This window comes from Dipodomys spectabilis, unplaced genomic scaffold (assembly GCF_019054845.1).
Source record: "Dipodomys spectabilis isolate Male_0828 unplaced genomic scaffold, ASM1905484v1 ptg000157l, whole genome shotgun sequence".
Classification (NCBI taxonomy): Eukaryota; Metazoa; Chordata; class Mammalia; order Rodentia; family Heteromyidae; genus Dipodomys; species Dipodomys spectabilis.
This window is the reverse complement of record NW_024870834.1, coordinates 14,192,501-14,261,784: the sequence shown is the minus strand read 5'-3', so window position 1 is coordinate 14,261,784 and position 69,284 is coordinate 14,192,501. Positions and strand designations below refer to the sequence as shown.

General features: G+C 39.5%; 1 protein-coding gene and 1 non-coding gene across 3 annotated transcripts; both read right to left on the bottom strand.

Annotated features, from left to right (window-relative positions):
- Positions 1-16,726: 16,726 nt before the first annotated feature.
- Gtf2a1 (general transcription factor IIA subunit 1) lies at positions 16,727-55,093 on the bottom strand. 2 transcript variants are annotated; one of them, XM_042692541.1, is made up of 9 exons: positions 54,691-55,093; positions 50,225-50,326; positions 41,500-41,704; positions 39,137-39,201; positions 37,365-37,440; positions 35,648-35,781; positions 30,248-30,568; positions 24,275-24,364; positions 16,727-20,901 (listed from the first exon to the last, which is right to left on the bottom strand). In XM_042692541.1, exons 1-9 carry the CDS (start codon positions 54,718-54,720, stop codon positions 20,794-20,796), a joined length of 1,131 nt encoding a protein of 376 aa, XP_042548475.1. In that variant the 5' UTR covers positions 54,721-55,093; the 3' UTR covers positions 16,727-20,793. The 2 variants fall into 2 exon arrangements, with proteins under 2 accessions (XP_042548475.1, XP_042548476.1); XM_042692542.1 differs by having other exon boundaries at positions 37,401-37,440.
- LOC122118919 lies at positions 40,207-40,350 on the bottom strand. Its single transcript, XR_006149470.1, has one exon. It is a non-coding gene; the product is annotated as a small nucleolar RNA SNORA79 (small nucleolar RNA).
- Positions 55,094-69,284: the final 14,191 nt, after the last annotated feature.

The window sequence follows — 69,284 nt, the reverse complement described above, 5'->3', positions numbered from 1 at the left end:
ACAGACTTACGACGAGATTGCCAAAGCAAGACTTTATTTAAAGGAATGTAAGTTAAAGAAGAAATTCCCTAGAATATCAAATGACAACAACAACAAAAAAGCAAAACATAAGACAAAAGTTGAGAGATACAGAGCCTCAGTCTCTAAGTCCATTATCTGTCTGTTAGGACTAGAGACAGTATTAGTCAAAGGAACAGAAGAAAAATTTCTTCATCTGAAAAGTTGGATAGTGTCCACTTAGCACTCACGGAGATGACTGATAACTCACATGTACAACAGTATTTACAAAATGTTAGAACACAAGAAATAAAGGGGAGGGGATCTAGACTGGTAAATAGAGATTGGAAAGTTAGATATTGGCAATGATAGCAATCAGATGGGCATCTGATGACAATGCCTTCAATGCTTTCAGAAAAAATATATTTTAGAATCCCATCCAAATATAATGACATGTTGATATAAGTATGAACATATTCAGAGCAATTTGTCAACAAGTTATTCAAAACTTTTAGACATAAGAAAAAATCATGAATGTTTTCTATTTGTTTTGTAGTTGTTGTTGTCAGTCCTGCAGCTTGAACTCGGGGACTAGGTGCTGGTACTGAGCTTTTTCATTCAAGACCAGCACTCTACCACTTTGAGCCACAGTGCCACTGGTGATTTTCTGGTGGTTATTGGAGATAAGAGTCCCATGGACTTTCCTGCTCAGGCTGGCTGGCTTTGAACCATAATCCTCAGCTCTCTGCTTCCTGAGTAGCTAGGCTTACAGGCATGAGCCACCAGAGCCCAGCTGGGTTTTGCTTCCCTCTACCTCCCAGGTCTGAGGCTTGATTTCCTTTTTTCTGGGCTATTTTAAAGCTCTGTAAAGACAGAGGTTGACTTGCTGATTTTCACTTGGAGGATGAGACAAGAATATCATAGGATTGAGGCCAGTCTAACCTTTATAAGAGTTCAAAAACAGCCTGGGCTAAATAACAAGATCCTGTTTCAACAAATGTGTGTGTGTGTGTGTGTGTGTGTGTGTGTGTGTGTGTGTGTAAAATTAGTTCTAACACTCTACAACAAATTCATCTGTGTGTGTGTGTGTGTGTGTGTGTGTAAAATTAGTTCTAGCACTCTACAGCATAATAAAGTAAGTATTACCTACAATAATTCATGACATCTTCCAAAATAACTAGAAGAGTCATTTCCTAACACACAAAAAGACAAATGCTCAAAGTAATAAAAAATGCTAATTATCCAGATTTGATCATTATATATACACTCTATTAATATTTGAATTATCATACTGAAAACATATATACAAACTGCTGTTTAAAAAATATGTCCATTTTTAAAATAAAATAGCTTCAGAATGTGGAGACTACGTAATGATTTATTAATAATTCACTGTACTAGGAATTTTAATTTACATTATTTGTAGCAAGGCCTAGTTGGTTCATGCCTGTAATCCTAGCTACTCAGGAGACTGACATCTGAGGATCCCCATTTGAAGCCAGGCAGGAAAGTCCATGAGACTCTGATCACTACTAAAACTACCACAAAAGCCAGAAGTTTGGAGCTATAGCTCAAGTGGTAGAGCACTAGCTGTGAGCACAAAAATCTCAGGGACAGCGCCTAGGCCAAACTTCAAGCTCCAGGACTCGCTAAAAGAAATCAAAAAACAAAAAAATCTCTTTATTTGTAGTTAACAAACCATAATCATATTGCATGTATGAAGTACAAGGCAATGTTATGATAGAGGAACACAATGTAGTCTTGGATCCATGAACCCATGGGCATGCCCATTTCCAAAAAAAAAAGCCAGTGTTTTGAGGACAAGTTTTTTGGGGTTTTTTTTTGGGTCCGGTTGTGGGGCCTGAACTCTGGGCCTGGGCGCTGTCCCTCAGCTCTTCAGCTCAAGGCTAACGCTCTACCACTTGAGCCACAGCGCCACTTCCGGCTTTTTTCATTTTTGCTTATGTGGTGTTGAGGAATCGAACCCAGGGCCTCAGGCATGCAAGGCAAGCGCTCTACCACTGAGCCATCTTCCCAGCCCTGAGGACAAGTTTTTAATTAAGAAAAAAGATTTATTTGGAAAGCTAACAAACCAAAGAAAAGTAAGGATGTCACCAAATAAAACCATCTGGCATAAAGTGAAGGTACAAGATTAAGACACTTTATGGCAAGGTACAGCAGGTAGACAGGCACCAGGGATATTGCAAACAGTACATGGGCTGCTGCTATTATGTACAGGACACTAGTCTGTACTCTAAATCTAAAGAAAAGTTACTGATTTGAAAGTCATAACTCATGTCTTTTTAGTTTCTTTTTCCAGGAATAGTTAATTCTGCAGTTAATAATTATTTTTTCAGGACAGGAGTGATAACATTTGTTTATTAACCCATTGAGTGGCTTCAGTCGGAGGTTGGCTTCTCCAACAAAGCCAGTTGAAAACCAGCAACCAACCTATTGCTCAGCTTGGTGACCTCCAAAACTAGTGACTTTAAAATCAACCGAAAGCCAGACAGTGGTGGTTCACGCCTGTGGCTCACTCAGGAGGCTGCCATCTGAGGATTCCAGTTCAAAGCCAGGTCGGGCAGGAAGGTCCTTTGGGTCCTTATCTGCAATAAACCAACCCTGAAGAAACTCTGGCTCAGTTGGTAGAGTGCCCAGATTAAGTGAAAAAGCCAAGTGAGAGTGGGAAGGTCTTTAGCAAAAAGCCAAGTAAGAATAGGAGGTGCTGAGTTCAAGCTCAAGAATTAGCACGCACACAGACACACACTACAACAAACAAGTTGAGCTGGAAGGTTAATACAAATCTTTTCTCTATAAAGATTGATTAAATCAAGCTAATTAATATATCCACATACTCCACATATTTGACATGTTTGTGGTAAAATATTTGAAAATTACTTATCCTGAAATATACATTACTAGTAACTATACCCTGCTATATAAAAAGAATCTCAAAATTTATTCTTCTTGCCTAAGTGAAAATTTGTCACCTTGGACCAGTAATTCTCCACCCCACCCAGCCTCAGCCTCATTCTATCCTATTTTTATGAAATCAACTATTTTTAGATGCCACCTGCACATGAAATGATGTAATATTTGTTTTTTTGTACCTGTCTTGTTTCTCTTAGCACAATGTCCTTTCGATTCAAGTATGACATCTCAAGTAGCAGAAATGTATCCTTCTTTAAGGTTTAGTAATATTCTATTGTATAAAGATGAAAGATAACAAGTATTGATGAGGATGCGGGAGAAAGGAGCCTTTGCACACTGTGGGTGGGTATGTGAACTAGTATAGTTGTTAGGGAAAATAGTATGGAAGTTCCTCAAAAAAGTTAAAATTGAAACCACTAAAACCAACAATCCATCTGCTGAAATTAAAACTGAACTCAATAACTAAAGGGACAGCTTCACTCCCAAGTTAATATGGGATCGTGAATTCAGGACCTCATGCTTGCTAGGCAAGTGCTTAGTTTACTCCTTCCTGTGACTATTTCTCTTTCATTGCAGTTTATGACCAACCCCAAGAGGAATTGCAAAAAACAATCCCAAAGAGTCTCCATTCCCTAAAAGGCTCTTCAGGTTTCTCAGCAAGAGCTATACTTTTTTTAAAAAGCGAGAGAGAGAGAGAGAGAGAGAGACAGACAGACAGACAGACAGACAGACGGACGGACAGACAGCGACAGACAGAGAGAGAGAGAGAGAGACAGAGACAGACAGAGGTTAAAAGTCCAAGAAAAACAAAACCAGTATTATCCCTGTTTCTTTGCAGGTTTAATTTTACCACATTCATCTCAGTCCTCTGGCCGCATGTGAGAACTGGTTCTGAAGTGACCATGGGTAAGCTTAGAAACTGCCTGAGTAGATACTGACAAATGACTAGGTTTGTGGAAATAAGGGATTCCTAAAACTTCCTAATAGTCAGAAGAACCATTTCACTCGATTTGTGCTTCAATATTTTTTTTTCATTGTCAAAAGTTCCTTAAGCACTGACAGGGGGAAAAAAAAACTAGAGGAAGTATTAATAGCTTCAACAAATGGTGTAGAAAGAAGGCTCTCAGCTGATCAATGCCAATGATCCAGACACAAGAGAAGGCTGACACCATGCGTGCTTTGCCATTGGTAGACCAACTCTGGTCAAAGAGACTAAGTGAACACATACCTGTGGCATTTACAAGTCTTCCAAGATATCCAAGCTGCCACTTTGTTTTATTTTCATTAGTATAGTTGAGTTACTAGTAAGATCAAACTTATAAGAAATTGAAAGTATTTTCTTCTGCTTTAACGGTTTGCTCATCCAGCCAATTAGGGCTGATAAAAGTTCTCTCCAAATCAGCTCAACCTGCAGCCATATCCAGCATTACACCTAGAAGCTGTTCAAATCACACCAACCTTCCATACATCCAAGTCCCAATACCCTCTCCAATGCAGTCTACCCATGTCCCCCTGTGATGGTTGGTTGCATGAGGACTCCTATGCCCCATCAAAAAGGGAAAAGGGAATAAGGTGCCAGTGGCTTACACCCATAATCCTAGCTACTCAGGAGGCTGAGATCTGAGGATCACAGTTCAAAGCCAGCCCAAGCAGGAAAGTCTATGAGACACTTAATTCCAATTAACCACCAAAAAGCTGGAAGTGAAACTGTGGCTTAAGTAGTAAAGCATCAACCTTGAATAAAAAAGCTAAAGGACAGCACATAGGTCTTAAATTCAAGCCTCAGTACAGACACAAAGGGTAGAGATAAGGGTGCTTGATGCTGCATCTAGTATATATAGAGGGGAAAAAATTAATCATCATTGTAGGTAGGTAATGGAAACTATGAGAAGATACAGAGTAGGAAAGGTAGGATGATTAGAAAGATAGAGGCGAAGGTGCAGGATTAGGAACTATAAATATGCACCATGAGGGAGGAACTATGGTTAGTACTTCTTACTACATGTCCCAGTTAATATAATGCAGGGACTAGTAATTTCAGTTAGACAACCAACTCTTAGAACAATTACCTAGTGTTGTCCACCATTCCCAGAAAAAAATACTTTAGAGTGTTTTGGTCAAATTAATAACCATCACAAAAAAAATTAATGGTTAAACCATGCTCTGGTGGCTCACACCTGTAATCCCAGCTACTCAGAAAGCTTAGATCTGAGGATTGCAGTTCAAAGCCATCCTGGGCAGGAAAGTGTGCGAGTCTGTGAGACTCTTATCTTGAATAAACTACTCAAAAAAAGCTGAAAGTGGTGCTGTGGATCAAGTGGTAGAGCACTAGCCTTGAACAAAAGAGGCTCAAGGATAGTGCCCAGGCCCAAAGTTCAAGCCCCAGGACTGGCAAAAAGAAAGGGGGGGGGGCAGTTGAAAGAAAAGGTATAGAAGCATCTAATTTATGTCTTTTCAGGCTTTATTGAACTTCAAACACACCTGAAGCTGTCCTTAGCTTTGTCTTATACATAGTACTCTTAGATACTTAGTGATGTATCATCAGTTCAACTTCAATAACAGAATTGGGTTATACAATTTACCACCAAAAAAAAAAGTCCTTCTAAATGCTAAGGTGACCAACAAAACTGACAGTTACAAACATCCTTTTCACAACTAGTTAGTCTAACTTGAAGTATTTTATCTGTATTATTCTAAAAGACCTTTATCTAGTAAATGGAGTATAGATTTTTTTCCAATGAGTTAATGTAGAACAGTTATCATACTTTGAATTCACCTTCACTTCTGGTATGCCCAGTCAGGGTGTCCTGACTCCATCCTTCCTCTTTCATTTTGTCACAAAACTGGGAAAGGGAGAAGGGTCAGCTGTCTTTAAGCACAGTTGCAAATTTCTTTCCTATCATTTTCTATGATTCCTACTTTTATCAGGTTTCAATCCCACAGAATCAAGACAGCAATCTTGTCAAGGTCAACTATGAAATCCCTGTTGCCAACTTTAATGGCGGATTTTCAGTCTTTTCCTTGACCTCGCCAACCATCCTTCATGTAATAGTCTACTCCCCTCTCACTGATGCCACTTCTTCCCTTTGCTTCCAGGTTACCACAATGTCTGGCTTTCTAGTGATCTAACTGCTGTTTGTTTTCAATGGCTTTTGCTGCTTCCTTTTTTTTTTTTTTTCTGGCATTAATCTTTTATGAAACCCTACTCCTTGGGTATTTTCTATCAGTAGTGATTCTTTTCTGTCAATACTGGATTGTTTCTATTAATACTGATTCTCTAAGTGATCACATTCAATCAAAGGCTTTAAATACTATCTATATGCAATAATACTTAAAACATGCTCTTCAGACCAGATCTCACTCTAAACTCCAGACCTGTGTATCCATCTCTACTTTGATGTCATGAACACCTCAAAGTCAACATGGCTGAAACTAAATTCCTGATCTACCCTTCAACTCACTTCCTTTCAGCCTTCCTTATCTCAATGGAAATACCTTTCAAGGTGCTCAGATCCAAGTTCTGAAATCTTTCTTGATTCTATTAATTCCCATATTTAAATCACCAACAAATCTTTATAGCTTAATCTTCAACATTTATTTAGAATATGACCACTTCCTGCACATTCATTACTATTATCCTGGAACAGACTGCTATCATTTCTCTTCCTTCGATTTCTAAAAGGTCTATTGTTCTTTTCTTGTATCCCTACAATCTAGACAGAGGTTGATAAGCTACTCCCCAGTGGCTGAATTGGGCCTACAACCTGTTGTGTCATTACATCCTAAGAGCTAAGAATGGGTTTATATTTTGGAAAGGTAGGGATTTAAATGGAAAACTTTAAAAAGAGTATTTGGGAGCATATACATGATATGAAATTCACATTTCAACATTCATAAGTAACACTTTAACACCTCACTCATTTGTTTTCTTAATGTGCTTCAAAAACAGAGTAAAATGATAGGAACCATACAACCCACTGAACCTGACCTGTTTACTCTGTCCTTTTTAGAACAATGTATCAACTTCTGCTACATTCTCAACAGATCAGCTAGAGTGGTTCTCTTAACACTTAAAGTTAGATCAAGTTATTCTTCTGCAGTCTCTAAGTGGCTGTCTAGCTCTCTCAGTGCAAAAAGCCAAAGTCCTTAAGACGGTGTGATGTGGCCTGGCTGCCACTTTGCCTTTGTATCCTCCCCATCTCTTCCATGTTTACTTAATCCTAGCTGCTCTGTGTGTCGCCATTTATTCCTTGATCACACCAATATTTACATCCATCAGTCAGTCCAGGCAGGAAAAGTCCATGAGACACTTATCTGCAATAAACGAACAAAAAGTCAGAATTGGAACTACAGTTCAAGTGACCAGCCTTGAGTGAAAAGCTAAGAGACAGTGCCCAGGCCCTGAGTTCAAGTTCTACTACACACATAAACACACACACACACACACACAGGGAACCAGCTTCACACACACACACACACACACAGGGAACCAGCTTCACACACACACACACACACACACACACACACACACACACACACACACACACACACACACACGGGTGGAGAGAGAGAGAGAAAAGGAGGGTAGGGAGGGAGGGAGGGTAGGAGGACCAGGGAACCAGCTTCACACACACACACACACACACACACACACACACACAGGGAACCAGCTTCACACACACACACACACACACACACAGGGAACCAGCTTCACACACACACACACACACACACACACACACACACAGGGAACCAGCTTCACACACACACACACACACACACACAGGGAACCAGCTTCACACACACACACACACACACACACACACACACACACACACACACACACACACACACACACACACACACACGGGTGGAGGGAGGGAGGGTAGGAGGAACGGGGAACCAGCTTGTAAAATGCCCAGTATTAGTATTTAGGGGCTGAAAGGTCAAAGGCAATGTGCTAGTTTTTCTCCTAGAGGCATCTCCAACTTCTTTACTCTGAAGGATCCACTAGAGATGGTAGCATCCATGATCCTCTGCTTTTTGTATTCCCAGTGGATTTGGCAACAGAGATACTGACTTGGAATTAGAAGAGGGGAAACAGTTGGGATCTTAGTCCCCATTCCCTCCCCTCTTGGCTGTTCTGGCAGTAGTAGCTCCACCATTGGTCTTCTTTACTCTCTGGGGTCCAGTTTTACCTTGGTCCTTCCTGTCCATTCAGCCCCAAAGAGTTGTAATAACGTTTGTTTGGTGTGGCTAATTCCTGAGTGTTTAATCAACCCAAAATGATTACTACAAATCCACAAATTACTCTGCAAATAGCTGCAAATTTCCTTTGGGGTCAGTCATTAATTTCCTGCTAACATCCTCATAGATTCAGGCAGATGAGCCAAATCATAGAAGACCTGTAAAGCTCAACCTTATTCCATAGAGAGTAGAGAATGTCCAGGCTCTTAACATAAAGTTATAGGCTCTAAAGTATATGCAGAAGTCCTGGCTCTTATAAAAGGGAGAGATACGATTAAAGAAAATACCAATGAGAAGGCATTTCAAGGCCTACTCTATAAGATGTTGTCATTTGTAGCAAAAGAGATTGGGATAAGCATGCACTAAAAATGCTGAGAAGGGAGTGATCTGTTTTAAATATGCACCAGTGTCTCACAGTCCTAGCTACTCAGAAGGCTTTGATTTGAGAATCCCAGTTCAAAGCTAGTCCAGAGACAAAGGATCACTGCCTTAAGAGCATAAGTCTCTGAGTTCAAGCCCACTACTGGCACAAAAATAAATTCACAAACAGGCTATTTACCTCTAAGTTAAATAGGTCATGTTATATACAGCGTTCCAGAGCTCCATCCATTGCAGCAACCTGTGACCCATTCATTACTAGATATTTCATCACTTCTGGCTGAGAAGTCACTCAGGGCTCTTTAACATATATTTCCCCACTTTATCACTTTCTGATATTAGCAAGTGCTGGAAGGAGATGGGGAGAATCACAATTTCAGCCCAACTCTAGGGGAAAATGTTCATAGACTTTTCAGCAGTAACTGTTAGGAACACCTCTAATTCTGGTTCTGGTGAGAATAATAGGATTGAAGTCCAGGCCTGGTTAGACAAAGGTTCAAGTGGTAGAGCACCTGCTAATAAGTGCAAGGGCCTAAGTCAATCCTTATACCATGGGTGGGGGGGGGGGGGGGAATGAAAAAAGAAGGAAGGAGGGAGGAGAGAGGAAGGAGAAGGAAGAAATAGAGGAGGTGGAAGAAAAAAGAGAGGAGAAAAGGAGGAGGAGGAGGAGCAGCAGCAGCAGGAGGAGGAGGAGGAGCAGGAGCAGCAGGAGCAGCAGCATGCTCAACATTGGAGCCCCTATGCTTTAGATGTGCCAAAGATCTCATGAAAGTTTGACCAGTTATGTGATTTAGTTTCATATGACACTATCTCATAAAAAAGTGCCTATTCTATCTCTTACTAGGCTACCACATAATCTAGGTTAATCAGATTTATGCCTCATACAGCATGAACCAATAACCATAATGTATAGTATCAACTCCTTTTTAAAATCAATCCTCTGCCTTCAAAGGTTGGCTATAAAGTATAATAACCAAAGATGGTTTGTTTAACTCAGGGTAAGTAGCTGTGGCAGTGTCTTACTGTAGGAGAAGATTAGAAGCAGAAAGTTGAAAGGTCAATTTCTATGGAGTAGCTTACTCCATGGCCAAAGTGAACCTGGGCGCCAGTGGCTCATCCTGTAATCCTAGCTACTCAGAAGGCTGAGATCAGAGGATCACGATTCAAAGGCAGCCCAGGCAGAAGAGTATATGAGACATGTAGCTCCAATTAACCACCAGAAAACCAGAAATGGTGCTGTGGCTCAAGTGGTAGAATGCTCGCCTTGAGCTGTAGAGCTCAGGGACAGTGTGCCCAGGCCCAGAGTTCAAGCCCCATAACCAACCCCCCCCCCCCCACCGCCCCCTTGCAAAAAAAAAAGAAAGTCAACAGACATCTAGTTAGGACAAACACCTTTAATCCCAGCTGCTCAGGAGACAGAGATGGGAAGAAGTCAGCCAGGGCAAAAAAGGTTTATTATAATCTAATCTTAGCTGGGTTTTCATGATCATACTGTAATCCTAGCTAATCAGGAGGATTTTGTTTCAAAGTCAGCCCAGGCAAGAAATTCTAAGAGACTCTTATCTACAATTAATTACTAAAAAGCTGAAAGTAGGGCTGTGGCTCAAGGGACAGAGCAAAAAAGCTCAGGGACACTGCCTAGGCCCTGAGTACAAGCCCCGGAACAGGCACCAAAAAAAATTTTTTTTTAAATCCTATCTCAAAAACAAGTCAAGTGTTGTGGTTCTCCTGTAATCTTAGAAGGCAAGAGTTAAAAGAGATATCAAGGTTGGGGGTATGATTCAAGAGGTAAGGCATTTACCTGGAAAGTATGAGCCCAGAGTACAAACCTGTTACTCCCAAAGGGGGAAAAAAAAAAAAAAATCAACAGGAATTTTAGTTACTATTTTGTGTCAAGGTAAGCAAGAATCACAGTCACATACTTTCACACTAGGGTGGAGGAACAACTTAACTAGCCATACCTCTAAGGGCTAACCTGTGTCCCAGGTATGCTGAGAAGCCCAAAAGAACATAGTACACTCAGACTCAGAGTCAAAGCATAGTAAACTAGGTTGAATTTTTTTCAAATATGAGAATATGTAAGCTTAGTCCTTGTCAGATGCAAGTGATCATCCCGCAAAGAATTTTTAAGAGAACCTAAATGAAATGCACTTGCATCAGTAGATGCTCATTGCACACGCTTTATCAGCAAGTCTGTCAAGTCAGTGAATATGTGGTCAAGACTTGGCAAAGTGAAGGATCATTGTCAACCAATGAACAGAAAGAGAAGGGAAGAAGGAAGAAAGCTAAGTAGTTCTAAGATGAGAAGTGAGGCCCAGCCTTCTTTCTGGAGCTTCTTGAAAGTACATCTTTCTTGCCAGTCTTCTGGCAAGAAAAAAGGAGAGTCTGGCACTTCACAGGATTTTCAGTTCACTGATTTCACACACCCGATCATGGCCTGGAGGGTACTCTCTCCCACTAACCAGCTGTGCAGACACCAAAGAGGGCTTCCTCTCACCTCACCTCCTGGTGACAAAATTCACTGTAGCAACATGGGATGTGAATTCCGATGAAAAGTAGTCTGTTTTGGAGAAGGCCCCTTCACTGAGAATTGATGACTTCATTAGGACTTGAATCTGGGGCTTGCAGTTTCCTCTCTGTCTGAAGACCACTCACTCAACGTAATGGACCTCATGTTCTTTATTTGTACAATCCAACATGACTATCCTTAATTTTCCAGTCTCACAGGTCACCATTTTTTAATATTTAAATGAAAACAGCTTAAGCTCTGTCCAAGGAGAGGGGCATACAGCATGCTGTCTTGCATCCACAAATAATTCGAGATACTCACGAGCTTGTTTGTCCTAGTGGCCTGATGATTTCTGATCCATGGTCCCCTCCATTCCCCCCATTCTTGTTGCTTATGTTCTGTCTTCTCTTCATCCTCACTAGCTAATGCATGAGGCATCACCACAGTGACAAGCTCTTGGAATGAATCAAGCCATGTTTTTAAGGATTAAGAGTACAGGGGACTTACGGCAATGCAGGCAAGTCTACCTCCCATCACAGAATCATAGCTTCCTAATGCTTTAAATGCAAACCCGAGACAACTGTTCTCTATAGTCTTCAATCTTCTAGAAACTTCTGTCTGTTCACCTCAGGAATCGCTACATTCCCAGTGTGGCTCAGTATCATCCACTTCACATCACCTTTTCCAGTAGCTTTCAAGTTCTCACAATCTCTTGTCATTTTATAGCTTGTTTTCCCTTCACCTGTTATCTTGAGCATTAATAAGCATTTAACATGCAAGGTTCATAAAGATGGTTTATATATATGGGTTCATTCACTGCTCCCAATCACTAGGACAGAAAAATGCTGCTACCAGTCATTATAGGATCATTTTCCTAAAGGTAGCTGCCTTGCTCATCAATGATTTAAGGAAGCAGTACCTTCCTTGAAGAACCAGAGTTGATTTTTTTTCATTTTACATAGCAAAGCATTTCCTTCCTACTGTAGGAAATAACACCTGCTCTTTAGAGGAAGTGAGGAGAGCATGTGGACAAGAGTATGCCAACTGCCAGGCCTAAACTAAGCATCGGGGCTTCCTGTAGGAGCAGTGTGATTGCTTTCAGTTTTGACTGGCAGTCTTCCCATCTCCCTCTTTTTGGAAACAGTAATTTTCTTTTCTTTTTTTTTTTTTTTTTTGGTCCAGTCATGGGGCCTGAACTCTGGGCCTGAGCACTGTCCCTCAGCTCTTCAGCTCAAGGCTAGTGCCCTACCACTTGAGCCACAGCACCACTTCCGGGTTTTTTCTTTTTGCTTATGTGGCGCTGAGGAATCTAACCCAGAGCCTCACGCATGCAAGGCAAGCACTCTACCACTGAGCCAACTTCCCAGCCCCAGTAATTTTCTTAAAAGATGGGATCTCCTGCTCTAAACTCACCATCAGATTCCCCCTGCATTCAGAAGAACATCCAGTGTGTTCCTTGGGACCAATGGGACCTACTTTCTCAGTCTTTCTGACTTCTTCAACCATATCTCGTCACTCTCTTGTTTACCACAAACTGTTGTATTGACCTCCCTTCACTACTGTGGATATTTCATTCAAGTGTAGTCACATAATATTTATCTTCTTATGGTTGGCTTCACACGTGTAATTCTAGCTACTCAGGAGGCTGAGATCTGAGGATCACAGTTCAAAGCCAGCCCGGTCAGGAAAGGCCATGAGACTCTTATCTCCAATTAACAACCAGAAAACTAGAAGTGGTGCTGTAGCTTCAGTGGTAGAGCTCTCACCTTGGGCTGAAGAGTTCAGGGATGGCACCCAGACCCAGAATGCAAGCCTCATGACCAAAAAGAAAAATCAACTTGAATGTTGACAGCACTCTCTCTCCCTATTTTTGTGGAACAGTTTGTATAGCCTGTGAAGAACTCAAGTTCCCAGAAGCCTCTTCTGCACAGAAAGCAAGACAGGGCTACTTCAGTGCCATAACCTCTTATTAACAGCTCTCAGTAAGGTAGAACCCACTTGTTCCTGCAAATGAAGTGGAGAGTCTATGTCATCTGAACTACCAGATGTTGGTGGAGCATCTTAACCTCTCTGCTAACCTGTCTAAACAAACATCGTCCTTGCCTTGCAATGTGATCTTAAGCAAATTACTTGGCTCCACATAGTTCAGTCAACTCATCTGTAAAATGACAAAAATGAGCACTTCCAGGCTAATGTGAGATGTGAAATAGCCAAGTATTTGCCATTCAAGCAATATTCATTCCTAGTCCCTGTTTCCTTCAACAAAACCAGATTTTCCAAACACATCTTTCTGACCCAGTAAAAGCTGCATCTATTACTAAATCTTTCAGTGACCTTTCTCCATTGATGCCCTTCCTATTTGATAAAAAGAACTGTTACACAGGGTCCCCTGGTTTGGGAGCTGAGTTCTACATGGAGGCTCCAGAATATTTGTGGAGCATGTCAAAAGTCACATCAGATACGCTTATATCATGAATGCACTCAGAAAATAGAGACTGTGATCTCCCAGGCATGTTCACACCAAGAAGTTTTGGACAGAAGGGCCAATAGCAGGCAGATATGCAACTAAAACAGTTCCAGACATCAATAACTATGTATCCTCTGTGCTCCTCTATCTCCTGTAAGTGGGCCTCTGTTGGCATAATCCAGGAAGAGAGGAATATTGAACTGAATCAGCCACTCCTCTCAACCATGCATTCCACTGAGTATTGGGTTTCAATCTGGATCTCCTATCACAGTGTGCATAGCAGGTTCTCAAGTATTCATGCAATTAATAGATAAAATTTCAATATATATTCGAAGCTTAATGTAACTGAAACTTCATTATGTTCAAGTATAAGTCAACCACAATTTTAATTGAAACAGATCTTTTCCAACATTGCTGTTTGCTGGGCTTTGGTGGCTTATACCTGTAATCCTAGTTACTCAGGGGAATCTGAGGCCCGAGGCAGGAAAGTGTTGAGATTCTTAATTTCCAATATACCACCAAAAGGCTGAAAATGAAGCTGTGGCTCAGCAGTAGAGTACTAGCTTTAAACAAAACTGTTGAAGGATAGCGCCCAGACTCTGAGTTCAAGCCCCAGGACTGGCACTGGAAAAAAAGAAAAAATTGGGCTGGGCTCGGTGGCTCCGTGGTAGAATACCTGCCTAGCATGCAGGAAGTCCCGGGTCCCATTCCTCAGAACCACATAAACAGAAAAAGCTGGAAGTGGCGCTGTGGCTCAAGAGGTTGATTGCTAGCCTTGGCAAAAGCAGCTCAGGGACAGTGGCCAGGACGTTCAAGCCCCAGGACTGGCAAAAAGGAAAAAAAAATTGTTTTTCTTACACAGTCAAGATTTTATGGGAAAGTGGGTCCTAATAGGAAGCTGAAAGACCCTAAATCAAGGATTAAGAAGATAATCCTTGGGGGGAAGGGGGAGGCTGGGAAGGGAGGTGAAGGGTAAACAAAGGAGGAGGCTGCAATGCTTGGTAAGAAATGTATGCATTATCCTGCCCATGTAATTGTAACCCCTCTGTACAGTATGTTCTCAAATAAAATAAAATTTAAAAAAAAAAAAAAAAAGATAATCCTTATGGCATCTTATTGTCTCCTGAATTTTGCTGAAAAACCAATTTTATAAACCCAGTCTACCAACAGGTAAGTGTAAAGTGTTTGCAGACTATTCAGGGTTCCACAAGGGATAGTACTTTGTAATTAAAAAAAACCTTTAGTATCAACTCAGTGCTCAGATGAACTGATGTTTCCTGATTGCAAAGCAAAGAGTTGGGCTGTCTTACATAGAAAAAGAATCAGTCAGGAGGGCAATTTGCAGTTATAGGAAAAACGGGAAAACCAAGCTCAGACAGGAATCAACCAAGGCAAAGTAAAGACACAGCCCACAACCCTGTCTAGGAGGCTGCCACTACCACTCTCGCCCCAGTCACTGCTATCACATCACTAGACCTAACACTTAGAAGAGAGGACCTCTAACTGACCCTACAGCTTTGTTTCAGGATCTAAGATTCAAAGGCCGTCACAAGCATTGACTGACTACATCTGAAAATTTGTTACATTTCTGGATGTAAAGGCAGGTGACTACTCTCCTTCCATATAGTGGAGTAGACTGCCCTCTGTTCTGTTTTACATCAAGCAAAATAGGTAAGATACACTAGAGCAAGAAGAAAAAAAAATCACTCATGCATCTTGTCCAAAGTAAACAGCCATAAAAAGCTTTTCTCTTTTTCTCTTGAAACTCAGATGGACTTCTTGGTTTTTGGAGCCCTATCTATTTAACACTGCTACCCTAACTATGGCAGCCTTAGTGTGGAATGTTCCAACTTTACATAAATCAGTAGGTTTTTTCAAAATGAAAAGAAAAAAAAATTATCAGAATCAGTGTGGTACCTCTAACTTCACTCAAGAATATATTTTGTAGACATGATCAACTGCTAAATTTTATAACAGCTTCAGCATTAGACATGTTTTGGACATGTATTTATATATATTTTTCAACTAAAAAAGTATGAAATCTTTTGTCTCCCTCTGCTATTCCTACTCACTTCTCTTCCCTGACACAGCCAGTTGTAGCAAGATCCACTGTTTCACCAACTCACTCTCCCCGATCTGGTCAACCAAATTCTTCACTGCCCTTCTTTATTCAGGTCACATTCTCTTTGGCTTTAAAAACAAAAAACAAAAAAATAAAAACAAGTTAGTTTCACTGGTAACCTTCAATTACGTAAATATGTTTTTCATTTAATCCTCAAATCTTGTCATTTCAGAGAGAAACTACAGTCAAAAAGATTAAGATTATAATGTAGAAGCTTGAATTAAACTGAAAAATACAAGATTTGATGACAATAAATAAAATCTTTATTATGATTAATAGATAAAACTTGCATGTTTTCTAACATGTAGTCTATAACAAGATTAAAAATTACAAAAACTCTTAATGATTTACTTAACTATAAAATTAAAATACCTATTTAATACTTTCTAACACAAAATATATTTAATATATAATACAAATATCAATAATTCAACTCTCCTAATAACCAAATATTTTAAAACTCTGAACTAAGAGGAAAAGACAGCTAAATAAAGAAATAATTTAAAATGTTCTTGAGTAATTTTATCCTCAGAAACTTATACTTTGGAATAAAAATATTCGCTTAAAACAACATGCTAATTCTTTCCATTTTAATTTACCTTAGTTGGTGTCAATTTAGCCCAACCTAAATTTCTATGGGGCTAGAAAATGTTTCAAAAGCTATTTAAAAAATCTTCAACGTGGGCTGGGAAGGTGGCTCAGTGGTAGAGCACTTGCCTTGCATGCTTGAGGCCCTGGGTTAGATTCCTCAGCACCACATAAGCAAAAAGAAAAACCCCGGAAGTGGTGCTGTGGCTCAAGTGGTAGGGCACTAGCCTTGAGCTGAAGAGCTGAGGGACAGTGCTCAGGCCCAGAGTTCAGGCCCCATGACTGGACCCAAAAAAAAAATCTTCAACGTCCTAGTAATTTAGACTGACATCCCAACCTACCTGTTAGAGGTAGAGTTTAATGATACCTAGATTTTTGTTAAACTTATCCTCATTTACAAAGTAAACCATTTTCCTTTCTGAATTGTATTATTTTATTCAGATGTCTACATAACAATGTCATAGACTCGTAAGCAAAGCAAGCAGCATTACTTTTTTTAAATAACATCTTTAATTAAAGTTTTTGCAAAGGTAAAATATTAAACTTAAAATAGGTCTTAGTACATCAAAATACTAAGTTTTCTTCTAATTGTATTCCAAGATGGTCTTTAAAACATAATGTCCCATATATCACAGAAGAGCAACCTTGATCTGCAATTGTACAGAATGAATTTTACAAACATAATAAATATATTTACGCCCTTACACATAACAGAGTATGTATGTACAACAGCAGTTGACAATAATAGCTCAGAACAGCAAAAAGGATTAGCTTCCTCCCCACAGGGTGTAGCCCTGATGCATACTGGACTGATTTAAGAAAACTTGCCTGAAAAATTAGTTTACTAGCTTAATGTAGTTCTTCCTTTAAAGGAAAACATTTTTGTTCTTCAAAATAAACAGATACTCAGTTTGATGTGTTCTTCCTTTTAACCACATAAAATGACAAAAAGTCTAAGGCAGGCTTCAAAAGGGAAGACTATAAACTTCAGAATAATTTCCATAGCATAATAGATTAAATGCAAAACTAACAGAAACCCATAAGGAAATGTATTTACAAAATAACTATTTTAAACCAACAAATTAAAAACGTGCTAGAGTTGATTCAGACAGGTAGGTAGGAGACAGATATATGAAATGAAATGAAAATGTACAAAGACAGATCAGTAAAATATTACATTGCACAAAAGCTCAAAAAAGCTCAAGATGAAATTATTCGAAAATATAGGAATTTTCTCAGAAGAAACTGTTGTTATAAAGGGAACTTCAAAGAAAAAATTAGATTCTCCTACACAAAGCAATTACCCTCTGATAACAATGGTGACATTATTGCTATAATAATAATTTAAAAAATTACTTACAGGGAGACAACTCCTTTCATTCCTCCATAAAAGCCAGAAGAAAAAAAAATCCTTGATTTTCAATATAGAAAAGAAAGTCTTTATATAAAAAGCCATTATATTTTTGTTATTTTCTAATACTAGAATGTATTATGCTTTTCAAAAACACATTTTAACCACTGTACACATTGCTCAAATCTTGATGCAATAGCAGAACATTAGTGGCTTTCACTTTTAAAAAGGCAGCAGTATAAATGTGACTTATGATGACATTTAATTAACAGAAAGAAATGTGAACATTCCAAAAAAATATAAAAGCCCAACAAAAAGATCCCTCATTGTGACATTTTAGTCTAGAAACTAATTGCACATTACAGTGGTGTTAGTACATGTGGCAGCTCTACAGAAATTACACGCGCTCTCAGCCATTCAAGTGGTCTGATTGACAAAAGACCACCAAGGAAGTTCGTATACTGAAAGGCACACATTTCCACATTAGTCATTTGGTGTTGTTTTCCTTAGCACTTTATTTAATGTTAATTTTTAAGTAAAAGGTGTCATCACCATTTGTGCAAATCTCAAACAGATCATCATCTGAAACCAAGTTTGAATTATTTCTCTCTTTTGGCTAAATGTGCTACTTTCATCTTAAATTTTTCAAAGTGGGACTCCCTTCGCCTATTCAAAGGAATGACATCTTAATGGAACCTAATGAAATGATGTAAATATTAAGAGCACTGAAATGTAAAGCAAGTGACATTTATACAACAAAAGCAACTATCATAAAAATAAAACTTCTTGATTAAAAAGAAATACAAGCTACTTTAAAAAAATTTTAAAGAAAAAAAAAAGTAATACAATGCAATCGTATATAAGAGCACAATTTGGTATGCAGTGTTGTTTGAACCAGCTTTTAGTTTTCATAGGTAAAAGAAAAACATTTGCCAAGTATGCTATACTTAATATGCAATACACAGGTGCAAATACAAATGGTTAGTTCCTGTTTCAAAATAAGCCTCATGAGTCATTCTGGAAGCAGTGGTTGTTCATGTTTGAAAATAAGAGCTTTTAAAAACAGGCCAGCATATAATATGCTATTATGAATATATGGATGCTTATCTACAAAGAAGGACCAAGCCATGTGCTGACTATCATACAGTAATCCAAGTTTCAGTAGCTAAGAACTGCTAAATAACTGGAGTTTCATTTAAGCAACACTGCAACACTGCTAAACTTTCATAGGTAGTTTAGGTCATTGCCTTCTTCATTGAGTAAATATAAACCTTTTAGTAACTATACTGTTCTTCCTTTAACCACACAAAATGGCTTTTTAAAAATTTTTACGCCCTCCTCCCAGTCTTAACAAACAATAAAACTGTGCTATTTGAGTGGTAACAAACATCACCCAGAAAGCAAAATTAATCATAAAAATTAAAACTATTAGCAGTTATGGTATCTATATAAAACATAACTACAGCATGCTAGATAATACCATTTATACCAAATCTCAGATAAGTTAAAGAGAACAAACTGGTAAGTGAGGCAGAAAGTAAGCCAAAAAGAAAAAAGGAAAATAAAAAATTGAGTAGCTTTTTGTTGAAAATATTTGACGACTTTCGTTAAAACAAAGTAAGAAACACTATATAATAGCTCACAGTTTTCTCCTTGGTAATAAAGTGTTTATCTGATTCTTCTAGAAACACATAAAGGCAAACTAAAGGCAAAAATGGAAGACAAATATTATATATATATATATATATATATATATGAAAAAAATGGGAATTTTGTCAAAATATGTGGAAAGCAGAATTATTACTAGAAACAAAAAGGTAGAGGTGAGTGTTGCTGCAGGTCTCCCAGGCAGCTGATTCACACTGAACACAGCAATGCCACACTGTTCTTTAGAGTCTATTGCAGAAATAGAGCTACCCATTCTTAATATACATATTAAATTTCTATTATTTTTAATATACAAGTCAAATTTCTGGGTTTTTTTCCAATGTGCAAACTGGAGCCTGTATTATCAGTGGCCAGAGAGTCTGTATTATCAGTGGCCAGGAAGGGCCACCCAATTAAAGAGGTAAATATGTACTTAGTGGCCCACCTCCCTCTACCCACCCCCGTGCCCCCCTCAATTACAAAGTTGCTTTTAAAAACTTTGTTAAATTAAAATAATAGTTTTAAATTCTTTACTAGTAAACACAAGAAACTTCTATAATTACTAAATTTTTTAATAAAAATTCAGATCCTCATCACCTGCCCTTATGCTTTGATGTACAGAATGTCATCTGACTGTTTAAAGACCATATATTTATATGTAAGCACACACTTCCACCCAAGAAAACTCTCCATATATTCACATCTATTTAATATTTAACTAGATGGTACCATTGGGAAATAAAAATATATTCTTGATGAGTCAATCTGGGGTTTCATTTTGAAGTATGGGGGGGAAAAAAACAAGTTTTTAGTAAGGAAATTAAAGTTGCCATTTTAATTCCATTCAACTCAGATAAGACCTAAGTCTTCAAATTACATTAACAAATATGAAAACCTAATTAAAATATCCATTTCTGGGTCAAACTGTCTTCAAACAGTGATCACTTATTATTTCCTGTACATCTTAAATAGATGTTTCATAAAGCAAAGAAGAGGTATATATTATTGAGGGAGAATAACAAGTAAAAATATTTAAGACCTATTCCGTGTTTTAAACTGTTTCCTTATACAAGTGAATTAAAATTCAACACCATAATTTTGCCCTTTTGTAAAAAGCTCACGCGCAATTTATACCAAATATAACCACATACAATAAGCAATTTCAGTTCAATCTATCAAAAGGGAAGTTTCTTCAATTCATTCCAACAAGTAACTTCTGGTTGAGCCCAAGTTGGAGGCAGGTATATAGACAAAGCTTTACATGCTAATTACCAGTGGCAGGTTCTTGTATTTAAAATTGACAATTATGGTTCTCCTACACAAAACCCTTCCCTCCCACCCCAAGTATCCCAGGTGCTACAGTTCCATGGCTTGCCAGTTAGAAGTAGTGTCTATGTCGTCAAGGTCTATCTTTGTTCCAGTAGCTTTGTTTCTACTGCACTTTGCGGACATGCAGAAGTGAAGTTTTGGTTGATATATGTCCAAGTTTCAAACCGTCCACTTTAAATTTTTTTAAGTTTCTTTTGTTTTATTTATAAAAGAAAAGAAACAACTCTTCACCATTCTGCATCTCCAATGGCTTTGGAAAATATATAATCTCTTCCATTAAGATTCATGATGCCATCCTTGAGATGAAATTTCCATTTATTTTTACTCCTGTGTATCTAAACCAAAACAAAATTAAGAGAATGTAAGATACAATCAAATTAAAAAAAGACAAAAATCTTACAAGTTTGTCTTAATATTGGATCTGTAGCTCTATGATATAACCATTCACTAAATGGGTTTTTTAAAATAATTTAGATATAACTAGTATTCTTATACAGTACAATATATGTATTCACTAAAGTAGTTAATTTTTATAAGTAATCCAATTATGATTTATTTTGCTAAAACTTTTTTTTTTTTTTTTTTTGGTCCGGTTGTGGGGCCTGAACTCTGGGCCTGGGCGCTGTCCCTCAGCTCTTCGGCTCAAGGCTAGCGCTCTACCACTTGAGCCACAGCGCCACTTCTGGCTTTTTTCTTTTTGCTTATGTGGTGCTGAGGAATCGAACCCAGGGCCTCAGGCATGCAAGGCAAGCACTCTACCACTGAGCCACCTTCCCAGCCCCTTTGCTAAAACTTTTTATAATGATTGTAAGACTGAACATGGAAGTTTTCATATGACAACGTAGGTTAGGTGTGTACACTGAAGAAATTTTCTGAGATCTGACTTCCAAAGTCCATGGCTTCTCCTACCATTGCCATTCTCTATGGTAATACTCTTAGGCAAATAGCTGTTCAATGTCTGCTCAACTGATCTGAAGTAGGGAGTAGAGAACTGTAAATTAAATTATTCTTTTTTAGGACAGTTCCCTTGTGTATCTTTTGTATTTTATCTCTTACTAACCATGTGAATGTTGAAGGTCTATTTTTATTTGAACAAAAGTGAAAAGTACAATTTGAGCAGCAATTCATTTACTTTCCTTTATGAAGGAGTGTTCCAAATACATAAGAAGGCCTCTTAAATTTCCCAATGAAAAATATGTCAAAGCAGAATAACCTTTAAAGGTGAAGGCTCTATAGTTTATATCATTTTCACCAAGTGTTCTAACAGTCCTTATTTACTTACTGTGTCACATCATTAGCATTTAACTAAGATTCTGACTTAGCATTTGGAAACCTTTTTATCCTTTCTGTGATCTCCCCTAAAACTGACTCTCATTGAAATCCTGAAGATTAAACTTTAAAATTAAACTAAAATTCATGGAGACTCAAAGCACATTCAACTTCATTTAATATAGTATAAAACACACTACTATTTTTTTTGTTGGTTGAAAAATCAACCCTACTACTTAGATTGAAGTATTCAATTTAATTCTTAAAATTAGACCTCTGAACACTTTAAGCATTAGCATTAGCTTAAAACATTAGTGTATCTAGTAGCAAACTAAATCAATTTTAACCTTTTAATGTATTTTGTGTTCAGTTTATATCCAAGGAACACACAACCATTTCCTTACAATAAAAAAAATCTTTAAAAAAGAATTTTATTAAGTATAATTCTCTTGCCTGATGAATTTTACATTTTTATCACAAAATTGTGTTTTGGATAATTTGGTTGCAAACAATTTCTGTCTAACTTCATGACAAAGATTTGTTGATATCTGCTTTAATATTAACCTCACACTCTTACTGTATGTGTATAAATAAATCACATAATTTTAAGGTTCATAATACAGAGTATTAGGAAAACTCAAAAGGCATAATGCACAAAAGCAGATGCTTTTATAAAACTCTCAATAACTTCATTGACTTAATTTTGTAAACATACCTGGCCTGGTTTTACTTTTTAATTAAGAAACTGTATTGTGTTTACCATTCTACCTATAGATCTGTTTACAATTAGCATAGCTACCTATTATATTCATGTATATAAAAGCAACATAAATTTAAGTTTCATGCTGGACAAATTTTGCATGTTCATGACTACAGCTCCAGGGCTCAGAACTGTTTAGTAGTCCTAGGTATTCAAAAACTATTTGCTAAATGAATAAATTGATTTCAAACAAGATCAAATTGATTGTTACGTTTTCAGCATTTGGTAAGGACCTCTGCTGAAACTGAATTTAAAATGTAAATTGATGTTACAAATTAGTGTTAAAAAATAAAATGTACTCCAATTATGTACCTTGATTATATGCAATAACTATTTTAAAAAGTAATCTTGGAAAAAAGCACCATTAAGAATACAGACAGGAGCCAATGGTTCATGCCTGTAATTAATTATAGCTATTCAGGAGGCTGAGATCTGAAGATCACAGTTCGGAGATCTGAAGATCACAATTCAAAGCCAGCAGGGCAGTAAAATCTGTAGTCCTATCTCTAATTAAACCAATGGAAAGCTGGAAGTGGAGCTATGGCTCAAGTAGAAGAGTGTTAGCCTTGAGCAGAAAAGCTCAGGGACAGTGCACAGGTACCACACTTACAACCCTAGCTACACAGAAAACTGCTAGGATTGAGGTTTGAAGATAGTCCAGGCAGAACAACCTGGAAGATTTATCTCCAATTACCAGCAAAAATTGTGGAATGAAAACATAGCTCAAGGGTAGAATGCTAGCTATGAGCAAGAAAGTGGAGCAAGAGTGAGAGGCTCAGAGTTCAAGCCTTCAAGCCTTAGTACCAGCACAAAATAACAGTAACAGCCCCCCACCCCCACTCCCAGTAATTCCCATAAAACTTTAAATGGTCTTAATAGTATCAAAGTACGACAGTTAAATAAATTTTAAGTGATTTTCATAAAACCTAACATTCATTGGATTTCAGTTGTTTATTGTCCTAGTTCCTCTTAATAACAAGGAAAAAAAGTTAGAGATTCAATTTTAGATTTGAGTAGTTGAAGGTAATTATTGCTGTTAAAAGACAATCTCTAAATGGAAAAAAGATTACAACCCTCTCCATTTCATTGTTTTTCAAATTTTATAAAGGTAAGAAATTGTTTTATTCATACTACTGAAAATAGTCCATGAAAACCGTAACAATTTTTCATTTATTTCATAAATAATTGAAGCAGTTGCCTAAATGTTTCAAAGAGATCAAAAGAATGGTTTAAAGATGAGGTTGGGAATATTGCTTAGCAGTAGACTGCTTGCCTAGTATGCATGAAGTCCTGGGTTCAATTCCTCAGCACCACATAAATGGAATAAGCTGAAAAAGGTGATGCAGCTCAATTGGTAGAGTACTAGCCTTGAGCAAAAGAAGCTCAAGGACAGTGCCCAAGCCTTTTTTTGCTCAAGGACAGTGCCCAAGCCCTGAGTTCAAGCCCCAGGACTGGCAAGAAAGAAAGAGAGAAAGAGAGAAAGAGAGAAAGAGAGAAAGAGAAAGAGAGAAAGAGGAATGAAGGAAGGAAGGAAGGAAGGAAGGAAGGAAGGAAGGAAGGAAGGAAGGAAGGAAGGAAGGAAGGAAGGAAGGAAGGAAGGAAGGAAGGAAGGAAGGAAGGAAGGAAGGAAGGAAAGATTTCAACAAATCATTTCAGTCATCTGAAGATGAAACTCTTACCTTATCATATTGGCATACAACAACATTTTCTGTGTCAAAGAGTTCCTGTCCTTCCTCGTCACTCACGTCATCTTCACTATTGAGGGGCTCCTACAAATAAAGAGAATTTATAACCGTATTTCCTATGTAGTCTATCTAGTGTTTAATGATAAAAACACAATGAATATGATGCTCTTCAAGAACAAGTGTCAAATACATATTTATATGCACTATAAACTTATTACTAATCAATTTCTATTCTAGGTTTGCCAATGTTAATTTCATCAAGAAATTAAATACAATTAGAATAGTTAAGGAATATAACTTCAAGTAAAAGTTCAACTTTATTTCTTTTATTCTTTAGCATTAGCACCAGAAAGTAATTTTCCACAGTAACTGCTTAAGAAATAAACCTGAAAACAGAAATTTTTATGAGGCAATAGTAACGATAAAAGTGCAAATTGGTGAAACTGGAAGAGGGCAACACAAAAGACTGGCACTGAGCTTGGGATTCCACATTAAGGACGAGCTCTCTCAATACAAATTAACATTTCCATCATTTTGATGGTTATGGCAGAAGCATAAAATTTAAGACTGAAAAAAATCTCAAGTTAAGAGTCAAAATAAAACCTGACTCAAATAACTCATTTATGATAAAACACAAAAGCTAAAACTCAGATTCCTAACAAATGGAGAAAAAGACTGGACAAAATACAAGAAAAGAAAATAATAGGTCACTAAGTCTAGGCCTATGCTTATTCAAACACATGTATATGCAAACATATACTCTTTTATTCAATTTAGAAAAAAATGTAAGGTGAAAAGTCAAGGTAAAATGAAAAAGTAGGGGCTGGGAAGGTGGCTCAGTGGTAGAGTGCTTGCCTTGCATGCAGGAGGCTCTGGGTTCGATTCCTCAGCATCACATAAGCAAAAAGAAAAAAGCCGGAAGTGGTGCTGTGGCTCAAGTGGTAGAGTGCTAGCCTTGAGCTGAAGAGCTGAGGGACAACGCCCAGGCCCAGAGTTCAGGCCCCACGACTGGACCCAAAAAAAAAATTTTTTTTTTAAATGAAAAAGTATATTGTGTTAACAGTTTAATTCACTTAAGTAAGCATTCTAACCCTTTTAAAGTTATAGTTTATAATTCAGATGTACTGGCAACACTCACAATGCAACTATCAATAATTAGTCCCAGGAATTTTTACTTTTATTTATTAAGCAATCACTCTATTCCATCCTGTCTCCGGGCAAGAACCAATCTGCTAATTTATGTCTTTACAATGTCTTTACAATTCTGGACATTTCATATAAATGGAGTTATACAAAATATAGACTTTGTGACTTTTTCATAAGATGACCAACATTTACTTTCTTTTTAACTTACTGTCATCTAACTAGGTATGAAGTGGCATCTAACTATGGTATTGCATTCCTCTAATGACTAATGATGCTCAACATCTTTTTCATTTTCATGTACTTGTGAGCTACTTGCCTATCATTTTTGGAAAAATGTCTATTAACCTTTTGGATTTGTTTATTCATTCAACAGTAGTGCTGGGATTTTAACTCAGGATCTCACATTAACTCTTGACATATGTCCACAACCATACCACCGGCTACAATGCCAGTTTGTTCACTTTAGTTATGTTTTGAATAGAATCTCATGTTCTTTCCAGGCTGATCTAGACTTCAACCTTTCTTTTATGCCAACGATGTAACTAGAAGTGCCAAGCCATGCCATCATGGCCAGCTTTTTTTATTGGTTGATATGGGGCCCTACTTTTTCCCTAGGCTGGTCTCAAAGAGCTTACTGACCTCTGCCTACCTATCTCAAGCAGCTAGGATACCAGGTATAAGCAGTTGTATTTGTCTTTAGCCATTCTGGGATTGTTTGTTCACTGTTGAGCTGTTCTTTATAAATTTTAGACACTGGATTCTTGTTAAAAACTATTTGCTAATATTTTTCCTACTTTGTAAATTACTTTTACTTTCTTTTAGTGAATTAAAAATGAAGATTAATTTCATCAATGAAAATCCAGATAGTCTTAAAAAAACACTAATTTATCAGAACAACTTCAAAAAGAAAGAAATACTTGCCCCAGGCCCAAGTGGCTCACACATGCAATCCTACTCAGGAGCCTGAGATCTGAGGACAACAGTTTAAACCAGCCTGGACACAAAAGTCAGTGAGACTCTTTATCTCCAATTAACTACCAAAAAGCTGGAAGTGGAGGGCTGGGAAGGTGGCTCAGTGGTAGAACGCTTGCCTTGCATGCCTGAGGCCCTGGGTTCGATTCCCAGCACCACATAAGCAAAAAGAAAAAAGCTGGAAGTGGCGCTGTGGCTCAAGTGGTAGAGCGCTAGCCTTGAGCTGAAGAGCTGAGGGACAGCGCCCAGGCCCAGAGTTCAGGCCCCACGACCGGACCCCAAAAAAAAAAAAGCTGGAAGTGGAGAGGCAATTCAAGTAGAAGAAAGTTAGCCTTGAGCAAAAAAGCTTAGAGACAGTACCCAGGCTGAGTTTAAGCCACAAGACTGGCACACTCAGGTTTGCATGTGTCTTAGAGACAGTACCCAGGCTGAGTTTAAGCCACAAGACTGGCACACTCAGGTTTGCATGTGTGCGCACAATCACATACATACACAGAAGAAGGGAAGGAGGGCAGGCAAGGTGGGCGGGCGGGCAGGCAGGCAGGCAAGCAGGCAAGGGAGGAGGGAGGGAGAGGGATGAGGTAGGGAGAGAGAGAGGAAAGAGGGGGAGAGGGAGGAAGGGAGGGGGAGAGGGAGGAAGGGAGGGCAGGCAGACTTATCAAGAAATTCTAGTTAGGGCAGTATTAACCTGAACAAAACAACTTAACAAAGAAACAATACTGGATCAAGTAAGGAGTACCAGTAAGGGTATTAACGTGAAAACCTAGCAAGAGAATGAGAAAAGAAAAATCGCAGATTCACACATGAATATAAATATAAAGCTCTGAATGAAGACACACATTTACAAGAATAATAATACAAAATAATTAAGTTGTGTTACTCCAGCAATGCAAAACTGGTTTGCTTTTCAAAGACCAATTAATGAAATTCACCACAAATTACAGACTATAGGTAAGAAACTATATATTTAATAATTGCTGAAAGTATTTAAGAAAAAATTCAAATTTATTTATAGTTTTAAACCAAAGAAAGTTCTTTGCTTATAATAAAAAAGAAAATTTTCATCTGATAAAAGGATACACAAAAATATTAGCAACAAATATTACACTTAAAAGCAAACACATGATGCATTTCCTTTTTTTTTTTTTTTGGTGCCAGTCCTAGGGCTTGAAACTCAGGGCCCGGCCACTGAATCTAAGCACCTTTCCTCAAGGCTGGTGGCTCTACCACTGGAGTCACAGCTCCACTCCAGTTTTTCTGGTAGTTAATTGGAGGTAAGTCTCACAGACGTTCCTGACTGGGCTGACATCAAGCCACAATCCTCAGATCTCAGCCTCCTGAGTAGCTAGGATTATAGATGTGAGCAACCTGCCTGGTTTGATTCTTCATTTCTAATAAATTTATTTTTCAAAAAAAAATTTTTTGTTTTTTTTGTTTGGGTCCGGTGGTGGGGCCTGAACTCTGGGCCTGGGCGCTGTCCCTCAGCTCTTCAGCTCAAGGCTAGCGCTCTACCACTTGAGCCACAGCGCCACTTCCGGCTTTTTTCTTTTTGCTTATGTGGTGCTGAGAAATCGAACCCAGGGCCTCATGCATGCAAGGCAAGTGCTCTACCAATGAGCGACCTTCCCAGCCCCTATTTTTCAAAAATTTAACCAGTAAGAAAAGCTGTCATTTTTCAGGTACGATATAATCATCTACACAGAAAACATGTAAAAATCTGCAAGAAAACTATTAGAATTAACAATACATTAGGAAGGTATCTGAGTCAACAATGACTCAGCAAAAAAGTGGAAACCACCAGCAAAAAAGTAGAAAAGTAGAGCTGGGAAGGTGGCTCAGTGGTAGAGCGCTTGCCTTGCATGTATGAGGCCCTGGGTTCGATTCCTCAGCACCACATAAGCAAAAAGAAAAAAGCTGGAAGTGGCGCTGTGGCTCACATGGTAGAGTGCTAGCCTTGAGCTGAAGAGCTGAGGGGCAGCACCCAGGCCCAGAGTTCAGGCCCACGACTGGACCCAAAAAAACAAAACAAAACAAAAAAAGTGGAAAAGTAATGAATAAATTTTTTTAAAGTGTCACTTAAGGAAGAATCAAAACTATACAGGGCTGCTCAGCAGCAGAGTTTGCCTAGCTAGCACTCATGATACCCTAGGTTTAATCCCTAGAACTTCAAAAAAATAAAATATTTAGAGAATAGATGGAAGGAGATCTGAATGTGCATTTTCACATACTAAAATATAGTAACAAGTGAATATAAGAAAAGTTGAAACTCATCAGTATTTAAGGAAATGAAATTAAAACCAAAATGAGACCATTTTCTATTTACCACACTGGTAAAAATTAAGGAACCTGACAAAAGCAGAAACTGGTGAAGATATATTGATATTTTCAACAATTATGCATTAAATAAGAAAAGATGTGGGGCCAGGAAGGTGGCTCAGTGATAGAGTGCTTGCCTTGCATGCATGAGGCCCTGGGTTCGATTCCTCAGCACCACATAAGCAAAAAGAAAAAAGCCGGAAGTGATGCTGTGGCTCAAGTGGTAGAGCGCTAGCCTTGAGCTGAGGGAGAGCACCCAGTCCCAGAGTTCAGGCCCCACGACCAGACCAGACCAGACAAGACCAGACCAGACCAGACAAGACAAGAAAATACAAGAAAAGAAAAGAAGTAATCCGTACAATAATTTGGCATATTCTTATAAAGCTAAAGATTTGTATGCCTTGGGAATCCAGCAAGTTAGTGTTTACATATAACACTTAAGAGAATTCTTTTATATGTATTCCCCCAAAGACACACACAAGAATATTTCAAACTGTAACAGTAAACAACTAAAGTAACAATCATAGCCATCAGATCAAAAAAAGGATAAATCAATTATGGTATATAGGTAAAAATAGTTACAGCTATGTACAACAGCTTAAACCTCAGGAATATCATTTCAGGGTGCAAAAAAACCAACATATAGAAAAATACATAAAGAATTACTCCATTTATATGTTTGAAATGGACAAGCAAAGCTAAAAGAGTATACTGTTAAGGAAAATAATCTCATTGTTGAAAAGCAAGTTAATGATAAACACTAAGTTTATGGACATAGACATACTGATAGCCCAGGAGATGTTAAGCAGTTTAAAAAAAATTAATTAGATGGTGGATACCAGGATATTTTTATTTTGAAACTTTTTTTATTCATTTGTATTTAGTCAGTATTTAATAACTTTTAAAAACACTTAAATTATTGTAATACGGTCAAAAAGAAGGCCACTTTTTATGCTGAGGCACACAACGAGTGATAAAAATTGTGGTGGGACAAGTTTCATCTTGGGCAAAAGTAACTAAGCTGGGACTATGGAGAAAACAGAGACATCAATAAGCTTCTAGAAGCAGAAAGATGCCAAGAACAGGAAAGATTAAGAAAATGATATAGAATATGACCAAAAAAACAAAAGGTTTGGAATAAATCTGTCTCATTGAGTTTTTGTGAGTTTCCTCTCTCTTCAAATGTTGTCTTGCCTTTTTAATGACTAAAGCAAAAGACTGACCACATCTACTTGTTCTGTTCTACCATTATGAATACATTAGCCAAAGCTTTAGAATGACTTGTGTCTCCTCCATCCTTATTAATACAATTTAACTTGGTATACATACATTTTTTAATTACCAGCTATGAGAAACAATTTTCTTTTAAAGATAAATATAGCCAGGACAGTTCAAAAATGGTAGTACATACAGAATGAAAGTCTTATACTGTATGACACCAAATAGCCTCTGGAAAAAATGAAATACAATTTCTCAGTTAAACTAGACATGACTGAGTAGTTTCTTTCTCCAAGTCTGCCACTAGAAACTTACTTCCTCCACCTGCCCATCTTCAGCTCCATCTTTCTCTTTATCTTCCTCTTCATCATCATCATAGTCTTCTTCTTCATCTTCATCTTCTTCAGATGACGTATCCCCAGTTCCATCAACTTGTAACACTAATGGAGCTTGCTGCTGAGTAGGCTGGGCCTGTGGTTGCTGTTGGCCAGTTGCAGTTATCTGAGCTTGTGCTTGTGTGGGTGCTGCCACTGTGGTAGGTATAACTTGAGTCTTATTTCCTGTAAATAATATTTGTGGAGGCTGGATGATGACACCTGTCTGTGGTGAAATCCCTCCAGGAAGAGGAGCTAGGACCTAAAGCAAATAAAACAAATAAGGAAAAATCAAATAAACCAAAAAAACGCCTATTAGAAGGATTAAGTATGGTAGTTAGAAACTGGTCCAAATTTTTAAAGAATCACTAGCAATGTCATTTATTCATAGTTAAAACTACCAAAGCATAAAAGCTATGTTTAGCTAGTGTACTAACCCACTAAATTTCCATTTTGTCATTCAAGTTTCTGACAACTACTTCATTTACTGAGTACTTATACATATACCAGATACTAACCAAGTATGCAAGTAATTTTAACATATAAATTGCAAAGCGCATAGTCACTAAGTAACAAATTTTGAGCCTAAACTCTGTGGTCTAGAACTCATGCTTTTACTGTAATGCTACACTGCCTCCCTCCATACAAAGAGTACTGCATTTGAGAATCTGAACACCTGAATCAGACATAGAGCTAAAGAAAGACACTAATCTCTATTACTTTAATTTCACTGTTAGACTAGGGATAGGGAATAATTCTGAACACTGATGCAATCAGTAGCTTAAAAACTAACAATACTACCAGGTACTAGTGGCTCACACCTGTAATCCTAGTTATTCAGTATTCTGAGACCTGAAATCATGGTTTGAAGCCAACCTGGGTAGAAAAGTCCATGAGACTCTTATCCAATAAACTACTCAGAAAAGGCCAGATGTGGTACTGTTGGCTCAAGTAAGTAGTAAAGCACTAGCCTTGAACACAAAGAGGCTCATGGTTGGCACCCAGGCGGAGTTCAAGCTCCAGGACTGGCAAAAAGAAAAAGAAAAAAAGGTGTGTGTGTGTGTTGATAGAAGAGAGACTAGTGGCTCACACCTATAATGAGACCTGGATGATAACAGCTCAAAGCCAAACAAGGCAGAAAAATGTACAAAATTCCATCTTCAGAGATAAACAGCAAAATGCCAAACTTTAAGTGGAGTGGCAGCTGAGCAAGCACAAAGCCAAGTTCAATCTCCATTCTTGAAGATGTCTAACTCATACCTCAATATTCTGATTTAATTGACTGATAAAAGGTGTTGATTTAATTTACAATTCCACAGATGGTTCTATCATGCAAATCATGTTGGAAAACCACCAGAAAACATAATCTTCAAAATTATTTCCAGGTTCTAGATTCTAAAATCCTAAATTTGAAAAGAATACATTAACAAATATGAACTATATATATATAAAACAACATTCATGGGGGCTGGGAAGGTGGCTCAGTGGTAGAGTGCTTGCCTTGCATGCCTGAGGCCCTGGGTTTGATTCCTCAGCACCACATAAGCAAAAAGAAAAAAAAAAAAAAAAAGCCGGAAGTGGCGCTGTGGCTCAAGTGGTAGAGCACTAGCCTTGAGCTGAAGAGCTGAGGGACAGCACCCAGGCCCAGAGTTCAGGCCCCACGACCAGACCCAAAAAAAAAAAAAAAAATTCATAATTATAATTATTAATAAATTATAAGTGCTGTTAGTTTCAAGCATACAATTCAAAACCTGCAAAAACAAGAATTTCCTTTCAGAAATTTACAGATTAATGGTTCAATAAGCAAATACAACACAACAATAACTCAAAAAGCCATGCATACCTAATCTGAAAAATATTTGGATTTGAGAGAATTTCAGATTTTTGGATTTCCATTGGTAATCTATGCAAATATCCCTAAACTGAAAACTCCAAAATCTGGTACCCCACTCACAATAAACATTTTGGATAAAGGAAACTAGCCTGTCCAATTCAATGAGAACATAGTAAGTGGTACTAAGGTTAGTTTAGGAAACAAAGCATAGTCAGTGACCTTCCCAGTAGGTTACACTAGTTTCTGTTTGTGCTTTAAGAATAGCCAGGCTGCTCTCTAGTTTATCTGGAGGCAGTACAGGAAATTGCTACATTCAAGACCAAAGGCAGGATTCTAATTTAAAGAATAATATCAAGTCTAATACAGAAAGACAATAGCACATGATTATGGAAATCAGAAATTAGTTTGGCTGAATAACCTTGCCTAACCTATCTTGTTATCAGTTTATATATCTGTCTATAAAAAAATAATATAAAGCCAGGCACTGGTGGTTTATACATGTAATACTAGTTACTCAGGAGACTGAGATCAAAAGATTATGGTTCAAAGCTAGCATTTTAAATAGCCCAAATTAGTGGTGCTGTGGCTCAATTGGTAGAGCACTAGCCTTGAGAAAAACCACAAATAACACGCCAGGGACAGAACTGAGGACCTGGATTCAAGACCAAGGAGACACAGACACACAGACAGACAGACAAACAGACAGACAGACACACAGATACACACACACACACACACACACACACACACTCAGGAAAAGAAAAAAAATTGAAACAACAGTAATTGAGGGTAATTTTTATGGTCTTGGGGCATGAACTCAGGAATCTGAGCAATATCCCTGAGCTCTTTTGCTCAAGGCTAGTGTTCTATCACTTGAGCCACAGCTCCACTTCTAGTTTTCTGGTGGTTAATTGAAGATAAAAGTTTCACCATTTTCCTGCCCAGGTGGCTTCTAATCACAATCCTCAAATCTCAGCCTGCTGAGTAGCTAGGATTACAGAAGTGAGCCACCAGTGCTCGGCCATTAATTCAGTTTAGAAACATGCTGAGTAACTTGAGAAACTAAAGACAAGACATATACCTCAACATTAAAATAAAAGCTACATAAAGACAAGAGATATATCTCAACATTAAAATAAAAGCCACATAGTATTAGGCAAACCTATAGCCAATAGGGGAGAAAAAAACAATTTCCTCTGAAATCACAAACTAGACTGTCTAAGTCTTTTCTCTACTCTTACTTAAAATAGTGCCTGAATTCTCAACCAGACAATAAAGCAAGAAAAAGAAAAGTAATACAAATATGAAAGAATTCCAATTATCTCCTTACAGAAGAAATCGCGTACTTCAAAGATTCTAAAGATCACAGAATATACATTCAGCAAAATGTATGATACAAACACCAACAAAAAGCTGGACGCCGGTGGCTCATGCATGCCTGTAATCCTAGTTACTCAGGAGGCTGAGATCTGAGGATCACGGTTGAAAGCCAGCCCAGAAAGTCTGTGAGACTTATCTCCAATAAACCACTAGAAAACAGGAAGTTTTTGGCACTGTGGCTCAAGCAGTAGAGTGCTCGCCTTGAGCTGAAGAGCTGAGGGATAGCACCCAAGCCCAGAGTTCAAGCCCCACGACCCACAACAACAACAAAAAAATTAAATATCTAGAAATAAACTTTACTAAAGAAGTAAAAAGAACTCTAACAATGAAAACTATAGAACACTGAATAAAGAAAATTATATATTAGAAGGAATGACCTCTAATGTTGATGAATCAGCAGAACAGTAAAAATAGCTAAATTACCAAAACCAATATAGATTCAATGCATAAAATCTCAATGATATTTTTATAGAACTAGAAAGGCAATCCTGAAATTCATATGAAAACAAAAAAATCCAGAAAAGCCAAAGCAATGTTGAGCAAAAAAAAAAATAATAATAATACTGGCTATATCACAATACCTGATTTAAATTATATTACAGAGCCATAATAACAAGAAAGAGCATAATTGTGGCATAAAACTGGCTATATCACAATACCTGATTTAAATTATACTACAGAGCCATAATAACAAGAAAGAGCATAATTGTGGCATAAAAAGACACGTAGACTAACGGCATTGAAGATCCAGAAATAAAATCACATAGCTACAGCTGCCTGATTCTTTAAAAAGGCACCAGAAACATGAAGAAAAGACAACTGCTTCAAAACAAACGGTGCTGGGAAAAATGGAGATTCACACATAGAAGATTGAAACTAGATCCTTAACTGTCACTCTGTACAAAAAAATCAATTGAAAATGTCTCAATCTTAAACTACTATCTGAAGTTTTATACAATAGGAAAAAAAAAGACACATACATAGGCCATGACTTGCTGAATAGGACTGATTTAGCTCAGGAAATAAGAACAAGAATTGACAAATGAGGTTGCATCTAAACCAGAAGCTTTTGTTTATCACAGGAACCATTATTAAAGCAAAGAAACAACATGTAAAATGAAAAGAAAAGCTTGGATAGCTATTTATGAGACAAGGGATTAAAATTCAAAATAGATAAAGAGCTCTAAAACTTAAAACATCAGCAGAACACCAATGGCTCGTGCCAGTAATCCTAGCTACTCAGGAGGCTGAGATCTGAGGATCACTATTCAAAAGCCAGCCTGGGCAGGAAAGTCTATGAGTCTCTTATCTCCAATTAACCACTAGAAAACTGGAAGTGGCACTGTGGTTCAAAGTGGTAAAGCTCTACCCTTGAACAAAAAAGCTCAAAGACACCACCCACACTCTGAGTTCAAGCCTCACAACCAAAAGAAAAGAAACCTTAAAACATCAAAAGACAATCCATTAAATGAGCAAATGAAATAAACAGAAGAGGTCACAAAAGAAGAATATAAATAGTCATAAACACACAAAGAGGTGTTTCACATCCTGAGCCATAAAAGCAATGGAAATCAAAATAATACTGAGATTTGATTTCATCCTAGCCACAATAGCTATCACCAAAAAAACAAACAAGAAGGGCTGGGAAGGTGGCTCAGTGGTAGAGTACTTGCCTTGCATGCATGAGGCCCTGGGTGCGACTCCTCAGCACCACATAAGCAAAAAGAAAAAAGCTGGAAGTGGCGCTATGGCTCAAGTGGTAGAGCGCTAGCCTTGAGCTGAAGAGCTGAGGGACAGTGCCCAGGCCCAGAGTTCAGGCCTCACGACCGGACTCAAAAAAAAAAAAAACAAATATTGGCAAAGATGAAGGGAAAAAAGAAACTATGCTATTACACATTATATGCCTGTATAAAAATATAACAAAACCTCTCACTTTGTACAACTAATGTATGCCAATACTTTTAATATATGGTAATTCTTTTCATTAAAAAACATGCTGAATATACATTATGCTACGAGACACACAACAGAAAATAACAACTCTGAGTGAAAAACCATGGAAAAAGCCAGGGCAACCACTTAAGGAATCCACATAGAAGATGGAAATGGTAACTGAAATCCCTTTACCTGTTGTATAACAGGAGCTTGAACTCCACCAGGCTGCATTTGTGGTATAACCTGCTGTTGTAGAACTACTGACTGTTGAGGCTGAAAGATATACTGGGCACCATTGGCTGCTCTGACCACCTGGAGAAGCTGACCTAAAGCAAAAGAACAAGTATTCTGTTACCATTTTAGCTGTTATCCCACAATAAGTGAACTAATATGAAATCATGCATGCAAACTTAACTGTAACCATTATCTCTTCTAACTATCCTGCATGTTCAAATACACTAAAGTAATTAAGTATTGGGGTTTTTTCCCCCACATTTATTATCATTCTTTAGCTGTTATTCCAATAATATTTTTTGCTTTGTTTTTGGTGCCAGCCCTGTGGCTTGAACTCAGGGCTTGGGTGCTGTCTCTGCACTTATGTTCAAGGCCAGCACTTTACCACTGGAGTCCAGTGTCTCAGCTTTTTCTGAGTGTTTTGTTGGAGGTAAGAGTTTCATGGACTTCCCTGCCCAGGCTGGCTTCAAACCATGATCCTCAGATCTCAGCCTCCTGAGCTATGAGGTATGAGCTATCTGTGCCTAGCTTTTTTTTTTCTTTTAATTGCTTTGATTTGGGGTTTTGGGGGGGTACTTCAGTTTGAACTCAGTTAAGTTCAATACATTGAGTCATATCACAGTGATCCCAGTATTGAGAGCTATTCATTTGTAAAGCTTTAGAGAAACAAATACAACAGTATGTCATGTATATACTTTAAACAAAACCATCACGGTACTCTCCGTCAAAACTACAAAAAGCAACCAAAGTTTACAAAACCAATTGACATAGACTACCACCTAACACTAATTGTATATCTGGCTTGACATGGACTACCACCTAACACTAATTGTATGTCTGGCTTATGTACTCAGAAACAACTTCCCAACAGGTTACCTCAGGTGACCTTCAAAATTACTCTTTGAATTAATTTAAACTTTTTGTTTACATGTTAGTCAAATATGGAGTGACACAGTCCCTATTTGTTCTCTATAAATTTAAAAGTTAGTAAAACAAGTAACTATGAAATTAAGATTTTTTTTTTTTGGGGGGGGGGGGGGGTCCAGTCATGGGGCCTGAACTCTGGGCCTGGGCGCTGTCTCAGCTCTTCAGCTCAAGGCTAGCGCTCTCCACTTGAGCCACAGCGCCACTTCCGGCTTTTTTTCTTTTTGCTTATGTGGTGCTGAGGAATCGAACCCAGGGCCTCAGGCATGTAAGGCAAGCACTCTACCACTGAGCCACCTTCCCAGCCCTGAAATTAAGATTTTTATAGAGAATAATTAAAATCTATGCTAATAACATGACAAAAGTCATGTACTAAAGTTTAATGCAGAGACATTATGTATAATAATATACACTAAATTTGCATGATTTGATTTGGCATCACACATTAGTTTGACTGAAGTGTAAACTCAGTTGGCAGGATAAACATGTTTAGTAAAAATAAACTCAGTCACTATGCATTTCTATGTAATTAAAGGTCTTCAATATAGTGATTCACAGATCAAAAGTTCAAGAACAATTTTCATCTTTTCTACTGCATACTCAATAATGATTAGCTTTCATAATCTAAGCCAAATGGTAACAGAAATTCAATTAAAACTGTCCCTCTTACAATAAAGACAAAACCTAACATAATGTTAAGTGGTATAATTTACTGAACAATACATAAATGAAGTTTCTTATTCCTAATGACCTGAATTTGTTAATATCTGTTGAACAGGAGTCACACCTGCAGGCAGTGCTAAGGTAGCAGCTGTAGCAGCAGCACTCTGAAAAAAAATAAAAACAAAGGAGAAAAAATCAAAACCACAAATGTACAAAACAATATAAATAGTACAGGAAAATTTGTTGGTAACATATGACGTTGATGATAAAATCAAATGGTACAAGACCACCTAACCTAACGACATATATAACCACTGCAAACAATTAAATAGAACAGTATAATTGTTTGGTTTCTCCTTCTGTCCCCACCACACACATCAAGTATATACCACTTCAGTATTCTATAAAGTATCAATCCTTTATATCTTTATATTACCCTATACATTTTTAGTAAAATACACATTTAAAAATGTTGTATGTAAGCCAGACGCCGGTGGCTCATGCCTGTGATCCTAGCCACTCAGGAGGCTGAGAGCTGAGGATCATGGTTCAAAGCCAGCTCGGGCAGGAAAGTCCTTGAGACTCTTTTTTTATTTGGGGGGGGGGGGGGGGGAGGTCCGGTCATGAGGCCTAAACTCTGGGCCTAGAGGCTGTCCCTCAGCTCTTCAGCTCAAGGCTAGTGCTCTACCACTTGAGCCATAGTGCCACTTTGGCTTTTTTCTTTTTGCTTATGTGGTGCTGAGTAATCAAACCCAGAGCCTCAGGCATGCAAGGCAAGTGCTCTACCACTGAGCCACCTTCCCAGCCCCTCCTTGAGACTCTTATCTCCAATTAACCACCAGAAAACTGGAAGTGGTGCTATGACTCAAGCAATAGAGCAGCTAGTCTTGAGCTGAAGATGCAAGGACAGCGCCCAAGCCCAGAGTTCAAGCCCCATGACCAACAACAACAACAAAAAAGTTTACAAAATTAAAGTCATTCCTTATTTTTTCCTCTCCAAGTCTTTACTTCCTTATACCCAACTGCCTGTATTCAATTAAAATACACTAGACAAAATTACAAATATATTCGTTTCTTGGCTTTTTAAATTCCTATCAGAACCAATAGTTGTCTACATAAAACACTTGTATCTAAAGATTTTCCTTATGGTGTAGCTGTTAAATCTTTAGAGGTCATACTATCAAAAAGGGGACATATTCCCTTACCCAAAATGCTGGGAGAAAGAAGAGATTTCAGATACTTTTCAGATTTGGAAGTACCTGCATAACCATAAGATTATCTAGGGGATGGAACCAGGTCTGCGAACAAAATTAACTTATGCTTGTATTTTTGTTTGGAGAGGAGATGTTAAGAAAGGAAGTCACTACGTAGACCATGATGGTCTCAAACTCACAATACTCGTGCTTCTATCTTTGGAATTGGAATTACAGCCAAGTGCGCCACTATACAATTTTCCACTTGTAATCTCAAAAAATTTCAGATTTTGGGCTGAGTGCCAGCGGCTCATGCCTGTAATAATAGATACTTGGATTCCTAGGAAGACCTTATATCAATAGAAAAACACTAAGTATGGTGGTCTGTATCTGTCATCCCAGCTATGGCAGGAACTATATAACTAAAAGACTCAAACTCCAGGCCAGCCCTGGCAAAAGTGAGATCCTATCTTAAAAATAAGCAAACTTTAGACTTCCTGCTAAATTCAATTTCAGCAAACTTAAAAACAAGCAAAAAATATCTCAAAGCAGCTGTTTTTCTCAGAGCTTCAATAATTTTCAAGATGCTGAAATATTACATACTTAGGCATGGCCACTATTTTTATATGAATTAAAGTCGACCTAATGTTGCGATTTTAATTATTACCATGCTTGATGCATTCATATGCTGTATCAGTTTAGAATCAGGAACAATAACTTGTGGTGCTGTGGCTGTAAAAAAAAACAAACAAGTACATATGTAAACAAGCATCATGAAGCTATTTCATAGTCACAAGGGTGTAATACAATGCAGAATGCTTTTTTCGTATTTTAGGCATTTAAATACTTTTTAATAATACTTTTTTAAGAAGTTTTTAAATTTGTGTTGAAAACAGTATAAAAAGCCGGGCACTGGTGGCTCATGCCTATAATCCTAGCTACTCAGGAGACTGAAATCTGAGGATCAAGGTTCAAAGCCAGCCTGGGCAGGAAAGTCTGTGAAACACTTACCTCCAATTAACCACTCAGAAAACCAGAAGGGGCATGATGGCTCAAGTGGTAGAGTGCTAACCTTGAGCTGAAGAACTCAAGGACAGTGCCCAAGCCCCCACAACCAACAAAAAAAAAAAAGAAAAGAAAATAGTGTAATAGACCTACTATACTTGACATTGGAAACATTAGTAACATTCTTATCTCCAATAAACCACTCAGAAAACCGAAGTGGCTCTGTGGCTCAAGCGGTAGAGTGCTTGCTTTGAGCAGAAGAGCTGAAGGACAGCAGCGCCCAGGCCAAGTTCAAGCCCCACAACTGACAAAAAAAAAAAAAAAAGAGAAGCTGGGGACAGCACCCAGCCCTGAGTTCAAGCCCCATGACTGATTAGATATATAGACATAGATATAGATATATAATGCATATATATTATATATATGGAAATACCGAAGGATACAGGGAATTGTGGGAACACAAAATGATAAGATATCTAATAGTTAAGTATATACATTTCTGTTCATTCCTAGATAAGCTGGAAATCTTCAAATGAAATTTAGCTTTGCCTTACTTGGCTAACCCAGAAATTAACTGCTTTCTTCATACTACTACACTGGAAAAAGTTACTAATCCATTAAGAGTAAATTCAAACTTAAAACTATTAATCTACACCATCTTTTTCTCTAGCTTGACAATTACCAAGATTATGTTACTCTCAATTGTTTAAAAAATACAATATGAAAATAATTAAGTGTTTGACTCCGCAAATTTCAGAGAATACACAGGTAATCCCATTACCTTAATATTCTCTGAGTGAAGAAAATCAAAGTTTAATTTATGATGACCTAAAATCCTAATGCCAGAACTAATGACAATAGGAGGAACAGTCATCAAAGAAGATATAAAGAACAAAATAATTTGACACAAGGTACAGTATTGAGTATTAAAAGTCCTACCGATATAAACAAGACCTTTATACCAAATAGACCTGTCATATATCACTATCAATTTTATTCTATTTATACTGTCAGGTAAGACAAGTGGGCAACTAAGTGATTACTTAGGGAACTTTCATTTATCTTTCCTCTCCAGTAATAATGAAGACTCAATTAGAATGCTCAGGAAATTCTGTAACTGAATAGATACTTGTCATGGAAAAAAAACAAAAACTTTGCAACATATATAATGAATCAAGAGTCTTTTCAAGGCTCAGATTTCCTTACATGTGAAATGGACCTAAACACTATTTCATAAAATCCCTCTAAGGGACTAATGATAATGAAAGTGACTTTAACATTGCAAAGTGCTATGGACATTAAAAAAAAAAAAAAGTTCTTTTCTTACTTTAAAAACAAGTACTATAGCCGGGTGCTGGTGACTCACACCTATAATCCTAGCTACTCAAGAGGCTGAGAGCTGAGGATCACGGTTCAAAGCCAGCTGTGAGACAAGTGGTGCTATGGCTCAAGTGGTAGAGCACTTGGCTTGAGCTGATGAGCTCAGGGATAGCACCTAGGGTCCAGAGTTCAAGCCCCACAAATGACAAAAAACAAAAACAAAAAACGAAGTACTATAAATCAAACTAAGTTATATACCTACTGTTTGCTTAAAAGAAATCTTGTCAATTATATTTATATTGAATAAATGTAAAAGGGATTGAACTCTGACTAAAATTATAAAATTCTTCCAGATTTAAGATACATGGATAAAAATAGAATGACATCGAAAGAACATGTCTCAAAGACAGTAGACAACTATTTTATCAGCTAAAATAGGAAGCCCTTATTAAACAAATCTCTATAAGTGACTTATTTTAGTGAATACACTACTATTAAGCCTTCTCAAAACAAAATAATACAAGTTCCTTGAATATGGTCTTAGGCTTTCAGTTGAGGAATTATTATTAAGCACACACAAATTCAGCCAACATAGTCTTAAAAGAAGTTTACAAATTATCTTTTAAAAGAAGAAACCAGAACTTTATTCTTTCAAAACACAAATTTAATTTTCAAGCCATAGAAGAAAAACAAACCCAGTTTTACCTTGCTGTGATGCAGGAATAAGGACTTGCTGGGTCTGTGCTTGCTGAGGTACTGTTTGCTGAGGTTGAGCTTGCTGATGGTGGTGGTGGTGGTGATGCTGCTGCTGCTGGGGTTGATGCTGCTGTTGAACTTGCAATAAAAGCTGCTGCTCTTCTGAATGAAATCCATCTACTGCCCTAGACTGCATTAGTTTATTCTCCCATAACTAAAATAAAGAATATTAAAGGTTTCTCAATGAAAGAAAAAATAACTCTAGACAAAATATATTTATTAGCTACCTGTAAATTCCTTCCATTTTTAAAACTGATACAACCACAAAAAATACATCTTGTTTGTGATCTAAGTATAATGATACTAAAGTCCTTGAAGAATCAAATCCTGTCTCTACCGCTTTAGACTACTGAAGACTCATTTCCTTGTTTATATGGCCAACAAATAATCTCTAGTAACTCCTTGATAGATGCTATTTAGCAAAAAAAGTTCCCATAAGCAGGTTTTTTTTAAGAACTCCAACATTATCTCTTGTAACATAGAAATATTTTTGTGGAAATTTTTAATAAAAATGTTCCCCTAACTGCCAGCATATAAAACTTAAATTCATCTCTTTTTTTAGAAAAATGAGAAACAAAGACAACAAAAGCCTAATTTCCCATCTCTCCATTTATACATTAAGAAAAAAGAAATTGAAATGATGCTGGTCTTAAAAGGTTGTCCCATCCCTCCATACATCTTGAAATTTCTCTCTTTCCTTTATGCCAGAGATTGACTACCACATATTCTATTTAGCCACATCTATAGGCTGAGCATCTATAATTCAGTAATTCAAAACCAAATTCTGAAACTCTTGAGTGTTGACCTGATGTTACAAATGGAAAATTCCATACCATGAAACTTGGGTTTTGTGTACAAATATAAGATATTATGTAAAAAGTATCTTCAAGCTATTTATATATGAAACATAAGTGAATTTCATTGTATATACATATATGTACACAATTTTTCATTTACAAAAGGTGGGCTATGTCAAAATTGTTAAAAAATCCAAAGTAATTCTGGCCATAAATGCTTCAGAGATACTCAACCTGTGTTTTCTCATTTTACCACAAGGTAGGTTCTATAATACAAAAATAAGAAAAAGAACCAATTTATCTTTCTCCCTAACACATTTCCTCTCTACTAGATTTAATATTTAAAGTTTTACCCTGATAATAAATTACCTAAGAAAGTTACAATCTATTTTTAAGAATGCAAATGAAACAATTTAATCATTTTTATATACTTTATTTTCTCCTCCAAAGCCTGCTCTTGAGATACTTACTGTCAAACTCACCTGAGTTTGGCTGAGATCATCTAAGTTTCACTTGTCATACTCTCAGAGGTTTAAAAGCAAGTACCAAGAAGTGGGTACTTAAAAGAGGGGAAGGTGGGGTCAAGGGGAGAGAAGAATGAAGGTGGCAAGGGGGAGAATGCAGGCAAGAACTGTAGGAGCTACAGAACTGAGAAATGTATGATAAGGGGCAGGCTGAAAGGGGGAATGAAAACAAATTCAATACATAACCTAAAATTAAGATAAGTGAGGGAAGGGGTAGAGGTTGGAAGGGGTGGGTGAGAATGTTGAAAGGAGTGACATTGATCAAGATGCACTGTATTCATAAACTGCTTTGGTGAATGGCAATTCCTCTGTACAACTACTTAAAGATGACAAAAATATTATTTTTAAAAAATCTCCTAACCTTTCCCCAGTACAGATGTAGTATCTAGTTTCTACAGCTAATAACAATTCTGGCACCTTCTTAATAGTTTACCAAAAAACTAAACTAACAAGTCAATTTCACAGTGAAGCTTTCTTCTCCTTAACAAGCCCTGTTATTTAGAAACTTCTAAAATCTATTTAGGTATAGTAACTATGTCTATTCATGGTTATTGAGGATTAACATGAGATATACTTTTATTAGTGTTTCCAATTAATACTATCACTAGCAATATTAACAAAGATTAACAAAAGCTATGCTTATTATTTCTAAAACTAGAGCATTTACCAGAAGTTGAAAAACCAGAAACCAGATAATCCTGGTTTGGCTACTTTTCATTGACCAAATAATGTTATCTTTCTTAGGCATTTTCCTCCCCAAAGAAGAATTCTCTAGGCATAGCAGCTCAGGTCTATATTTGTAGGTATACCTACAACTACAAGCTGAGGCTGGGAGAATTACAATTTGAGGGTAGTCTAGGCAAAAAGTTTGCAAGACTCCTTATCAACCAACAGAAAATGCTGGGCATAGTGGTATATTCTTGTCTCCTCCCCAGCTACACAGAAAACATAATAGGAGGATTGCAATCCAGGCCCTCTAATGCATAAACTGGATACCCTATTAAAAAAAAAAAAAAAAAGCTAAAAAGGCCAGAGGCATGGCTAAAGTGGTAGAAAGAAAAAAGAAAAGCTAAACAAGAATAACGTTGAAGGGAGGGGTTGGGCTATTATTAGCCCAACAGTCTATTATTAGCATTTGAATTTAAGGTCTCACACTTGCCCCTAAGTACACTCTACCCTTTGAGCCATTCTGTTAACCCTAGATTACTTCTAAACTCATTTCCAGCTAATAAATCTAGGATTCTAAAAGTCCCAGACTAAAAACTACTAATTTCTTCTTGTAAAAACAAAGTACTGCCAGGTGCCGGTGGCTCATGCCTATATAATCCTAGTTACTCAGGAGGCTGAGATCTGAGGATTGTGGTTCAAAGCCAGCAGGGGCAGGAAAGTCAGTGAGACTCTTATCTCCAATAAACCACCAGAAAACCACAAGTGGTACTGTGGCTCTACTGGTAGAGCGCTAGCCTTGAGCTGAAGCGCTGAGGGACAGTGCCCAGGCCCAGAGTTCAAGCCCCCATGACTGACCAAAACAAACAAACAAACAAAAACCAAAAAACAAAGTACTACTTTCTAAGGACCTGAATTGCCTCTATTTCATCAATGTAAAGTGGGCTCCTAGCCCAGCACAGCACCAAAATAAGCATTTGTATGGCCAATAAAACACATTACGAGTAAGGCATTATATATATAGCTATCCCCAAACCTTTTCTCTTTTTCCGTTTTCTAAAACAAAACTTAGTTTATAAGTCAATTCAAGGTCAAAAGCTAATATTAACTAGTGTTTTAAACTATATTTTAAATTATAATTCTGGTGGGGACTGATAGGACTGAACAAGATCTTCATGCTTGCTAAACGTGCACTAACACTGAGCAGCATCCCAGACCCCCAAAATTTCCTTAACTTTTATTGCCTGGTCTACTGACTGGAGAGCCAATCTTTCCAATGAGACTTCTGTAATGAGGATAAAATCTAATGATTATGCTAAGGGCCAGTGGTTCACACCTGTAATTCTAGCTACTTACTGTTAGGACTGATATTGGAAGCCAGCCTGGGCAAGAAAGTCCATCACACTCATCTCCAATTAACCACCAAAATTCTGGAAGTGAGCTGTGGTTCAAATGGTAGAACACTAGCCTTGAGCAACAAAGCTACGGGACCACACTCAGGCCCTGAGTTCAAGCATGGGCACATACAGATACTCATGCATACACAAACAAAAGGGAGATAATGGAGCAACCTTACAAAAATTCTTTTCCTCCTTGGATCCTCAAACTGACATGAAGAACTTATCCTATGATCCCAACATGATTAAGACCTACTTTTATTCATATGCTAAGTAGACATTTTTAATAACTAAAATTTATTGAGTTTTTTTGTACTTTCTAAGTATTTTACATACTCAGTTTTTTACAGAATTTGTATAGAACAGACATTATTACCTCCTTTTATTAGAAAAAAGAACAAATGGAACAAAAAAATGAGGTACACCAAGTAAACATAGGTTGTAGGATATAAGCCAAGCAGTCTAACTCCAGCATCTTTGTGTTGGACCTCATTTATGAATGTTTTATTGCAGATACCTCCATAATCCAAATTACTGATCTCAAACTACACTGCTGCTTTCCAAGCACATAAATGACTCTATGAACTACCTCCCCAATCTAAGATCTAGTCACAACTATTGAACCTTCCTTGATACTAGTTAAGTTTTGCAAATATCACAGGAGATAAAAGACATTTTTCTATCACTTACTAGTTAAATATCCTGATCCAAATACAATCTGAATTTATGTTCCAATCTATAAAATGTGAACATTATCATTCCCTGGCTTTATGTCAGGCTTGAAATTCTATAAAGGATTCTACTTTCACAAAAATTTGCTGAATAAAACATAAATAATTCCATTTCAGGACCCCCCTAAAAACATTAGGAAACCTAATTTCCCAAAAAGCACATGAAGTAGAAAGTAGACTGATAATCAATTTATGATCCAGGTATTCACAAATAGTGTATCAAGTATATCAAGCACATTTAGCAGAGTTGGAGAGTGATTTGCTCCCACTTTCCTAAGATATGGCAATGTCTGGAGATACACTTGATCTCAACTGAATGGTGCTGCTGGCATCTAGTGGGCAGAAGTCAGTAATACTGCTAAGATGCTACAATGAAGAGCAGAGCCTCTGAAACCATTTAAACAATCCAAAAGACCAAAAGGGCCAAGATCAGCCAGATGCTGGTAGCTCACACCTATCATCCTAGCTACTCAGGATGCTGAGATCTAAAGATCTCAGTTCAAAGCCAGCTTGAGCAAGAAAGTCCATGAGACTCTTATCTTCAATTAATCACCAAAATGCCAGAAATGGAGCTGGTCCCCAAGTAGTAGAGTGCTAGCCTTAAGCAAAAAAGCTCAGAAACAAAAGCGGCACTTGGCTCAAGTGGTAGAGCACTAGCCTTGAGCTGAAGAGCTCAGGGACAGCGCCCAGGCCTGGAGTTCAAACCCTAGTACCGACCCCCCCAAAAAAAAAAAAAAAAAAAAAAGTGATAAAGGTTGAGAAACCAAATAAGAGACAAAGAACTGAATTTACGGTTTACTTACAACTGAAGAAACTTCTGTTATTCTGATTTATATTAAAAAGAGGTCATGCCAGGTACTAGTGGCTCAGGCCTGTAATCTTAGCTATTCAGGAGGCTGAGATCTGAGAACTGGGTTTGAAGGCAGCTTGCACTGAGAAGTCCTGGTGAGACTCTTAACTCCAATTAACCACTCAAAAACCAGAAGTGCAGCTATGACTCAAAGTGGTAGAAGCACTAGCCTTGAGCAAAAGAGCTCAGGGACAGTGGCAGAGAGCTAGCCTTGAGGAAAAACACTCAGGGAGAGCATCTAGTCCCTGAGTTCAAGCCCCAGGACTGACAAAAACAAAAAAAGAAAACCCATAAACAACCAGGGCTAACCTCTACTCTTATCTTAGGGCAATGACTTAAAAATATTTAGGCTGATTTTCTATGCTACAAATGTTCTGCCTTTCATAAACAGTCACAAAAATACAAGGACACTCAATGAAACAAACTGCAAAACATTCATTCCAATAATACCAAAGATTTAAAATAAGCTTATTCTCTTACTTATATCCCTGGATATTTATGGTGTTTGAGCTGCTTATATTATTCATCCAACTTAATATCTCATGGTATACATTCTTTTTTTTTTTTTTTTGGCTGGTCGTAGAGCTTGAACTCTGGGCCTGGGCACTGTCCTGAGCTCTTCAGCTCAAGGCTAGCGCTCTACCACTTCAGCCATAGCACCCACTTCCAGCTTTTTCTGTGTATGTGGTGCTGAGGAATCAAACCCAGGGCCTCACGCATGGAAGGCAAGCACTCTACCCCCGAGCCACGTTCCCATCCCCATCACGGTATACATTCTTATACCTGAATTTGTTGACATTCCACTAAAAATAATCCTAATAATTTCCTCATCTCACATAAACTTTTATTTTTTTCCCCATCCTCTCATGGCCAGATTCTTACTTAACACTCTACGGTAGTATACTTCAAATGGTTTAAACTCACTAAGGCAAATCTATTGCATCACCAGAGAAAGATGAAATTTATCTTAGAATGAAGAGTTGCTGCCATTTACCAGTGGCTAATACCTATAATTTTAGCTACTCAGGAGGCTGAGACCTGGAAGATAGAGGGTGGAAGACAGACTGGGCAGAAAAATCTACAAGACTCCATCTCCAATTAACCAGCAAAATATCTTCCTGGAGGTAGTAACACACTATCTGTGAATAAAGCTAAGCCACAGAGCATTAAAGCCAAGAAAGCTCAAATGCCCCTCAAACCTTAAGAGTCAGAAAATATTTTTTTTAATGAGTTGCTAAATTCAAGTTTCCACATTTCTTTTTTTTTTTTTTTTTTGTCAGTTGTGGGGCCTGAACTCTGGGCCTGGGCGCTGTCCCTCAGCTTTTCAGCTCAAAGCTAGCGCTCTACCACTTGAGCCACAGCACCACTTCCGGCTTTTTTTTTCTGCTTATGGGGTGCTGAGGAATCGAACCCAGGGCCTCATGGATACAAGGCAAGCACTCTACCAATGAGCCAGCCAACTTCCAAGGACAGTATTTTTCCAATAAAACTGAGAGAAATAATGTTAAGAAAACAGCTGGGTTCCCATATTAGCCTCTGCTTTTCACTTTTAGTTTTGGTTGAAGTATATAAAGAAACTATGCCTTCCTCCAGCTAAGTAATTGGGAAAGGAAAATATTATAAATGACATTTTCTTAAAAGCTCAGAAATATAGAAATCATATTCCAGTGAGCTTTTCATATCTTTCCATTAAAATCTATTAATATGTTTTGTACTTTCAGTGGATTTTTCAATATTATAGTCACTTGGAAAATATTATTTCAATTAATCATAGAGATCTTCCAAGTGTTATGGCATTTCATTATAGAATATCAGGCTATCAAATTTCTTTTTCTGCCTGTCCGGGGGGCTAGACTTCAGGCCTGGGCGCTGTCCTTGAGTTCTTTTTTGCTCAAGGCTAGTGGCTCTACCACTTAAGCCAAGTTCCACTTTCCAGCTTTTTTAGTGGTTAACTGGAGGTAAGAATCTCCTGGACTTTCCTGCTTGAGCTGGCTTCAAACTATGTTCCTCAGATTTCAGCCTCCAGAGTAGCTTAGGTGCCCAGCCAATCAAATTCCTTAATATCAACACTAAGTACTTTTTTTAATACCAAATTCAAATGAAATGGGAACAGATCTACAGCAAATCTGCTGCATAAGTACTTAAGAAAAGTACACATTTGAATTGTGAAGTGAGCTGATCGTTTATCTCATAGAACACAACTTTTACTTGAGCTAACAGATAAGTTAAGCTTTTATAGTCTTGGGCATCTGGATCCTGGCCTTCTTGCTGGCACTCCTTCTGAGATGGAAGGTTCTATTTTTATGGAAACTCAAGATGATGCCTTAGAAATCACTCCTCGATAAAAACATTTCTCATAATAACAAAAAAAAGTTTTTACTTAAAAAAAAAAAAAAAAAGAAACCCCCTATTCAAACTACTATTCTATTCTAATTAACTAAGGCAAAAAATATTTCACAACTTTATGGATCACAGAAAAAGCAAAACATAAATGCTAATTTTTAAAAATCTAAATATTTCTTGTTAGTATTATGTTCACCTTTGGTCCTCAGCTCCACCCAGATGGGGGGGAGGGGCTTCCATTCCTGGAGTTCCAGCCAGACAGCTGACCCCTCCCTCTCTGCCCAGACCCACCTGAACTCCCATCTACCTCACTTCCTATCTCTCAGACCCTCCTGCTACTTGGATAGGGATGGAGGCCATGTGCTCCCTCTTGGGGGAAATATGGCTCCTCTAATAAACCTTATAATAATCTTTCTCCTGTGCCTGCCTGCCTCTGTGTGGTCCCCTGAGATGGATGTGTGGGATCCTCCTCTTTCATTTCTGCTTAAATCCAAGAGATAAAACACTAATCTCAGACATAGAATATATTATAAATTTAATATAGAGCGTATATAAAGGATATGACTTAGCTAGGCACAGTGACTTACCCCTAAAATCATAGTTACTCTGGAAGTGGAATTCAGGATCAGTTTGAGGCCAGCCTGGGCAAAGTTACCAAGACCTATCTAAACAAATAAGCTAGGTATGGTGGTGTGATCCTGTAATCCCAGTTACACAAAAGGCATAGGTAGGAATATTGGCAATGTGAGGTTAGCCCAGGCAAAAACATGAGACCTAATATGAAAATTAAAAATAAAAACAGGCTAGGAGTATAGTTAACATGGTACAGCACTTGCCTAGAAAGAGGAAGCCTTGAGTTTAAAACCCAGTACCACTAAAATAATAGAATTTTTAAAATAATGTACTTCAAGAACCTAAAATCCTTTTATCAACCCCTACAACTTAATTTTAGAATATTAAGACAAAATAAAAAGAACCAAAATCTTAAATAGGCATGTCAAGTAAGTGGACCACAAAATGTAGAATGTTGTCTATCCAATAGAGTAGCTAATGCTACTTCTAGGCGGTAAGTATTTTTTATTGCTACTATATTTAATCCTTAAAACAACTATAGAAGAATTCCTATCTTAAATGTTCTAAGGAAGCTGGTACATACATAAGTAGCTTGCCTAAGGCCAGAGGACGATGGGTGACAGTTGAGATTTAAAACAATAACCTTTACTAAACTATACTTCCTCCTTAAATAAAGTCAAATCTTTATCCTCTGAGAAAATTAGTCATTATTGGCTAAAGAGAATCTTGGGGGATGGGGGGGGGGGGGGAGAGAGAAAAAATAGGAATTAAAGGAGAGAGGAAAAAAACTCACAGTTTTTAGTTCCATGAGGACTTGTTCATCCACTCCATCATCCAAAAAGATGTCTCTCACATCATTAATAACATCTTCAATCACAGATCTGTATAATTTAGGCTTTAAAGGAAAGGTAAAACTTTTCATATTGCTTCCAAAGTTAAAATGTTTAACAAGCTTTCAGAAATGCAAACGAAAACGCCAATTATTTTGCCAACTAATACTTGTAAGGCTTTAAAGATATATCCATCCTAATAAACATCATTTGCCCTTGATTTGATAACTGCATGATTTAATACATTTAATATCTTATGTACATTAAGACTGCAATAGAATCCATAAGCAAAAATTCCTTGTGCATACAAGTGTCATACAGTTTCTATTTCTAATTTCCTATGTTGCAGTAAAAATTCCTAACATAATGTTTTATGGTTGCCTACACTTCCCATTATTCTTTGTCTAACTCATTATATCTTGCAACCTTGCCACCACATCTTTTTCTTTTTTCTTTTTTTTGGGGGGGGGGTGTCTGGTCATGGGCCTGAACTCTGGGCCTGGGCGCTGTCCCCCCTCAGCTCTTCAGCTCAAGGCTAGTGCTCTACCACTTGAGCCACAGCGCAACTTCCACTTTTTTCTTTATTTTTTTTTGCTTATGTGGTGCTGAGGAATCGAACCCAGGGCCTCAAGCATGCAAGGCAAGCGTTCTACCACTGAGCCACCTTCCCAGCCCTATCTTTGATTTTGGAAAACCTTAGTTCTTATATTCATCAGCCTGGTAATAACCAGCAATACAATGAGTGTAAGTTTTAAAAAATCATGTCATTTCTAATTGAGGGGGGGATGTTTTTGTTTTTTAATCTAGTCTGTACCTTCAAGCTGTTACACTGAAAAAGTCTTTCATAGTCTGAGGAAAAAAGTACTCACTGGCTCCTTTCTAATGATATGCTCCTCCTCCTATCCCTGTCCAGCTGATGCTTCGGAACAGAATTATAAAGGCTCATGTATGTATGTCCCTTGTTCCTATAGTTATTGTGTGTAATGCATGGAATGAAAGCACAGTGAAGGGTTGGAGGAGATGTCTTCTAGATAGTTGGTTATCAGAATAAATTTAGTAACACATGTGAAAGCACTTTAAATGGATTTTTTTGAAAAGTAAAAAAGTTAAAACAATTAGCCTAACCCACATCCTAAAAGTTTGCATGTCAATTGAAAACTAAGGCTGCCCCCTTATACATTTTATCCATTATTTCAGAGTTAATGTTAAACCTTTTTTCTAAATGCTTTGTCATTATTCCTGTTTTATACCTGGCTGGCTTAATGTAAATTACTGGCTTGCCAATAAAATGAAGGGTTATTCTCATTAACAAATCTCAAAGAATAATAAATGCTCCAGGGATGGGAAGGTGGCTCAGTGGTAGAGTGCTTGCCTTGCATGCATGAGGCCCTGGGTTCGATTCGTCAGCACCACATAAGCAGAAAAAAAAAAAAAAAAGCCAGAAGTGGCACTGTGGCTCAAGTGGTAGAGTGCTAGCCTTGAGCTGAAGAGCTGAGGGACAGTGCCCAGGCCCAGAGTTCAGGCCCCACGATCAGACCAAAAATAAATAAATAAATAAATAAATAAATGCTCCATTAGTATGTATCGCAATACTGTTACCATAATGGAACCTCTGAGGAACTATGATCCTAACACAAAACAGTTTGCCAGTAAAAACTATTCCTTTTTTTTTTAATTACAACCGAACACATCAAATGTCTAGATTCTCACCCTTACTGGCTGGCCCACTCAACACATTTTCCTGTCTTGGCTGGGTTCATTCAAACTGCAATCCTCAGATCTCAGCCTCCTGAGTAGCTGATCCGTATGTTTTATGATGCTTCTTAATGAACTCAAGGACTTAACTAATTCAGAAGCAATGAGGCTGAAGGAAGAAGGAATACAAGTACATTTCACAAAATAAATGCATGGGCCAGTGCCAGCAGCTCAAGCTTGTAATCCTAGCTACTCAGGAAGCTGAGATGCGAGGATGGTTTGAAGCCAGCTGCAGCAAGAGTCCAAGGGGCAAGAAAATTCATAAGAATTAATACAAATTAACCACCAGAAACCAGAAGTGACTCTGTGGCTCAAAATGGTAGAATATTAGCCTTTGAGTGAAAAAGCTCAGGGACAGTACTCAGGCCCTGATACGCCCCATGACAGCCCTCCAATCCCAAAATATATAGTCCCCAACACAATTTTTCACCATGTGCAAAGGCCTTAAAATTCTGTTCTTACAAGTATGTGGGGGCACCATCACTATTTGAAATAATAGCACTTTACAATATTAAATTCCTAACTTCACTTAAACCAGTGTTTTTGCCTTTTATTGTATACACAATAATTTGCCTTTGTCCTGAGTTTTAGAAAGCAAGTATTCCAAACTTTAAAATTGGTAGGGAGCATGGGTGACATTATCAAGTCATTAGCTCAAGGGCTCCTTTAGGAAACTGGTCATTCTCTGGTGCAATTACGGAAGGTTAAAGATTGATTTTTACACTGGGTACCGCAATAAAAAACACTATCTACTTAAATTTTCGGTTTTTCAAAATACAGTTTGCTGTCAAATCTCCTTCATTCTCATTACTCAATTCCCGGTACTGTAATGCTTTAAGATCCTATATGAAAGCCTCAGTTTAATTTCTATTTCTCTGAAAAGCTTTGTGTCTAGGTTATCTATTATTTGAAAACACAATGAAACAAATACACATATATACTATGTATATATATATATATATATGTGTATACACACACACACACACAAATATATTGAATACTTGATGGGCTAAGCCCCAAGCCCTCTGTAGCTAACATTTACATACAAAGCATTTTTTAATCCCATCAATACTGGAGGACACCTTCCAAACCAGAGAAAATAATCAGACCGTCTCATCTAAAAATTACTTTAAAAAAGAAAAGCCTTTAAAACCTAAAAAGTAAAATGAAAAAGCAAGGATGGCAATTTGGGCATTGTTTTCCCCTTAGCAAGGCAGGATGAAAAAAAAAAACGACTTCAGAAAAACAGAAAACCTAGGGGTCTCTGAAAGCAACAGCCCCCAGTCGGGTGCGAGAATGACAGCCTACGATCAAGGGGCGCCGCATCCCACGCTCCGCCGGCGCCCGCCGCCCGCCCGCCGCTCGCCTCGGGAGCACGCACCTCCCAGCCCCGCTCGCAGCAGCTCTCACTATTTAAAGCCGGATCTGGTGTTTAAATGGAGAGGCGGTGACGTAGGCCTGAAAAGCACCTTCCCATCCTGGCAGAGTCTATATTAGAGAGCGGCAATGGCTCTATATAAACAGGGCAGCCAAAGGGAGGAGGACCACAAGGCTCAGGGACGGAAAAGCAGGGCCGGCGGCCGCAGCCATGATGGATCGACTCCGAGTCGCCCACGGTACGGGGTCGGGTGGCCGCGGGGCTCGGTCTGACGCATGGGGGACCGGGCAAAAAGGGGGAAAAAAAAACTAATAAAATAAATAAAAATACATAATCGTGTTTTATTGGCATCAGAAGAATTAAAAGAAAAATAAAGGCGGGTGGGGCACTGAAAAGGTGATGGTTGTGACTGCTTTTTTGCAAACCTACGTGATCGCCAGGAAGCCAAAGCGGACCCGTGGGCCGGAGGCGGCGGACTTCGGGGCGAGCGGGGCATCGGACCTCGGCGGCAGGCCTTGCTTTCTTTTGAGGGGCGTTAAGGGGGGCTGGGGCTGGAGGGGATTTCTTGTTTTGTTTTTTGTTTTGTTTGCTTTGGTGCTTTTGCTAGTGGAGGATACGATCGGGGGCTTTGGCTTCCCCCTTCGCCATTTTACCCGTTCGGGAGGAACCGAGATAAGTGGTTTTCAACCTTCGTCCTTTCTGAAAAGGAGCATTAAAATGGCCCCAGGGAGAGAGGATCCCCAACGCACAGCCGCCCCCCCCCCCCCAGCACTAACCTAACACGGGGTCGCCGAGGGTCTTTGGGTCGCGTCCAATTAATTCCCCAGACACCGGCTTCCCCCCCCCCCCCTCCCCGCCCCCACTCCTCCCCGGTTGTTGCTCGGCCGCTCGCTCGGGAGCCTCGCGTCGAGACAGCGGCTCGGCCTCCTCCGGAGTGGCGGCGGCTCCCGCCCGGCTTCCCCCTCCCCTCCCTGGGCCCGGCGGGGTCTGGAACCGGGGCCGCGCGCCGCCCCCCCCGCCCCCAGCCCGGGCCCAACCGCCTGCGCGCCCCGGGCCCCACCGCGCCCCCTCCCACCGCCGCCGCCGCGAGCCCTCGGCGCCCCCCCCATCCCAGGCCCCCCGGCCGCCCGGCCCGAGGCGGGAAGCGGCGGCGACGCGGGCGCAGGACGGCCGAGGCCCGCCGAGGCCCCGCAGGAGCGGGGCCGCCGCGGCCGCCGCCGTCCCCGCCCCCGCCAGGTCCGGCCGTTGCCGCCGCCTGAACGAAGCCCCCCGCCGGCCGCCGAACCACGTCCTTACCACGGTATTTGTATTTGCCGAGTTCGCCATTTCCACACACAACACAAACAAGAGGGGAGGGGGGAGACAACCTCGAGGAAACAAGGTAAAAAAAAAAAAAGGAAAAAGGCAGCCCGGAGGGCGACCCAGGTCACCAGCAGACCGGCCCCGCAGGAGCGAGGGGAGCGAGGGGCAGCTCCGCCCGGGGCTGGACACCTCGGAGGACAAAAATGACGACCCCCGCGAGGGTCGGGCGGCGGGGGGACGCCGCCCACTCCCCACCGGACGCCGAGGAGGGGAACCACCACCGGCCGCCGCTCCCCGCGCCGCCGCTGCCGCCACCGGCTGCAGCTCCAGCCGTCCGGTCCTCCCGCTTCTCCCCTATATATAGCGAGCCAACAAGCTGCGCGAGCCGCCGCCGCCACGGCCGCCGAGAGACAGGGCGGAGGGGAGGGCGGGGCGGAAAGGGCGGGGCCGAGCGCGAGGACACCGCGAGAGCCGCGTGCGCAGGCGCGCCGGGGCGGAGACCCGCCTCCGGGCACCGTCGTCACACGCTGTGTGGAAGCGGGCGCGGAGCGGGGGGCGGAGCCCCCACCCCCCCCCCCCCCCCCCCCCCCCCCGAGACTGGAGTTACTGAAGGCGGGCGGCCGCCTCTCTCGAAAAGTCTCGCGTGATCACGTGGTTGGCACCCAGGCGGAAGTCTCCGGGTGGCGTTGGGGGCGGTGAAGCGGGGGGGGGGGGGGGGGGGGGGGGGGGGGAATGGCGGCGGGCCTGGCTGAGGAGAGGCGCGAACGTTCGTGACGCTGGGAGACTACCGCACCCCCCCCACACACACACCCGTCGAGCTACCCAGCCCCCGCCGCCTCCCGACAGCCGCCGCCGCGCCGTCTCGCGCCCGGGAGCTGCTAGGGACTGCCTGGTTAAGAATGGCTTGCGGAGGCGGCGGGCAGGTCACGTGGCGCCGCTTCCGCCTCCCTCCTCTTCCCCCGCCCCGCCCCCCCCCCGCGCTGCGCGCGCGCGCGCTCGGACTCCGGACCGAGTTTTAAACGCGGCGTCATCTTGGAGTTCGTGAGCCCGTCCGTACCCGCGGGCGGGCGGGCGGGCGGGCGGGCGGGGCGGGGGCGGGGGGGAGTCGGCGGCGTCCGCGCCTCCCGGCTGCGCGGGCCCCGTGTCCCGGGGTGGGCGGTGCGGCTCCGGGAGGGGATGCCCGGCCCCACGGCCCGCCCCCCACCTCCCCGAGCGCGCCTCGAGCAGCTGGACGGCGCTCCCAGCCCGGGGACCAAGTGCCGGACTTCAGAGTGGCGCCAAAAAACAGCCCCGTCCCCCCGCTCCCTCCGGACCCTCTGCTGGGGTGGGACGCCAGCCGCACAGCCGGCCGCCAGCGCGGGCTGCGGGGCGCGGGGGGCTGCCGCCGCGGCTCACGGAGCTGCGCACGGCCTGCACGCAGGGGATCCTCGCACCCGACGCGCCGCCGGACCCGCGGGCCGAGGGGAGCCCGGCAGGCAGCGCGGCCCTGCGGCCGCCCACACCGCTCCACCCGGGCAGCCCCGACGTTCGGAGGAAAGGAGTCGCTGCACCTAACTTCCTTCTTACAGCTCCCGCCAAGCAAAAGCAAAGGGCAGATTGCCACGCCCGGAGGAAAGCCAAAGGCCGCCAGCAGCCAGAGAGGCGGAAATGCAGCCCTCCGGGAAGGGACTAGAGAAATCAGAGCCAGTACTCGGAAAGTGTTGAATAGTGTCATGAACGAGGACAAGGAAGGGCCGTTAATGTCGAGTTTTTACGTGTATGGTTGTTTTATTTTTTAACACCAACACCATTCTCTTTAACAATTCCCAATTCAGGTGCTTGGAAAGAAGAAAATAGTTCATTGGACATCTCTGTTCTTGAATTAGAAACTCGTATATGAACTCATTTTACAACATCCATACGCTTGCTTTATTTGTAATTGAAAGTGTTTATATAGAATTGATATCTATATTATAACAATATGTATAATTACATATATACTGATTATGCGTAGACTGAAGAAGAAAAAACCATAATTTTTTATATACATGTCAACTGGCTTAAACTAAAATCTCATGACATTCTTAGATTGTATTTTCTTCAGTTTGTGTCTGGGTGAATGCCAGAACTTAGGCCTGAACCCAGGACTTTGAACTCGAGTTTTTTGCTCAAAGCTGGTATTGTACCATTTGAACCACATTTCCATTCTTATAAGTAAGAAGAAAGACAGTTTTTAGGAATCAGATATTCTTTATATGCACAGCAATACTTGGCATTTTAGGAGGACATAAAAGTGAAAAAGATCGGGGCTGGGAAGGTGGCTCAGTGGTAGAGCGCTTGCCTTGCATGCATGAGGCCCTGGGTTCGATTCCTCAGCACCACATAAGCAAAAAGAAAAAAAAAAGTGAAAAAGATCTTAACTTCCTTCTAATCCTAATGAATGTTACTATTTAGAATACAGTGCAGAATTGCAACATTCATTTAGGTTATTAAAAAGGACTGGTGGAGGCAGGCATAGTGGGACAAGCCTGCAATCCCAGTATTAGGTAAACTGACAGGATGATCCCTACTAATTCAATACAAACTTGAGCTGTGGAGACCCTGTCTTTAAAAAAAAAAAAAAGAAGAAGAAGAAGACAATGAAGCCAGGCTCCAGTGGCTCACACCTGTAATCCTAGCTACTTGGGAGGCTGAGATCTGAGGATCGCTGATCAAAGCCAGGCCTGAGCAAGAAAGTCCATGAGACTCTTATCTCTAATAAACCACTCAATTAACCGGAAGTGGTGCTATGGCTCAAGTAGTAGAGTGCCAGCCTTGTCCTGAAGAGCTCAGGGACAACGCCCAGGCCCAGAGTTCAAGCCCCAGGACCAACAAGAAAAAAAAAGATAATGTCTTTGGAGTCTTACTGAAACAATTACATTTAGGTTTCAAAGTAGTTTAGCCTTTACAAATAAAACACACTGCATATTTTTTAATGCACTAATTTGGGGTGTGGTGGTTATAAGAAGAAATTTGGGGCTACAGATAGTATACAACTACTTTAATGAGTATGTTGTGTTTTCGATGTGTGGTTTGTGTCCCAAAGTTTCATATCTAGGAGGCTTAATCCCCAGTGGAGTAGTGTTGGGAAATGGTAGAATCTTAAAGGGATAAGGCTCAATGATTGGTAATTAGGTTTGAGAGTTCTAGAGAGGATATTGTTATAAGAGAGCAAGACTGAGCTTTCTTTATCTCTGGTTCTTAATTTGCCATATGTTCTCCCCCTCTGGCATGCATCCCCTCCATAATGCCATCTGCCACAAGGCCCCTACCAGAGGCAGAACAAACTATAAAGCCTCTCTTCTGTTTATATACATAGCTTCAGACATTTTGTTACAGCAACAGAAAATGAATTAATATAGTGTGAGAAAATCTTTTTTTTTCCCAGTACTGGCATTTGAACTCAGAGCCTAACAGTTGAAAACCCTACCACTTGAACCACACCTCCAGCCATTTTTTATCTTTTCTTTTTTAAGTTTTGTCTTGTATCTAATATATGCTTTAAAACTTCTACTTTATGTATAAAAACAGAACCTGATTTGCAGTTATTTTCTGTGTACCAAAATATAAGCCAGTTTGTGGTGACTTTGCAAAAAATAAATTAATGTGGAGGTTTGGTGGAATTGATCTTTGATGTCACTAATTTTTGTGTGAATTTCTGCTGCAACTAAGCCTTTCAAGTCAGTAAGATGGAATACTTAATCGAGACAAGGTGTAAGTGGCAAAGTGTTTGCCTACCAGGAGAAAAAAAGGAACAAGGAGTAGTGACCACTGATTGTTGGGAAAGATCAAAGATACTAGGAAATGCTTTAAGAAATATTTAGTGCATTTTTCCCCCAATATCATAACATGAACCCAGAGCCTCCCACTCTCATTTGACTTTCTTGCTCACAGGGCTGGTACTTCACCACCTAAGCCAGCATTTTTCTGGCTAATTGAAGATGGGGCTTTTCTTCTCTGGGCTGGCTTTATTCTTCAGATCTCAGCATCCAGGGGTAGCTAGGATTACAGGGATGAACTCTGGAGCTGTAACATTACCAATTTCAAAACAGCAAAGATCTTTTAAACTCATTTTATGGTACAATACCATTATAGATATGTAAATAGTCAATGTTGAATTTTTGCACATAAATCTTGCCTAAATTCTTCTGTGTCAAGTGGTGAGTACATAATATAATTTTTGTTTATAAACTTAGTAATTGCATACTGTTATGCACATTAGCCTTTAAACGATGCTAATTTTTTTTAATTTTTGGCTCCAATTTTATCAAGTTGCTTAGTCACACAAGTGCCCAACTGTGTCTTGCAAAAATTATGAAATCAGGGTCAGTGGTTCATGTCTATATTCCCAGCAATTGGGAGGCTAAGGCAAAGGGGATCATGAGTTTGAGATCTGCTCAAAAACAAAAGTAAACAAGAAAAAGTTTGAGTAGAAAAACAGGAGTGGAGAAATACATGAAGAACATATAACTTTATATTTTCTGTCAAACTGAAAAGCAATAATGCAGTAATTTACATGTCAGTGTTTGGGGTTTTTTGTTTTGTTTTGTTGTCAGTCGTGGGACTCAAACTTGACCTGAGCTCTGTCCCTCAGCTCTTCAGCTCATAGCAAGTGCTCTACCACTTGAGCCACAGCGCCACTTCCAGTTTTCTGGTGGGTTTTTGGAGATAAGAGTCTCACGGACTTTTTGCCCAGGTTGGCTTTGAACTGTGATCCTTAGATCCCAGCCTCCTGAACAGTTAGGATTATAGGTGTGAGCCACTGGCTCCAGCTGTTTGGGTTTTTTAAAGATTTTGTTACATGATATCTCCTTTAAAGTCTGTGGCAGCATTCTGGTTTGACTATGAAGTAGCCACTCAGGAGGCTTCTGTGTTAAAAAAAATCTTGGTCCCAGCTGATTAATGCCATTGACAGTGATTGGTTCATGAAGGTGCCATTTTCATCCATGGGCTAATGCATCAATGAGTTTATAACTGAATAAGCTATCAGAAGATGGCGTTAGCTGGGTTTTACCTTTGAGGGGTGTATCTTGTCCCAGACCATCCTTTTTCTGCTTCCTGGCTACCTTAATCTCAGCAGTCTCAGACTCTCACTCTCTCACCAGAGTTGGGCTCAAAGTGATGAAGCCAGATGACCCTAGACTGAAGCTTCTTGAACTCATGAGCCAAACTTAATCTTTCCTCCTTTTAAGTTGTCTTTCTCAGGTACTTCGTCTCAGTGAAGGAGAAGACTATCTAACACTAACAGTCCAAAGAGATAAGTAATATCCCTGCGTTATGAATAGGAAACAGATTCTGATTAAGCAATAAATTCCCTAAGGTCATGTTACTATTTACTTATGAAATTTTAGAGGTACAAGTTCAAGACTTTCCACAAGTCTTAGAAATCAGTCTGAGAGGACATGGAGGTATTGAACCAGTTTCCCTAAATTTATCAAGACAGATATATAAATTGTTAAACTTTAGAGAAATTGTTAAACTTTAACTGTATACGTTAAACAATACTGAGACTTGAAGCTGACTTCACTGCAATGAAATATATAATTGCTCTCATCACTAAAAAGAGTTCACTTGAATAACAAAGTTCTCTGTTTCTACGTCAGTTGAAAAGCCTCAAATTCCTCTTTCAGATCAGTTACTCAATTACTAAATTTGGCAAAACGAGTCATATTCTGGTGAGATTCCCTATAATGAGAACATTTCTATTTAGCTTTGTTATAGATTTTGAATGTTTCCATAAAATGAAGGAAGGTCATCTTCCATAATAGAAAATGGGGAAAGAGAATTCTTTATATTTCACTTAATGAGCCAGTGGTATACTTCCCAAAAGGTAGATTAAAAAAGTAAATGGTGCTTGTGCTAGTGCTGTTGCACAGTAATTAGAAGAGAGTGTACGTTGGACAAGATAGTGGTATTGCAAGTTCCTGACTACATGATATCTAATCAAATAGATTTAGATGCTATCTTTACTCTATGGGTGGTGAATTGCTCCATCTCATCTGCAAAATAGCCTCATTACTTTAGAAAATCATGCCAGAATTAAGGAACAATCTAAAAGTCATCTAGCATTGTGCTTAGCACAAAGTAGGTCCTCAGTGTTAGAGACAACATATTATTAATAGTCCAGAAAAGTAACATAAAGTTCTATTTTGTCTTTGTCCAGTTCTTGTTGAGTGGTGAAGTAAGGCAAACATTAGGAAATGTTAACATTAGTCTGAACCAATCTACTACTTAAGCAAACCTGTTTAATCTGTGAATGTTTTCCCAAACATTTTCATCTATAAAATTAGAATCGAAAAAGTGCTTCCACATCTGAGATTAAACATATAACTAATACATTTTGTTACCAGTTTTTGTGAAAGTAAATATTTTCAGTAACCAATTTGACTGTTTCTCTGTCATTTAAAAATCATAGCTTGACTAGCCTTGAACAAAATAAAACTTGAGAGCACCCAGGCCTGGAGTTGAAGCCCCACGACGGACAAAAAAAAAAAAGCTGGGCTGGGCACGGGTGGCTCACACCTGTAATCCTACTGTTCAGGAGGCTAAGATCTGAGGATCACAGTTCAAAGCCAGACCCGGACAGGAAAGTCCATGAGACTCTTATCTCCAACAAACTACCAGAAAACCAGAAGTGGCACTGCGGCTCAAGTGGTACAGTGTTCTCCTTGAACTGAAGAGCTGAGGGACAGCACCCAGAGTTCAAGTCCCACAACTGACAATAATAATAATAAATAAAACTAGTCACTGGTGGCCCGTGCCTGTAATCCTAGCTATTCAGGAGGCTGAGATCTGAGGATTGTAGTTCAAAGCCATCCTGGAGAGAAAAGTCTGTGCGACTCTTATTTCCAATTAACCACCAGAAAACCAGAAGTAGTACTGTTGCTCAAGGTGGTAGAGCACTAGCCTTAAGTAAAGAACTCAGGAATAGCTCCTACGTCCTGAGTTCAAGCCTCATGACTGATAAAAAAATAAAAATTATGGATGCTTTTTTTCTTGAATTTAGGTTCTTGCCAGGCACTGGTGGCTCACATCTGTAATCCTAGCTACTCAGGAGGCTGAGATCTGAGGATTGCAGTTCAAAGCCAGCCCAGGCAGGAAAGTCTGTGAGACTCTTATCTCCAATAAACCACCAGAAAACTGGAAGTAGTGCTGTGGCTCAAGTGGTAGAGTGCTTGCCTTGAGCTGAAGAGCTGAGGGACAGCACCTAGGCCCAGAGTTCAAGCCCCACAACAGACAAAAACAAAAACAAAAAAAAACTAGGTTCTTCATGGGAAGCACTAGGCAAGATACATAATTGGTCATTTTCAAGTGTAAAATACATGACTATTCCTCAATAATTTTCAAATTAAAACAATAAACTTTTAGCCTTCCAGCATACTTTTGCAGTGTAATGATGACATAAAAGACAATATTGTTGTTGGTCATGTGTTGGCAAAATGTGCCCAAGTGCAGAAGAGAACACATAGCTAGGAAACCTCAATGCCTAGAAGTGTTTTCCTTTTTAATATATTCCTTAGTCTCATTAGTGGAATTTATCACTCACAATGTCAGTCAAGTCTATATCTCTTCTTTCAAACTGTCTTCTTTTTATTTACTTTCTCTTTTTTTCCTCTTTTGTCTTTCTTGCTTCCTTTTATATTTTTCCTAATGTAATAGTTAGAGAATACCAAATTAGCTACTTTTCAATGATCATAATGTATTTTCATCCTTCTAATATTGGCAAGATGAAATCAGAATTTATGTCTGCATTTTTATTTGCTTATTAAGCAAGTTTTCTTTTCTCTGATTTTTAAATTTTTTAATTCATTTTTTTTTCTGGTACCAGTGTTTGAACTTAAGGCTTGGTGCTTGCTCAGTGTTTTTTCTTGGAAGTATTCTTTATGCTAGGTTGGCTTTTAGCCGGTTATTTTGGGAATGCAGTCTCATGAACTTTTCTGCCAAATCTAACTTTGAGCCAAGATCCTCCAGATCGCAGCCTCCTGAGTAACTAAGATTACAGGAGGGAGCCACCAAGACCTGCTGTTCTGACTGATTTCTATTTTTTAATGTGATTGGGTATTAGATGATCAAGTACAGATCATTCTGAAATCTCACTTTGTTCTTCATCTTTTACTTTATTATTTATTTATTTGTCAGTTGCGGGGTTTGAACTCTGGGCCTGGGCACTGTCCCCTCAGCTCTTCAGCTCAAGGCTAGCACTCTACCACTTGAGCCACAGCACCACTTCCAGCTTTCTCTGTTATGTGGTGCCTAAAATCCTAGCTACTCAGAAGGCTGAGACTGGAGACATAAGAAGCTGAGAAACCTGCTAATCTTATTGAAGATCTCTTGTATGCAACAAATTGCTTTTGTCTGGCTTCTTTCAGGATTCTTTTTTGATTTTCAACAATTGAAATACGTCCTTGATAGGTCTCTTTGAGTTGATTCTACTTGGAGTTCTTTGAATGTTTGCATTCACATCTTCCATTAGGGATAGCTCTGGTGATAGGGTGCCCGCCAATGAGCAATAATAAATGTCAGATACCAAGTTCAAGTCCAGGTCTCAGACAAAAGAGAGAGAAAAAAAAAACTCTTCCATTAAGTCCTGGAAGTTTTCAACTATTATTTCTTCAAATATTCTTCCTGCTCCTTTCTTGATTTCTCCTTTGTGTAGAATTCTTATAATGCATATGTTGGTCTACTTCATGGTGGCCCATAGGTCTGCTTAATTTTCTTCAATCATACTTGATAACTTCCAGATTCGAGGTTCAATCTGCCTCTGACCTCTAGTGGATTTTTCTTTCCCTCTAGCGTTTTTAAGCCCTGAAAATTCTTTTAGGCTTCTTTTAGGGTTTTCCTGATTGATCATACATTATTCACTTGACTTCCTTCACATTTTCTCCACTACCTTAAGTACTTTTTTTTTTTTTTTTTTTGGTTGTGGGGCTTGAACTCTGGGCTTGGGCGCTATCCCTGCGCTCTACCACTTGAGCCACAGCGCCACTTCCTACCTTAAGTATTTTTAAGACAGTTATTTTATAGTATCCATCTATAATATTCAACAATAGAATTTTTCAGGAATTTATGAGTATACACTTAGCATGTGCCATACTTCTCTGTTTCTTTGTATGTCTTAAAATTTCTTCAATTGGAAACTGAGCATTGGAATCTTAACAATATGGTAAATCTGAGTCAGATTTTCTCCTTCCCCAAATCGCCTACTCTTTTCTTTTCCCCTCCCTCCCTCCCTCTCTCCCTCCCTCCCTCCCTCCCTTCCTTCCTTCCTATGCAGGCTGCCTCTGTGTCAAGGATCCATTGGAGAACAAACCTAAAATCTTAGGTCTTTTCTGAATCTGTGCCACACATTAATAACTTTCTAATTTCCTCTATATATGTAATTGTTTTATAGATCTTAGTCATTAACATGTGGCTCCCAAAAGAGGAAAAAGAGAAAAAATGAAGAAGATAGAGGAAAGAGGCACAGTCCTTTATAAACTCCTGATAACCACTCTGCTGATAGAAAGTGCTTACAAAGCTGGGCATTGTAATCCTAGCTACTAAGGAGGTTGAGATCTGAGGATCGTGGTTCAAAGCCAGCCCAGGCAGGAAAGTTCATGAGACTAGCTCCAATAAACTACCAGAAAACTGGAATTGGCACTGGGGTTCAAGTGGTAGAGCTCTAGCCTTGAGCTGAGGGACAGTGCCCAGGCCCAGAGTTCAAGCCCCACAACCAACAAAAACAAAAAGAAAGGTGCTTACAACAATTGAGGGAAGTGCCATCACAGTGCCATCTGCTACCAAATGTCTGCAAGTTTGCCATCAGAAACAGCGGTGATTGCAAGGCACACACCTGCTATCTGGAGAGCTGTTTCACCCGCCCTGATGACTACAGACTGAATGAAAGCTGCTTCTGGTATGAGGGTGAGGCCGCCTGCCAAAGGCAGGTCTGGGTGATAGAAGGGAGACTTCTGAGTTGAGTTGAAAATGGCCAAAATTAACTCGTTACCTCAAAGAGAGGCTTCGATGCCTCTCTTTGAAAACTATACATCTTCAATAAACTCCGAAAGTTCCAAATTAGGTTCAGCGCATGCAGTTGTTGCCACAGCAGAGAGACAGGTTTCACGTGCTTCCTCTCCTGTTGCCTTTCCCAAATCTTTTCTTCAAATACTTTCGTGAAAGGGGAATTCATATTTGAAACTATTTCCAATCAGATGGGAATAATCCAACAGAAAAGAAAATAGAGTGGTGAGATACATTGCGTGCTTTTACATCAGTCTTTGAGGAAGTCTTAAAGGTAGATAGGCACAAGAGGAGATGTTCGTCATCCCTAGAACAGGGAACTTCTGTGTTCTGAACAAAAGGTTGGTGTACAGCTAGGTTGTTAGGTTGCTAGGTTCGGTGGTAGGAGGAAAAGGAAGCTCCTGAGACTATCTCGTTTTACCCACCTCCCCCCCTTAAGGAGTGGTAAAGGATTGTTGGACGTTTGAGAAGGTAAAAAAATACTTTATCAAGATTAGAAAATCAAATTGTTACTGGAATTGACAACACTCGTCAGAGTCATCAAAGAATTGTCACCAGATCCATGGCTGGTGATCTGGTCCAGGTAAGAGATCTCCAAAAGGAGGAGGCCTCAGTCTGGCCCTTGGATACCCAGTTTCTAATGTTGGTGCTAAAATCAAATCTGAGGGCACATCAAGATAGAGACCAAAAAAGATTATTAGTGAAGCAAAGCAAAGAAAGGTAAGTAGAAGACTCAGACATGGGTGTAGGCACTCCAATAAGAGGTTCAAATGAGGTTAAAGTGAGTACTTTAACGTCATGGGGATTTACGGTGGGAAAAAGAAGGCTGGGGTTTTGGTTCAAATGGTCCTCTTTGTTTTGACACCTGGTACAGTCTATCATTCTCATTATACTGTTTTATCAATTGGGCCACAGACTTCAAGGTTGGTCTGCTCACTAAACTTGGGTCATTGATGTCGGGCCATCCCCTCAAAAAAGGATTTTACCATGTGATCCCTTCAACACAGGTGTCTATCTTTGAGATAAGTATTTTAAAACATGCTGTATGCTGAAAGGAGTCATTCTCCCAGGATAAGTTTTTTTCTTTAAGATATTCTTGCTTGGTTCCCAGAGCATACTAATTATTTGGGCAAGCAGACAAGGTCAGAGGGAGAGTAGCTTTTCTTTTCTTTTTTTTTCCCCCCTCTAACCATTATAGTTTGTGAAGGAGTATGAGGCTTAACAAAAAGAAAATAGTGCCTATGTGAGTTTTTTTTTTTTTTTTTAGTCAAGCTACTCCTTAATATAGTGTCTCTGAATTTCTAGCTGCCATTTCCCATGCTTCCTTTCCCCTGATCTATCTTGCTTCAAAACTCCTAGAAGAATTGCATAAGATTGTTGTTGTTGTTTTTTTGGGTCCAGTCATGGGGCCTGAACTCTGGGCCTGGGCGCTGTCCCTCAGCTCTTCAGCTCAAGGCTAGTGCTCTACCATTTGAGCCACAGCGCCACTTCCGGCTTTTTCTGCTTATGTGGTGCTGAGGAATCGAACCCAGGGCCTCATGCATACAAGGCAAGCACTCTACCACTGAGCCACCTTCCCAGCCCCTTGCATAAGATTGTTATGCAGCATTGTTCATTTGAATTTAGGGTGAAAATCATCATAACTCTATACTTGTCTCTGACCTCAGTTGACAATTTGTGGGAAGACAGAACAGGTGGGGATTTGTGCTTTACTAATGTGACATGTGTAACTAGGTGTCCCTAAATATCTATATTTCTCTTGTTTCTTTCTTTTTTTTGAGAGACTATATATATATATATATATATATATATATATATGGAGGTAGAAATAATTACAAAAATGCTGACATTTCTAAAGCATTAGCATATTTGTTACAAACAATCACCAATTCAGAAAACTGCTTTGTAAAATGATTATTCAGTGTCTTCAGGACTATGTATTTGTGGCTTTTTTTAATGAAATTTCATTGAGCATCTGGAGAATTCAGTTTGTGGCAAAAAATTGCCCTCAAGCTCTACCTGGTTATTTTTAGTCCACTTGTGCTGCTATAATAAAATACAAGAGATTGGATTGGGTAAATTGCAAAGAATAGAAATTTCTTAGCCAGGAGGTGATGACTTATGCCTTTAATGCTAGCTCAAGAGGCTGAGATCTGAGGATTGAGGTTTAAAGCCAGACCAGGTAGAAAAGTCCGAGACTCCAATTAACCAGCAAAAGCTGGAAGTAGACACAGGGCTCCAGTGCTAGAGCACTACCCTTGAACAGAAAAAAAAAAAAAAAAAGGCCCTGAGTTCAAACCCCATTACTAGCCAAAAGAAAGAGGGGGGAAAGGAGGGAGGAAGGAAGGAAGGAAGGAAGGAAAAGAAAGAAATTTATTTCTAACAGTTCTAGAGGCCAGGAGTCCAAGACCAAGCTAATGAGCAAGTTCAGTATCTACAGAAAGCCTGGTCATTAGATCCAGGACAGTCCATTGTTGCTGTATCCTCCAGTGGGGATGAGCAGGATAGACTAGGGAAAGTAAGGTGAATGGCAGCCAGGAATTTAGCAACAGTGTATTTTGAAACATAGAAGCACTATCTTTTTTTTGTTGTTGTTGTAACCCTTACACTCCTTCATCAACTTCAGTATTAGCTCAAGGAAAAAGAAGAGAGCAAGAACAGCTTCCTCCATCTGACCTTGCCTGCTAACTCCAAACCATTAGTGGGCTCTAAAAACTGAAAAAGAACATCATATATATATATTTAAAAAAAAGACATATCTTGGAGAAGCAAATACTTGGGAGAATGCCTCCTCCTGACCAAAAAGTGCCCATCGCAGAGAATAAGCATTTACCTCAAGAATAAACACAGTCTTATAATTATGTGGCAAGACACATTATCTCAAAAATAAACTTCTGTTTTAAGGCAAAGTGCATTCTTTCCTGAAGAGGATGCCCCCAAATAATGGTCATATAGTTAAAGTTCAGGTCAGTCTCAAGTAGTGAAAGTGTAACACCATGAATGATTAAGAGCAAAGATAAACACCTATGTGTCTGATTCAAAGTCAGACCTTTCCTTTATCTTATAAATACCCTTGATGTCCAAGAGCTCTGTGTCTCTCTTCCTTTGAGAGCACCCACACTTTGTGTGTTCCTGCCTTTCTGCTTGCCTGTCCACTTTTTGTCTGCTTTGTCTCCTTGCCTGCTTGCTTGCTTACTCAATAAAGCTCAGTCAAGTTTCCTTAACCATCATGCCTTGTCCGGAAATTCTTATTCAAGGACCTGAAGTGAAGTGTCCCTACTTTTTTCTTTCTTTTTTTGTCAGTTGTGGGGCTTGAACTCTGGGCTTGGACGCTGTCCCTGTGCTCTTCAGATCAAGGCCAGCGCTCTAGCACTTGAGCCGCAGCACCACTTCCAGTTTTCTAGTGGTTTATTGGAGATACAGTCTCAAAGACTTTCCTGCCCAGGCTGGCTTTGAACTGTGATCCTCAGATCTCAGCCTCCTGAGTAGCTAGGATTATAGGCATGAGCCACCGGCACTCAGCCCAAGTGTCCCTACTTTTAAAGGGACACTTCACAAACCCTCCCCTACAAGCAATGACAGGGAAAATGTGCCCTCACAAGGACAGAGGAACAGGGGAAGGTGAGCTCCTTCCCTTAATCCAGTCCATGAAGGTAATGCTCTGTAAGGACAGCGTCCTCATGACCTAAACATACCTCAATGTTACCACTTTCCAGTACCAGTAAATGATCCTGATGTATAAACTTCAGAGCACACATTCAGACAACACTGGTCTTGCTTACTAAGACATAGGCTTTGTTTGCTTGTTTGGGGGGGGGGGGGGGGGTTGAACCAGGGTAGCCTAGGCTGGCATCAAACTCATAATCCTTCTGCCTCACCCGCCAAAATGCAGGAATTTTAGGGATATGCCACCACAGCCAGGTCCAAAGTCTGCTTTTTAACCTCCCTTACACCTGAAACTCAGTCTGGTCCAGTTAAGAGATGTGATGTGAACAATTCAAGGGTCACCTTCCCGAAAAAGAAACTATTGAGCCAGGCGCTGGTGGCTCCTGCCTGTAAACCTAGCTACTCATGAAGCTGAGATCCCAGGATCATGGTTGAAAGCCAGCCCAGGCAGGAAAGTCTGTGAAATTCTTTGTCTCCAATTAACCACCAGAAAACCAGAAGTGGATGTGTGGCTCGAAGTGATAGCCTTGAGCAAAAAACCTCAGGGACAGCGCCCAGACCCTGAGTTCAAGAAGCCACATGACCAATTACTCCCCCACCTCCTCCCAAAAAGAAAAGAGGCATTAGCTCTTACCTCAGTGAGTGACTATCATCAAGTACTGAACCATAGAGAAGAAATGAAAAGTATTTATCTTTTGGAGAACAATGAGAAAGGGAATATAGACTCATTAAACTAGAAGCTATAATTAAGTAAAAACAAAAAAAGAAAAGAAAAAATTGAGGTTTTTCGACAAAGATCACTTGAAAGGCAAGGATAGTACTAAAAAAGTAGGGTCCTTAGATCAAGAACTGTGATCATGCCAGGTGTGGTGATACATGTCTAACAGAGATCCCTCACCTAT

What these genes read in the sequence shown, in the direction of transcription:
- Gtf2a1 (XM_042692541.1), bottom strand. Translation starts at nt 54,720, where the DNA reads ATGGCGAACTCGGCAAATACAAATACCGTG. An exon ending in TCCTCATGGAACTAAAAACT is followed by an intron (nt 41,705 to 50,224) that starts GTGAGTTTTTTT and finishes TCTTTATTTTAG; the next exon opens with TTATGGGAGAATAAACTAAT. An exon ending in ACAGATATTAACAAATTCAG is followed by an intron (nt 35,782 to 37,364) that starts GTCATTAGGAAT and finishes CTTTTGCTTTAG; the next exon opens with GTCAGCTTCTCCAGGTGGTC.